At 31.6% G+C, this 71,067-nt stretch overlaps 9 protein-coding genes, 3 long non-coding RNA genes and 2 pseudogenes across 14 annotated transcripts in view; 5 read left to right on the top strand and 9 right to left on the bottom strand.

The window, feature by feature from the left end:
* The first annotated feature begins 3,153 nt into the window (after nt 1–3,153).
* On the top strand, nt 3,154–7,931 carry LOC106368320 (tyrosine-sulfated glycopeptide receptor 1-like). Its single transcript, XM_013808244.3, has one exon. It carries the CDS (start codon nt 4,255–4,257, stop codon nt 7,486–7,488), a length of 3,234 nt encoding a protein of 1,077 aa, XP_013663698.2. The 5' UTR covers nt 3,154–4,254; the 3' UTR covers nt 7,489–7,931.
* A 5,406-nt stretch (nt 7,932–13,337) lies between these two features.
* LOC125587147 lies at nt 13,338–15,176 on the bottom strand. 2 transcript variants are annotated; one of them, XR_007323625.1, is made up of 3 exons: nt 14,748–15,176; nt 14,008–14,306; nt 13,338–13,792 (listed from the first exon to the last, which is right to left on the bottom strand). It is a non-coding gene; the product is annotated as an uncharacterized LOC125587147 (long non-coding RNA). The 2 variants fall into 2 exon arrangements; XR_007323624.1 differs by having other exon boundaries at nt 14,008–14,243; nt 14,748–14,907.
* A 4,672-nt stretch (nt 15,177–19,848) lies between these two features.
* LOC106417769 (kunitz trypsin inhibitor 2-like) lies at nt 19,849–20,687 on the bottom strand. Its single transcript, XM_013858521.3, has one exon. The coding sequence runs from the start codon at nt 20,609–20,611 to the stop codon at nt 19,976–19,978; it is 636 nt and encodes a 211-aa protein (XP_013713975.2). The 5' UTR covers nt 20,612–20,687; the 3' UTR covers nt 19,849–19,975.
* A 243-nt stretch (nt 20,688–20,930) lies between these two features.
* Nucleotides 20,931–21,566, top strand: LOC125584190. Its single transcript, XM_048752260.1, has one exon. The coding sequence runs from the start codon at nt 20,931–20,933 to the stop codon at nt 21,564–21,566; it is 636 nt and encodes a 211-aa protein (XP_048608217.1).
* Nucleotides 21,567–22,507: 941 nt separating this feature from the next.
* LOC125587146 lies at nt 22,508–24,478 on the top strand. The gene is made up of 2 exons (XR_007323623.1): nt 22,508–24,016; nt 24,092–24,478. It is a non-coding gene; the product is annotated as an uncharacterized LOC125587146 (long non-coding RNA).
* A 3,903-nt stretch (nt 24,479–28,381) lies between these two features.
* Nucleotides 28,382–29,223, bottom strand: LOC106365032 (annotated as a pseudogene).
* A 4,886-nt stretch (nt 29,224–34,109) lies between these two features.
* On the bottom strand, nt 34,110–35,665 carry LOC125587141. The gene is made up of 2 exons (XR_007323622.1): nt 34,420–35,665; nt 34,110–34,341 (listed from the first exon to the last, which is right to left on the bottom strand). It is a non-coding gene; the product is annotated as an uncharacterized LOC125587141 (long non-coding RNA).
* A 1,915-nt stretch (nt 35,666–37,580) lies between these two features.
* On the bottom strand, nt 37,581–38,457 carry LOC106365030 (kunitz trypsin inhibitor 2-like). Its single transcript, XM_013804493.3, has one exon. The coding sequence runs from the start codon at nt 38,375–38,377 to the stop codon at nt 37,697–37,699; it is 681 nt and encodes a 226-aa protein (XP_013659947.3). The 5' UTR covers nt 38,378–38,457; the 3' UTR covers nt 37,581–37,696.
* A 3,494-nt stretch (nt 38,458–41,951) lies between these two features.
* On the bottom strand, nt 41,952–47,343 carry LOC106368319 (kinesin-like protein KIN-14Q). Of its 2 annotated transcripts, none has more exons than XM_048757300.1 (18): nt 47,156–47,343; nt 47,014–47,071; nt 46,779–46,943; nt 46,212–46,696; nt 45,941–46,112; nt 45,708–45,775; nt 45,412–45,622; nt 45,253–45,329; nt 45,076–45,175; nt 44,885–44,971; nt 44,617–44,793; nt 44,251–44,536; nt 43,895–44,056; nt 43,600–43,815; nt 43,457–43,494; nt 43,180–43,343; nt 42,968–43,093; nt 41,952–42,888 (listed from the first exon to the last, which is right to left on the bottom strand). In XM_048757300.1, exons 1-18 carry the CDS (start codon nt 47,234–47,236, stop codon nt 42,130–42,132), a joined length of 3,432 nt encoding a protein of 1,143 aa, XP_048613257.1. In that variant the 5' UTR covers nt 47,237–47,343; the 3' UTR covers nt 41,952–42,129. The 2 variants fall into 2 exon arrangements, with proteins under 2 accessions (XP_048613257.1, XP_022558461.2); XM_022702740.2 differs by having other exon boundaries at nt 47,161–47,328.
* A 4,844-nt stretch (nt 47,344–52,187) lies between these two features.
* On the bottom strand, nt 52,188–56,154 carry LOC111208958. Its single transcript, XM_048757297.1, has one exon. It carries the CDS (start codon nt 54,853–54,855, stop codon nt 54,454–54,456), a length of 402 nt encoding a protein of 133 aa, XP_048613254.1. The 5' UTR covers nt 54,856–56,154; the 3' UTR covers nt 52,188–54,453.
* Nucleotides 56,155–60,211: 4,057 nt separating this feature from the next.
* LOC125587135 lies at nt 60,212–60,732 on the bottom strand (annotated as a pseudogene).
* Nucleotides 60,733–61,135: 403 nt separating this feature from the next.
* Nucleotides 61,136–62,777, top strand: LOC111208956 (glycine-rich RNA-binding protein 5, mitochondrial-like). The gene is made up of 4 exons (XM_048757293.1): nt 61,136–61,518; nt 61,619–61,687; nt 61,811–61,914; nt 62,335–62,777. Exons 1-4 carry the CDS (start codon nt 61,401–61,403, stop codon nt 62,488–62,490), a joined length of 447 nt encoding a protein of 148 aa, XP_048613250.1. The 5' UTR covers nt 61,136–61,400; the 3' UTR covers nt 62,491–62,777.
* A 697-nt stretch (nt 62,778–63,474) lies between these two features.
* On the bottom strand, nt 63,475–64,945 carry LOC106365028 (blue copper protein-like). Its single transcript, XM_013804492.3, has 2 exons — nt 64,598–64,945; nt 63,475–63,991 (listed from the first exon to the last, which is right to left on the bottom strand). The coding sequence occupies exons 1-2, from the start codon at nt 64,752–64,754 to the stop codon at nt 63,609–63,611; spliced, it is 540 nt and encodes a 179-aa protein (XP_013659946.1). The 5' UTR covers nt 64,755–64,945; the 3' UTR covers nt 63,475–63,608.
* Nucleotides 64,946–70,684: 5,739 nt separating this feature from the next.
* LOC106365027 (RING-H2 finger protein ATL54-like) overlaps nt 70,685–71,067 on the top strand; it is a 1,497-nt gene continuing 1,114 nt past the window's right edge. The window contains exon 1 of the mRNA XM_013804491.3: nt 70,685–71,067. This exon is cut by the window's right edge and continues 1,114 nt beyond it. Coding sequence (XP_013659945.2) covers nt 70,981–71,067 — 87 coding nt within the window. The 5' untranslated portion in view covers nt 70,685–70,980.

Here is a 71,067-nt window from a genome sequence, read left to right as displayed (position 1 = left end):
TGCTGTGGAAAGAGTGTAATGCTTGTGTGTTCACAGCTGTGTCCTCACCTTCATCTGTCATCCTTGCCTCTCTCGACCGTATGATGCGTGACCGTCTCCTCTCTTATCCGGCAAGTTCTTCTTTCTCCTCTTCTCTACTTCTTTTTATCTTTCTTGTATAAGACTTTCTTAAGGTTTTTTTTCCTTGAGTTGTTGTTGGTTGTTTTTGTTTCCTTGCTGTAATAAGTTGTTTAAAAACAACAGTGTAACCTTTCAGAAAATGATAATCTTAACATCTTACCAAAAAAAACAAATATTGGCTTATTTATGTGAATATATATTTTATTTTAAATCATTATACTGGACGAAGAAAACACCATAATTTGTACAACAAATTTTCTTAGATTCACCTCATCATACTCACCATTTTACCATTTTAATTACATAATTTTACATGAGTTTCTTCACTCTCCCCTGTTATTTTCTCTTTATTTATAACTACAATATAAAGTTATAAACTATATATATTATAAATTAATAATTTTTTACCTTTGAAGTCTAACGATTAAAAATAGAACATAATTCAATATAGATATATGATTCTATTAATAAATTAGCAGTTACAAATTTGAAATTTTTAGAAATATCGAAAGTTGTATGTTAGTTAATTATCTTTTAAATAACATTTATTTCTAATTTTTTTTTGATGAGAATATTTTGGCTGAGGTGGATAGTCCCAAAAGCTAATTTGAATTTAGTCCCTTTTATATAGTAGTCCCTTTTATATAGTAGGATTGACTTATTGTTATGATTTGATCTAAATAGCAACTTGAATTTTATTTCTTCGAATTGAATCTTTAAATTTACTGGTGTTAAATACCACTAGATTTTTTAACCGCGCTACGCGCGGATAAGATATTATATGTATTTCTCAATTCTAAAAAATAATGTATAATATTGTATTATATTATTTAAAAAATATAAAATATGATTACATAACATAAATATATTTTTTAAATTTTCTTTGTGGAAATCATTATGTTGTTTGATTGTTGTACTTGATTCACATATTTGCATAGATATTTGTGATAGATGAATAACTATATTTTTATTATCAGTAAATAATATATATTTATTATATAATATAAGAAAAATAAAATTATTTACTTTTTAAACAAACTTGTCTCATGTTGGGGACTCGGTTATAGACATATCATATACGAATGAGACATTTTTACAGTTATCAATCTTCTTAACATTGAAAAAACAAATCTACATATCAAAACAATATCTCATACGATCTATTTGTGAAATAATTACTCTGAAGAAATTGAATTTAGGCATCAAAAAGGACTGAAAATGTATGTGCATATATGTTATCTAAGTCTGCTTCACAAAGTACTATTCATAGTTCATATATCATTAATGTCCATCCTATTTTTTTGTCCACCATTTCTTAAACATCTTGAAATAACTGATGCTAATTAATAATAAACTTTTTGCTGGAAAAAAAATCAAATTTGTCTAATTATCGCTTAAATATTTTATTAATATGGTCTAAGAAGCTTTTAAGTGATATCATAGTTTAATTTATTAGTTTTTTTATTAATTTTTAGAGGTTTTTGTATTTAAGATTTTTTTCCATATTAAGCTTCTATTTCTTTCACAGAATTGATATATATATATATATATATATCATAAAAATTACCATCAAATCAGTTTTACTTATTTATTATTTTGTTTTAACAAAAATACACTTTTTAAATAATTTAATTTAAAATAAAATTATATATTAATTTGCTGTATTTTAACAATTTCATTGATTTAATTAATTTGCTTTGGTGGATAACTGAAAAAGTTTTCATATGAATCGGGGAAAGTAAATTTATGTTGTTATATTATATTTATTTTGTGTATATAGAATCTATATATAATTCTAGTGTAATAAAGAAAGAACATTATTTTTTTGTAACTTCAAAAAGATACATCATTACAATTTAAAATGAATCAAAATTGAAGAAAATGGTAATTAAATATTTGTAAATCTAATTGTTTAGTTGGATTCTCATGAAAAAAAAATCGATTGGTTAAACAAATGTTTCAAAATTTGTTGTGGTATTGTTTTGTCTATAAATTATAAAATTTGTTGAATTAATATATTTAATTATTGCATCCTTAAATAATATTTTATTAAGACATTAGAAAAATATGTTTTGAGTTGTTTTGTCAAATTGTACAAAAATCTATGCTTTTTCATATTTGTAACTTCAAAAAGATACATTATGATAATTTGAAATTAATCAAAATTGAATAAAATGGTAATTAAATATTTGTAAATCTAATTATTTTTTTATCTTGTTTAGTTGGATTCTCATGAAAAAAAAATCGATAGGTTAAACAAATGTTTCAAAATTTGTTGTGTTATTGTTTTGTCTATAAATTACAAAATTTATTGAATTAATATATTTAATTATTGCACCCTTAAATAATATTTTATTAAGACATTAGAGAAGTATGTTATGAGTTGTTTTGTCAAAATTTTACAAAAATCTATGTTTTTTCATATTTATCACGAAAATTTATATGTTAAACTTACTTTTACAAAATTCTTAACTTTGTCACGAAAACAAAAATCTATGCTTTTTCATACTTGTCAACGTTCTCACACTTTCTAAGAATATATTAGCTTAGTCACTTACTTATTTTTTTTTTACAAAATAAAGTATCGGAGTCTTGAAAGTTGAATTCATATTATTGTAAATGTACATAAGAGTTTGTGATTATATACTTAGTGGTTCTTGTATATGTGTCCAAGAAAGTTTCAATGGCTTAGTGGTAACTGTCCTATATATATATCATACTAACCTGGGTTCGAGTCTCACCTTCGCATTGTTTTTTTATTTTTTACGAAAAAAAATGAGATGACATGGCAATTTCGGGTTCTCTGATTGGTTGATTTTTATATCCTATGTGGACACCCTCTCCATGGCTTATATCCCCTTTTAGTATAGTATAGATATTTGTTTAAATGAACTTGTCAGCTACCATATTAGTATATTACGCCATCTGCCCATTAGTAAATTATTATTATTTTTAAACAAGACTTGAACAGCATCGAGGATTTTTATAATCCACAAAAATTAGAAGTCAAACAAAATAAACAGTTTGCCCTTTCTAACAAAAATAGCAAATCGATCTTTATGACCACTATCTAATGTTAATTGTTCCTTCCGCTTGGCATAATAGAAAACATAAGATATGCAAGAAATCAATAAAACTAAAAAGGGGAAATACAAAAATAAAATAACAGAAAAACTAAAATACAAACATTGAGAGGGATATTAGAAAAGGTGTAACACCACTACCACTACTAACATGCCGCCCCAAAAGGTAAACGTCTTTCAATCTTTTATAGAAAGAAAAAAAATAGAAGATTATTCCTGAACCATCCTATATTATTCCCTTTTTTCATATCATAATGTTGGTGCCCGTCATGATTATAATATTCTTCAAATTTCAATTTTCATGATCAACATCATAGCACGCACGTATAGACCTTTCTATCTTCAAGCACGAAATGACCCTCTCCCCTAAAATAAATCTGAGAAGACCAATAACTAAAACGCATATAGACAAAAACAACGTTTTCATAACATGAATAAATGAAAAAAAATATAACCACACAAAATAACTATATTAATTTTCATAAGTATCTATATAAAGGATGAATCCTAAACTAAATATGAATGTACAGAGCGATGACTTCAATATTAACACCTAACTTAGGTTATTGTCCAAATTAGAAATTTCGTATCTTTGTGAACTATGTTTAACGGTTGAATGTGCAACTTTTGCAATTTTGTCTATAATAATAGTTGCATATGTATAAGGTTGTACTTGATTGCGGAATAATAAAATTTAGAGACTTTTACTACAAAAGGAATAATAATTTTTAAAAAACTTTAGGGCAAAAATCTATACACACAAGTGACAAGACACGGGCCACAAAGCACAATCCGGGTCAACAGATAAAACGATAAAATAACAAAAAGCATTGAAAATTTAACTTTGGGTGTGACAAGAAAGTTTCTTCTCTTTGGTCTGACTATTCCCTTTGGTCAACGAACCATTTTACAAGTTTCGGACACAGAAAGTCAGAAACCCAGATTGGATAATGATGTCTTTTGCTACTTTTCCCTCTCTTTTGTCTTCTCCTCCTCCTCCTTCTCTACGCTTACTCAATCTTTCTCAGCTTCTTCTTCTCTTGTTCTCGCCATGATTGACGAGAAGATGAGATCAAAATCCACTGGTCTCCTTGTGATTCTTATTCACGTTCTTTCCCTCTCTGTCTTCTTTCTTACAGTTTCAGAAGCTGTATGCAACCTCCAAGACCGAGACTCTCTCCTTTTGTTCTCCACCAACGTATCATCTCCGCTCTCTCCTTTGCATTGGAACACGTCTACTGATTGTTGCTCCTGGGAAGGAATCTCCTGCGATGATTCTCCCCAAAACCGAGTCACTGCGATTCTCTTGCCCTCTAGAGGACTCTCCGGCACTCTCCCGCCCTCTGTTTTGAATCTCCGCCGTCTCTCTCAACTCAACCTTTCTTACAACCGTCTCTCTGGTCCTCTCCCACAAGGCTTCTTCTCTGCTCTTGACCAGCTCACGGTTCTTGATCTCAGTTACAACAGTTTCAACGGTAAATCGCCGTTTGAACAATCATCAACCAATGAAAGCAACCAAAACTTCCCAATTCAGACCGTTGATCTCTCCAGCAATCTTTTCCAAGGAGACATCCTAACCGGTTCTGTTTTCCTTCAGGGTGCTGTCAGGTTAACCAGTTTCAATGTCAGCAACAACAGCTTCACCGGTCCACTCCCTTCCTTCATCTGCACATCTTCACCGCGGCTCACCAAACTGGATCTCTCTTATAACAAATTCACAGGCGTTATCTCTCAAGGACTAGGCAGATGCTCCAGGCTACGCGTTCTTCGAGCAGGCTTCAACAAACTCTCCGGCGAAATCCCAAAAGAAATCTACAGTCTTTCTAACCTCGAGGAGCTTCTTCTACCAGCCAACCAACTCTCCGGAAACATCGATGATGGGATCACAAGCCTCACGAAGCTGAGACTGCTTGACCTTTATTTCAATCAACTTCAAGGAGAGATACCAAAGAACATAGGTAAGCTTTTCAATCTCCGCAGACTCCAGCTCCATATCAACAACCTCACAGGCTCCGTCCCCGTCTCTCTATCCAATTGCACAAAGCTTGTGAAGCTGAACTTACGAGTTAACCTTCTGGGAGGAACCTTGTCGAATGTAGACTTCTCTCGCTTCCAGAGCCTCAGCGTTCTTGACCTCGGAAACAACAGCTTCACCGGCGACTTCCCCTCGACGGTTTACTCCTGCAAGAACCTCACCGCGATGAGGTTCGCAGGGAACAAGCTAACAGGACAGATATCTCCACAAGTACTGGAGCTGGAGTCCCTCTCTTTCTTCACATTTTCACAAAATCAAATGACCAACATCACAGGCGCCCTCAGCATTCTTCAACACTGTAAAAAGCTCTCTACTCTCATCATTGCGAGGAACTTTTACGACGAAACGCTACCAAGCAACGAGGACTTTCTAGCGCCAGGCGCATTTCCAAAGCTCCAAATCTTCGGTACTGGCGGATCTAGATTGAGAGGAGTAATACCCGCTTGGCTGATCAAGCTCAAGAGCGTGGAGCTCATGGACCTCTCACAAAACCAGCTCGTGGGGTCGATTCCTGGCTGGCTAGGAACACTTCCAAACCTTTTTTACTTGGATCTCTCTAGTAACCTTCTTACAGGAGAGCTTCCAAAGGAACTATTTCAGCTGAGTGCTCTCATGTCCCAAAAGGTGTACGATGCAACAGAGAGGAGCTATCTAGAGCTGCCTGTTTTCGTCAGTCCCAACAATGTCACCTCTAATCAGCAATACAATCAGATCTCCAGCCTCCCACCTGCTATATACGTCAATAAGAATAATCTCAACGGGACTATACCGGTGGAGATTGGACGGTTAAAGGTTCTCATTGTCATCGAGCTTCAAGTTAATAACTTCACTGGCAACATCCCAGATGAGTTGTCAAACCTCACAAACTTAGAGCGGCTGGACCTCTCCAACAACGGTTTATCCGGTAGGATCCCTTGGTCGCTCACGGGACTCCACTTCATGTCTTACTTCAATGTTGCCAACAACACTCTCAGTGGGCAGATACCCACAGGGGCTCAGTTTGATGCTTTCCCAAAATCATATTTTGAAGGAAACCCATTGTTGTGCGGTGGTGTACTATTAACCTCCTGCACGGCTCCAAGTACTCAGCCTTCTTCTACAAAGACGAGAGAGAAAGTTAACACACCCCTTGTTGTGGGGCTTGTGATTGGGATCTTTTTCGGCGTCAGTTTGGTTTTGGTGATGCTTGCTCTTTGGGTGATGGACAAGAAGAGGAGGGTTAATCCAGGAGACTCTGACCACGCCGCGCTGGAGATAAGCTCCGACGCCTCGTACTCTGAAGTTCCTTTAGATTCGGAGAAAGATATAAGCCTCGTGCTGCTATTCGGAAACAGTGGATACGAAGCAAAAGACCTGACCATATTCGAGCTCTTGAAAGCTACCAACAACTTCAGCCAAGCTAATATTATCGGATGCGGCGGGTTTGGTCTTGTCTACAAGGCTACATTGGACAATGGGACGAACCTGGCGGTTAAGAAACTCACAGGAGACTACGGTCTGATGGAGAAAGAGTTCAAAGCCGAGGTGGAAGTCCTCTCCAGGGCCAAACATGAAAACCTGGTCGATCTACAAGGCTACTGCGTCCATGAAGGTGCACGGATACTCATCTACTCATTCATGGAGAACGGGAGTCTAGATTTTTGGCTGCACGAAAACCCCGAAGGTCCAGCTCAGTTGGATTGGTCTAAAAGACTTCACATCATGAGAGGAGCAAGCTGTGGACTAGCCTACATGCACCAGGCATGCGAACCACATATAGTACACCGAGACATCAAGTCCAGCAACATCCTTTTGGACGGGAGTTTCAAGGCCTACCTCGGAGACTTCGGGTTATCAAGACTGATCCTTCCGTACCGGACACACGTCACAACTGAGCTTGTGGGCACACTGGGCTACATTCCCCCAGAGTATGGACAGGCATGGGTGGCTACCTTGAGAGGTGACGTGTACAGTTTCGGCGTGGTCATGCTCGAGCTTTTAACAGGGAAAAGACCAATGGAGGTTTTTAAACCAAAGGTGTCGAGAGAGATAGTGGCGTGGGTGCATCAAATGAGGAAGGATGGGACACTTGAGGAGGTCTTTGATCCGTTGCTGAGAGAGAAGGGTGGTGATGAAAGAGAGATGATACGTGTTCTTGATATAGCCTGCATGTGTGTGAACCAGAACCCTATGAGAAGACCAAGCATCCAACAAGTTGTGGACTGGCTTAACGATGTAAGCAAAGAAGAAGCCAAAGAAGAGACGATGTAACTTGTGTGCCTTTTTTATACTTTCATCACACATACTTGCATGAAGTAAATATACACTTGATTTTTTTTGTTTTCTTGTCAAATGCATATGTTAAACCATTATTTTCATGTAAATTAATTTTTGATGGTAATAGAAGGTTTGATGATGTAAAGAACATGAGAAAGTTTGCAGCTTGTATTTTTCAAAACAATTTCTTTATATGTATTTATCACACAAGCTTTGAATTAAAAAATAAAACAGTTCTTTTTTTAAGAAAACAAACTGGGTTTGGTTGAATTTCTCTATAGATCTATTATTCTTTTAGAATATGATTACGAAATCGAAGTGGGTTTTGTTAGCGGCGTTTAATCGAATAGCTGGTGTGCATAGTTACCGAAGAGAGACAACGAGACAAAAACAGGCAAGGCAGAAAACAGAGACTAAAGAGTAGTACGAGGACCGAGACAGAGGAAGTAAAAAAATGGTAAGAATCTGAGACATACCTAAACAAACATCAATCGAGATTGGAGAAGAAGCAGAGACAGAGACAGAGACCGAGAGAAACAGAGGTTTGCTGTTAATTTGGACTTTAAAGGTACCCGACCGGAAACCACCCAAAATATCCGATCCGAAACTAAACTGAAAATTTATAAGTAACTATTGGGTCCAAATTTCTTAAACCCAAAAGAACTGGAACCGAAAAGAACCGATCCGAATAAACCAGATCCGATAATAATTGATTGATATCCGACTTAAAAATAAGAATATCCAAAATTATAATTTTTTTGTGTTCTATTTTATATATTTTTATTTTATGATTTAGTTGAAATATATTTTTGTTAACAATCTTTGTTATTATTTTTATAGCATTTTCAAGTAATATGAAGTTTTTAATATAAAATTTAGAGTTCAAAAATGTTTTATTTAATTATTAATAGTTAATTTTATGCTATTTTTAAAAATTTTAGAATAAATTTTGATGGAGTTTGGGTATTTCAGGTTTTTTTTCAGTTAGCCCGATACGGATCCGAAAATTACGAATATTGTACAAGTATTTTAATTGTAGAACCGATTCGATCTGAATCCAAATCGAAAATTTACAAGTATCTATTGGGTCCAAATGTTTAGGACCTAAAAAATCTAAACTCGAGAGGAACCAACCCAAAATCGATCCGAAAACCCGGACGCCTATACCAAAATCGATCAGTCGCACGACATCAAAACGAACAACGACTTGCGACATACAACTTGCAACTAATCGCAGGTCACATGTTACACGACAGCAAAACGAACAACAACCTGCAACTAATCGACTTGCGACTGGTCGATATGTGACCAGTCGCAGGTCGCACGATAGGTAAATAAACATGACCATTCTTATCCGTAGAATGTACTTTATACACTGCGTAGAAACAAGACAAAAATTACATAAGTAGATTCTACCATATGGAGCCATGTGAATTGTATCTAGATTTTGCATTCTTGAAATTTTAGAATATTTCATAGAAGTAGAAATTGCATTCACAAAAAATATAGTTATCTTTACAATTGGTAGAATTCGCATTCCACATATTAAAAAATTTAATTAAATGTTGATTGTACGGTCTAAAACAAGTAGATGAACTTATTTAATCTAGAATTGAATTTCTACTAACCCATTTTTCATAGATGATGAAATCTACTTTTCTTAGAACATAATTTTAAATTTAATTTATAAGTTATTCAACCAAAAAATACTAGTTTGTGTGTATGGGTGTTTCATCAATTGCTTTAATTTGTATATTTTTTTGTCATAAAACTATTTATTTCATTATGTTTTAAAAATGAAAAAGGTAAAAAAGAGAAAAATGTTTTTATGCCAAAGGGATAAAAGGCTGAATTTTTTTTTCTGTTTTGGCAAATTTCCCTTAATTTTTTTAATTTAACAAGTTTTTAACCCAAAAAACCATTTTGTGTATATGGGTATTTTATCTATTTATTTTTTTTATTCATAAAACTATTTATTTAATTAAGTTTTAACAATAGAAAAGGTAAAAAAAAGACAAAAAAGACAAAAAATGTTTTATACCAAATGTACGAGGAAGCTAAATTTTTTATTCCGTTTTGGTAATTTTCTATTTTTTTTTTTGAATGGTTGCTTATGCATGCTTGCAGCTTCTAAATACTTACGATAGTGAAAATGAATTATTACGCGGGGCACTAATCATCGTGACTACTTACTGCTAAGCACAATTGTCAGTTTGACATATGAAACCTTCCTTTAGGTTGGTTAGCACAACAAATTGAACCATACATATCGACGGAAAATCGATTACGTTAAGCTTCGGTGATGATCGATGATGTCACACACTACAAAAAAAAGATAGTTTTACATCATTTATTTTTAATATTTGCATTATTTATAAATAATGTAAAAGAGTTTTAAATCACTTAAATAAATGACTCTGAAAGTGGTGATGCAAATAATTTACATCAATTCATTACCAATTGATGTAAAAATATAAATTATTTGCATCATTTACATAAATGATGTTAATAAGTGTCATTTATAGTAAATGATGTTAGTTTTTACATCAATAATATTAAATGATGTAAGTATTTCTATCAATTAAATAATTGATTTTAATAATTAGAGAAATATTTGATTAATAAGTAATTTATTTTGTTCAATAATTACCGAATTATTATTTTATTAATTAATTATTTTTTACATAACAAAAATATATTTTCCAGTATCAGTTAAGATTTCAAAAGCAGAACTAAAATTAAAAACTTTCATTATTTTTTTTGTTATGTACATCATGATAAAAAATGATTTACAAAAAAAAACGAGAAAACAACATTTCGAACACAATCCATATAGATTTCAGCCATCATTCTTGCTTTTGTTTCAGCTTTCTTCATTTCATCTTACAAACTCCAGTATTCTTTGTATACTCTTTCTCTTCTCCTTGTAAAATAAGAATTGAAAATTGTCCAATGGTGGAGATGGATCTTGATACTTGAACATATTTTTATCCTACAAAATGTAAAAAAAGATTAGTAATCGTTTATAAGTATCATTAGCATAAAAATTTAAAGCATCTTAATTTTCTGTTTCTCAAAACTATCCTAGAAACACACACATTTATAGTGATCCACCACGTACCTCCATTGATCTTGAAATTCACCATGTCTTCATATTTTTTAACAATCAATAATTATTATAAATAAAAAATCATGTAAAAGAACAGAATAATAAATATAAGAGAAAATCAATAACTTAACGTGCAAGAGACTAAAGAAAAAGGGATAAAAGATGATCAACGTACGTCAGATTTGAAAACCTTTTAAAAACTGTGTGAGAGAGTTTAACAAAGAATTATAAGTGTAGAAGAAGAAGACTTTGGTCGTTCTAAAAGATGTGTTTGTGGGTGAGATAAAATAGGAGATAAATTAGGAGATATCACTATATTCATATAACAAATATTGGATTTAATAGCATAAAATATTTTTTTAAACAAACTTAAAGAAATAAATTTGAAATTAACACTAGCATTTATTTACGGCAAAAATTTCGCATAGTCATTGTTAATTTCATTTTTCTTTTAACTAGTGACTTTTCCGGGCTACGCCCGGGTTTTCTTATATAAATTTTAATTTAATTTAATCTACTATATTTTTTGAATATAGATAATGCATATATCGATTGTTACAAAATATAACTTATAAAATGAAGTTCATATTATTAGAGTGCAAACGCTGATATTATATGTTTTGTGTTTGTGAATCTTGTTAATAGTTTTTTTTTAAATTACATGATATTTGATCAGAAACTGTAAAGGTCTTGAAAGGATAATTTGGCTATTGATTTGATGAATTACTTTTTAACAAACTGATGTGTTTAAAACTGTCTTTCTATAGGTTAATGTTTTTTTTTTTTAACTTCTGACGATGACAATGTCTATTATAGTATGTTTTGTAATAATTTTTTGTTTTCGATGTTGAAGCGGGTACTATTTTTCTCCAATTTCCTGAACAAAAACTATAAAGTATCGCACATGATAATTCAAATTTATATTATTTTATATTTATTAGGTTTTACAATTTTCTTATAACTTAAAAAAAAATTATAGTATATTTAAATTATATGTATACTTAATTTTGTAAGATAATAGTTCATAACTAATACTATTACACTGAGTCTATAATACTTAATAGTCTTAAACATAAATATATACTGTAATTTTGTAAGCTTACATGCATTACAGATGTTTGCATGACATTTGATGATTAATACAATTGTAGTTCTTGAATAATTATAGTAAGCATATGATAACAAATACTACATCATCATCATCCATTGAATATTTCTTAGATACGTTTATTGTAGAATTTTTGTTATTGGATGTATTTCCGTGGATATAACTTAGAAATTATATGTCGTTGATTTATATTTTTAAAATAAGTAAACACTGAAATATTGTTTTTATAAGTCTTATTAATGCTTTAGATGTACTTTTTCAATTTATTTTATTTTTCTCTGGCTATATTTTTATTGCTTAAAACTACTTAGTTCAATAAAATTTAATAATTTTATTGGTTTGAGAAATATTTTTGTATATAGACTGTTATTTTTATCCATCGTCATTATTTTGTTGCGAAGAGTAAAGTGATTTAATAGATACTAAAATTAAATGTTTGAAATAATTGTATGATGTTTTAATTTTGCATTTCAGTACAAAGAATAATACTTTATTTGAAAATGTAATTTATTTTATTTTTTTAAATGTAATATCTTTTTTTCTTTGAGTTTTTTTATATTTTGTTTTATCATATTGCAGAAGATATATATAGTCTTCGTGATTTTAGCTCCAAATATTACCTTCCAACTTATTAATGATTTTCATGGGAAGATGTGTTATATTAAAAATACTGATGTGTAGATTTAGGAAAAATATATGTAAAATTGGATTTTTTTTGTTATATGTGTGCGCATGGATAATTAAATAAATACATGAAGGTTTGGGGATAATTCTCTAGTAGTGGCTGCTATTTGATAAGTGCAAAGTTTCCTCCCCCATTTATTTTTGCTTCTCAGTGATATTAACCATAAATCATATATATAAGTATGCTGCTAACAGAACATAGCGAGAGTCAGCCAAAATAATATATAGGTATACAAAGCAACCCAAAATATATACATCGATTCCTGCTACTACTCTAACTTCTTGGCCTGGCCACAATATTGTCACACATGCCTTCCTATATACACTCTTTTGCAATTATCAATCTGTTTTTTTTTTACTTTCCTAAAGAAAGTTCAGAGACATTACTGGCAATCGAGAAAGTGTGATTAGTTTAGATGGGAAGATACATATATATAGGCTTACTACTAATTCAAGATGCAAAGGAGACGCGAGTTTTGTGTTCCTTCAGCCTTCTTCTTCAAGCCCTTATGATTCTGTATCTGAAGTCATTGAAAAAGATAGAAAGTTCTCGGTATAGCTGCTCTGCTGCAAAGGGTTTTGATACATACCCATCCATTTCACATTTTATAAATTTCTCAAGAGTTGCTTGAATCACGTCTGCTGTTATTGTAAATACTGAAAGATGCCAACTTGATTTATTACCATCCTCTACTGTCAAAGCCTCCCCACCCATTATTCTCTTGTTTATCTCCTCTTCCATATCCTTATTCTCCCTGCAGCTTCAAATCTGAAGGAAAAGACCAAAACATGTCAAGTTTTTCTTAGGTTTGATTTGTATCCGATGGAACTGAACTTGTTTTTTTTTATGACAGCTGGTTTTTATATTAGTATGTTTCCTAGCCGTGGTGGCTAGTGAGCTCCCCAGTGGAGTCTAGAGTTCTTGCCTTTTTGGTTTAGCAGGTGTTGACGCAACTCTAGAACCTGGTAAAGGGTATCATCCATCACTTGCATCACCTAAAATCAAGTAAATATCCAAACAAAAGCTAATAGACACAAACGATCCATCACTTATAAATAGCGGAGTTTTAGATTTTTTTAGCTGTTTGGAATTTTCATCGCAGAGATGAAACATATTTATAGTATATACAGCTCCAAAAGGTTAGCTTTCATGATAATTATCATGTTTAATTGACGGAGAGTGGGGAGAGTAGTGGGGCTGGTGTTAATGTTGTGACATAACTGCCTGAATCAGAGAACAAAAAGCAAGGTAGGTGACTTGCTTAGATATCAAGAGAATGTACGGATAAAGAGCAGAAGAAGAAAACTAATTACCCAAAGATAAAAAGCAGTGCCATTGCGTTGATAATCATCAGCAAGAACCTTTGTAGCTTCAAATGCTTATCGTATAGAGGACCCTGAGGTTATCACAGAACAAACCAAAGATATAGTTTGTATCTGAGGTGAAGATATCTTAATGAAAGAAATGGTAGTCACAGTTCAAGAAAATGCTAAATCGAATGCAAAAGATCTATCATATACGTATGGTCCGATCTGAAACTGGCTAAAGAGAGAACAATGTCTAATTCAGTTGGTCTTGACCAATCATAATTTGCAATATTACTGAGAGTACCTTCAAATTTTTGTTGATACTGACCACCTTTGTACCTGACTCCACCTCGTGGCCACCACCTCCTCCTGTCCATCAACCGTAGCCACCACCGCCTCCGTGTCCTCCAAACAGTCTCTGACCATGTAACCTGGCTTACCACACATATAGTAGTCGCTTCTCCCTGGCAACCACCTATTCCTCCGCATCTGATCCACGGTTTCTGTCACTTCCGCCATAGCCTTTGAAATAGACGGTAACTGTAAAAGAGAATGATTAAGAATTCACTTTCGGCATCTTAGTAACTAACATATTACTAATCCCTGCGAATAAAACCATAAAAAAAAAAATTAAGTTAAGAACGATAACTTCTTTTGAAAGGATAACAACCATAAGGAAAAAAAAAATTAAGTGAAGAACGATAATGATATAATTCTTTTGAAAGAATTCACTTTCGGCATCTTAGTAACTAACATATTACTAATCCCTGCGAATAAAACCATAAAAAAAAAATTAAGTGAAGAACGATAACTTCTTTTGAAAGGATAACAACCATAAGGAAAAAAAAAATTAAGTGAAGAACGATAATGATATAATTCTTTTGAAAGGATAACAAACGAAAGGAAAAAAAATAATTAAGTGAAGAACGACAATGATATAATTCTTTTGAAAGGATAACAAACGAAAGGAAAAAAAAATAATTAAGTGAAGAACGACAATGATATAATTCTTTTGAAAGGATAACAAACGATTCATTACTGTACCTTCTCGTCGATGAGTAGCATCTCCATGCCGATGAGCGTCTTCTTAACTGGGTTCCAAGCCTCCCAGAAATGGATGAGCCGAAACCGCAACTGAGCTTCGTGGTGACCCAAGGAGAGATCTTTGAAGAACACGACTTTGTCGTCGTAATCAGAGGAGATAATCAACTTCCCATGTGGTTTCATCGCCATCGATCGAGTTTCGAGTAAATATAGGGTTTTGATTTGTAATCGGAAAAAAAACATTATATAAAGAAGGAGGAAAGGGGGAAGATGAAACGAAACTATTAAGAAAAAAATTGATTGCGAAATTGATTGGGAAGAATCTAAAAGTGAAGAAGGGGATAATCAGAACTGAAACGCTGAGGTTTCAAGGAAGAAGACGAAGAGAAATGGGGAAGAGGCGGAGAGATACGTGACTTGGTCTCCGTAGACGTAGGTTTAGGTAGACGTGAAAGGCTCAATCGAAATCAAAACCAATTCCAAGCCCATACGTAAAAAATTGAAGCCCAAACCGAGAATGAAATGTTGTTATTGGCCAATTATTTCTGATGACGTGGCATAGCTGAGAGTTGAGATTATCCCCCTTTTAGTATTGTATTGATTAGTTTATCTATTTAGTTATTTAGATATTTTAAACGAGTGTGCAGATATTTTAAAAATGAGCTTTTCAGTTTCAACCGAAACGAATGAACTGCATATATTGATAAATTAATTAAAATTATTTTAGTATCATTTTATTACTGATTCCAAAAATTTACATCATTTATTGAAATGATACTACTTTTGTATCATTGTATAAGTGATGTTAGTAAAGATTAATAAGTGTGTCAATTATTTAATTGATGTAAACTTGTATTTTGTATCAATTTTTTTGAAATGATGTAAATTAATATAGTTTTATGTCAATTTCATTGAAATGATGTTAAATAAGTTAATAACAACATCATTTAATATAACTGATTCTGAAATATATCATTTATCAATAAATGATTTAAATTAATATCACTTATTTTTATGATACTAATTAAGTGATGTAATACAACCATTTTTTTGTAGTGACAAGAGCTAGGGATAGGATGTCGTGGGGAGGAAGTAAGAATTGTCTCTTCTCTGTGAAATCAGCGTATGCACTTTTGACAAAAGACGAGGCACCAAGACCAAATATGGAGGCTTTCTACAGTCGGGTTTGGCGGGCCATAGTACCAGAAAGAGTTAGATTTTTTTTATGGTTGGTTGTGCACCAAGTTATCATGACAAGCATGGAGTAGAAGCGTAGACACTTGAGTGATAATGGAATGTGCCATCTGTGCAAGAATGGAGACGAGACAATCCTTCATGTCCTTCGAGATTGCCCTGCTGCAAAGGGACTATGGAGAAGACTTGTGAACCTAAGAAAATAACAGCGGTTCTCTAATCAACCACTTTTAGAATGGCTGTATGAGAATCTCACAAATGATACGTCGGCTAATAGAGATCAATGGCCCACAATGTTTGCGTTGACTGTGTGGTGGTGTTAGAAATGGAGGTGTGGGTATGTCTTCGGTGAAACTGGGAAGTGTCGAGATAGGATGCAGTTTGTTAAAGATAAGACTCAGGAGGTGATACTAGCAAATAAGAAACTGCGGCCCCGCTCGACCGTTAGTGGGCATGTGGAGAGACAGATCGCATGGTGTAAGCCGGGAAATGGATGGTGCAAATTGAATACTGATGGATCCTCTAAAGGAAATCCGGGACTGGCTACAGCAGGTGGGGCTATGCGTGATGAATATGGAGAGTGGAGATGAGGCTTTGCGATCAATATTGGTATTTGCTCAGCCCCATTGGCGGAGTTATGGGGTGTTTATTACGGCCTCTGTATAGCATGGGATAAGGGGATCCGACGGCTAGAAGTGGAGGTTGATTCCGAGAGTGTGGTGGGTTTTCTTAAGACATGGATTCAGGATTCTCATCCCCTGTCATTCCTAGTATGTTTGTGCTATGGCTTCATATCAAGAGACTGGTTAGTCAAAATTTCGCATGTGTATGAGGAGGCTAATTGTCTAGCAGATGGATTAGCTAACTATGCTTTTTCTTTATCTTACGGTTTACATTATTTTGAGTTTGTTCCGGAGTACGTTGCTTCCATCTTGTCGGATGATATTAATGGGATTGCTAGAGCTAGACAGATTGTCTTGTAACGAAGTTTGGATTTGAATAAAAAGTAGGAGACTATTGTCTCCTGCCATCTTCCAAAAAAAAATATGAAACCATCCTTTGGAAATTATATGTTGGATATAGCCATGCTTACAAATGGTATATGGTAGAAAGTGTGAGAAGAACGTTTCATTAGCTATTAGCAGATGATTTTTTTAAGATCCCCTATATATTATTTGAGAAGCATTGTAATTTTTTTTTGTAGCCATGTGTCATCACTATAATGATTCTTAGAATCTTTAGAGAAATAGGTTGGTCCATCTAAATATATAATAAGCTTTTAATTAAACTACAATAAATACATTATTAATATGCTTCATTATTTCCTTAAATAAGATTATGAAATTACTTAATGTGGCTAAAGTATATATGACAATTAATAATTTTGAATAATAAAGATTTAATAAAAATAAGTGTGTATTATAATTATATTTGTTTAATTTAAGCTATTAAAATAAATTAAACAATCATAGTAATCATATAATAAAAATTAAAAAAATTATTTATATATTATATTTTGAATTTTTAAAAACGAGTATAAATTACTAAAACTGTTAAAAGTTTCACATTCAAATTTTGTGATCTATCATTTAAAACTTTTGTTATGACATGATAAAAATAATTAAAAAATAATATAAGTTGAAAGTCTCATTTAATAAGTATCAAAAATAAAAGATATATAAATATACGTATCATTTTAAATTAAACTATATGCCATATAAAAATACATAAATATCTTAATTTTGAAATTTATTTGAACATTTTTTTGATAAAAAAAATTTGAAAAAATATTGATAACTTAATTTTTTAAAATATTATAAATTACTTAAACCATTAATCCCACAGTAAAAATTTTGTTATCACTAATTTAGACTTTTTGCTATAACAGATACAAATGATAAAAAAAATATGAGCAAAAATCATCATCTAATAAATATTAATATTAAAATATACTATTTATATATATGTTATTATCATTTAAATTTAATTATATATCATATCAAATAGAAAAAATATTTTTTCGATTTATAAAATTTATTTATATGTTCGCACCAATTTAATTATATAAGTAGTTGATAATGACTTTTTAATTATTCAATATATATTTATTATTTCATAATATTATATAAACATATAATATATAAATAATTTATATATATATATAATGTTCATTCCGCGCAAGGCGCAGGTCTTAACCTAGTTCTACCGTATTTGTTAGGGATCCAGGAATTTCCGATGGAATATAGTCGTTATAGCCATTTTAAAATTCTTAATGAACGTTTTATTATTGGGAATCTGTCATGATTTTGTCCAAATTTACTTGTACATGAATATGCAAATAGTATAAGTGAATTCATGAAAGTTGGTTTTACGACAACCCGAAACAACGAAAACTCGTAAATTGAAAGGTCTATGATCTATTTATCAGTATAATAAGATTATTAGAATTCGGGAAATTTGAAAGGTCTATGATCCACCTAGTTCATATAACGAAATACATAAAATTGTAGTTGATCTTGGTTTACCCTATCATGTAATCAATATATCTTTGTTGAAAAGGGAATAAAAGGAGACAGAAGATTAGGTTATTCCTCCTAATATGCGTTCTCTTCGCAAGTGTAGAAAGGGAGCTGGCCTCTGCGGTTAAATCTAACGTCGTTTAGTAACTAGAAAATATTAATCTTTTATTTGTGTTAAATAAACCCTTACATTTAATCAACTTTATCAAGTTTTTTTTTTTTTGTTATTTTCTTAATCCTCACTTCACATTGGGATCATTGTCGTGAATCGTGATGGGTTGGTTTTGGCAGTGAGAGTTGAAAATAAGGGGCTCTAATCAATTCAAATTTTGATTTTCAGCACGAGGAACATGCCAAATTGATCATGTTAACAAACATATAAAGGATGGTCAAATAATTAATGGGATGACGACAATATTTCTGATAGGGATGGGGGAACCAACGTATGAATGATTTAGACATATCTGTGTCGTTATAGCCAGAGCCATTGTTATGTAAGTAACCGTAAAGCCACAAGAATAAGAAGAAGAAAGGGATTGATGTAAAACTTGTCTCAATGAGTTATTGAGAAGTAGAGAGCAACGCGCATAAATACTTACAAATAATATCTGATCCTATTCTTTTTGGAAAGAAAAACCTAACACATATGGCATCAAGGATTTAGAGTTATAAAAACACGTACATGTCCCCTACTATGATCTTCATTGCTCCAGTCAAAATCAAGAAGAAACACATAATTTTCGTAAAATGGATGATTATATCCAGTGTTTTATTCGTAACATAAGATTTGATTTTCTTGGCTGGACTAATTATCCTTACCCTATTCGAAGGCTTTCTTTTCTGAATAATTATAAATTTGGGGGGGGGGGGGGGGGGGGGGGGGGGTGGGGAGGGTGTACTCAGAATTAAATGGAGTGCCGGAAAGAAAGATATTAGTTCCTTGTTATCAAACTCATCACCAATTCTTTTGTAAAAGTAAATAAACCAATCAGTGAGGTTTTACATCTCTATTTCCGTGAAAAAAACATTTTGAGAGTATAGTAGACCATAAGCCAAAACATGATTAGTTTTTTTAAGGATACTACCGCAAGAATAGAGAAGAAAAAGTTGACCGCAAATTCTTGAGGAGAACGGGCAATTAGAATTTTATGGTAAATGTTGTTTAAATACTTCATACAAAAGAAAAATGAATTGTGCCGTCATTTAGATTGAATACATTCGCTCAAATAATAAATATTTAATAATCACTAGGGTAAAAATACATCTTTACTTTTTAATAAAACTTATTTTGGTCATTTTCTTCATTGATGACTATTTTTGTAATAAAAACTTAAAAAACATTATCATAAAATTTTTTTCTAAAAGTTTTATGTGCGTCTCATAAAGCATTATAAAACATAATTTCATTTTATATATTCATGAGGAAAGTAAAAAAACATGCGTGCGGGTATTTTCTCAACCCCTTATTTTTGGCCATGGACGAGCCTTAGGCTTAACATTACATTATCTTGACTATCAGAATGGGAACATCCTTAGACCTGACTTCTCAACACGAGAAGCAGATGTAATAGATTCATTATATTTGTTGAATTTGACGAATGTGGTCTTGGCATTATCATTGGTGAGAACTAGTTGTGGTGCCAGAAAAATCCCCGTGACGTTTCCAACGGTCCCGCCTAAGCTGGTCAACTTATAAGTGTTTTCTCCTGCTCTTTCTCCGGCTTTCTCTATCTTAAACCGGCTATTTTGGCTCCCCGGGGTACCACTGAGGATAATTGCTGGCTCATTGGAATCCGATGAGGATTCAACTGCCCATATAAAGGAAAATTCCTTGCATGATTTGAACTCGATGGTTACATCAGTAGATGTCTTAACGATGGGTTCTGGGACGAAGTCAGAAAACTCGAAGCTAACCGGTAGGCCTGGTAAGAACGTAAAGGCTGCTTGGTTGATGCCAAGTGGACAAAGGGGAATGAGTCTAATGGCGGCTGGAACAAGACCACCTCCGTTCTTGCTCCCGGTCTTGATCGGCTGGATGAAGTATTGCTGACCTGTCTCAAGAGAATTCCCGGCAGTGTCTTTCACCGGTTCTTGTCCGTGGGTGCAGGCCACTGTCGCCAAGAGGATAGTGATGAGAAAAGAGATCTTCATTGTGATGATGATCTTGTGTGTTTTAGCCTTTAGGGTTTGGTGTTTGGGGTGTTTGAGTGAGTTGAGTTATGGAGAGCAAACACGTATATATAGGAAGCCTTTGCGGTTAAAATTAAACAGAGTGTGACAGTAGAAAGAAAAGATAAATCTCTAATTTTGTTAATAAACCCTAATTTTATCAGCTTTTAAAATGTGTATTGCCTTTTTTCTCACATCACATCTTGATAATTCATTCTCGGGATGGGAAAGTACATGATCATTGGTTTCAAACTTTCTAGTACAGCCAGGGTTGAAAATAGGTGATTAGACTTTAAACTCTATGGTAACCGGATCAAACTTGGATTTACAGCACGAGGAACATGCAAAACTTGGATCCAACATTTGGTTTGAACTTAACTACCCTGACGCTAGAGCAACCACCCCCAGTAACTCGCTAGGAACTATCACACCTTCTTGGAAGGCACCAGCTGATGACATTGTCAAGTGTAACATAGCTGCCTCATGGTCTGATACGTCCCGTATGAGTGGAGCTTCTTGGATTGTAAGGAATAGCCGAGGAAAGGTCCTAATGCATGGCAGGAGATCCTTTTCATCTGTGCAGTCTACAGAACTTGCGGAACTCCTAGCTATCTTTTGGGCCATCGAGAGCATGAATTCCATGCGTAAGGATAAGATCATCTTTGAATCTTCATGTGAGCGCGCAAGGGCTTGCTTCCTATCTCCAAGCTCATGCAGTGAAACCAGGGAAATTGTTGGAAACATCTGTGATTTGGTACAACGGTTTCAACACTGGTCTTTGGACCATGTCCTAGAGACAAGAAATGTGTTAGCACAGAGAATTGCCACTAGCGTAACCGTTGACCATAGATATCAATCCTACATTGCTTTAGGAGGACCTAACTGGTTGAAGGAACTCATTGCGTATGAAGCAAGGAACGATGCTCCGCTTTCGTAAATGGTAACACCACCGTCTCACTTCCCCTGTGTAGTGAGTGGTTGTTTAAGGTGTTGTGTCTTTGTGACAACCATTTTTCTTGTTTAAACTTCACCTACCTACTGGTATGGTTTTGTGTTTTGGTTTTATTTTTTATTCCCCCCTTGGTGGTGATACCTTGTTTTGATCATTGCCGTAAAGGCTTAATAATATTCAGTGTTATAAAAAAAACGAACATATAAAGGAAGATCAAATAGTCCATGGGAATAATTCAAAGGAGCACATTTGTGTGTATAAGCAGTGGGATGCAAAAGTTGTATCAAAATATTTTCTTATCATATTCGTTGTATCTTTCACACACTTATGCACGAATTTCAAAATGAGTTTCAAAGAAAAAATAAGATTTGTGTTCGAGACTTTTGCTTTTCTAAGACCATCTCCAATGTATTCCTCTATTTTTACCTCTAAAATAGAGTAACTCTATAATAGAAGTGGGTTTTACTCTAATGTATTTCTCTAAAATAGAGATCTCTACATATAGAGCAAAATATAGAGGAATGCTATTTCTTCCTCTATAAATAGAGGAGAAAATAGCAATCTCTATTTTAGAGGCAAAAATAAAGATAGGTTGGAATGATTTTGCCTCTAAATGCTATTATAGAGATAGAAATAGAGGTGGGTTGGAGATGCTCTAAACTCTTTAATTCTCTAGTTTTATATTAACTTGCTTTAATCTGTTGTTGATAGCTCAAGAGTTATAACCCTTTAATCACCATGTCGTATAATAGAAGGGATCGAATCCACAAAAACTAGATTACACAACAAATCTATGAGAATAAAGTAAAGATAAGACGGAATACTGGTATTGTTTTTCTAAAGGTAACCATAAAATAATTAGGAAAATTTAGAAAAATAGACACTCTCAACTTTTGTTTGTCCTTTTAAGACTTTTGATATTTTTAGTCATTTTGGACATATTTTACTCTCCTGTAATGGAAAAAATAGTAAACTAAAATTTTAAAATATAAAAATTATGATAACTATTATAAACATAAATATGACTATTTATATGTTTAATATTCTTAATAGTGGAATCATATTTTATTTTATATCATAACTCGGGATAGAATATTTTATTATGGCCATCTACTTAATCTAGAAATCGGATATTAAGTATTATACATAGATCTATCATAGGTATATAACGCAAACAAAACTTTTTTGTATATTCTATTTTAGCTAGAATTCATTAGGTTATATTCTAGCAAGATGTCGTTAGTCTACATGTAACTTTATTACAACTTATACCCACGACTCTATGATGTACATTTTCTTGTTTATGTGTCATAACATGTTTTGTCTTTTACCTTATGTTACGCCTACGGAAGAATAAACTTTCCGCCCTCTCTAGAGTCTTTTACCTTGAGTTTTCGATAGGTTCACAAAAGACAATAACATCAGCTCTCGTTGGTTAAAAAATTTGCTCACAAATATTATTTTCAAATGCAAAAACAAAAACACCAAAGACTCTTAAAGACTATAAAACATAATTTGATCCGATAAAATCCCAAACATATGTTATAGCTAGAAAAAATACTGATATATCAGTAGTCTAATTGTTCTTCGATGTATCATATATGCCAACAAGATGTCGAACAAAGAAGTTTTAAGGAATAATCTTGTACAGATTAAATCGATCTCTTCACTTCTTTTTTTTTGCTTCGAACAATATACAGGTTCCTGACTTCCTGTAGGATAGGCCCAAATCCCCATTGTTTCAGACTAGATATGCTCGAAAGTCGAAAGATAAAAAGTAGAGCAACTCAATAGTTTTTTTTTTTGTTTTAAATGGTTGCTTATGCCTGCAGCTTCTAGATACTTACGTTTGTGAAAATGAATTATATGTTACGCGGGGCAGTAATCATCAGGACTAGTTACTTTTTTTTTGTCAAAAGAAAATTTCATTAACTCGAAATCAATGTGGTTGGTACAGATACGCATCAAGCGCTTGTTTGGCTAGGCCATCTTCCAATACAAAGTTAATGCGACTACGAAAATTAAAGCGAGCAAGCTCCATAGAGTTTGCGAAGGAGATAACATTGGAGACGATTCCGTGAAGATCGAAGAAATTTGATTCGCCTTCAACTGCTGCCATCAGTTGAGAAGAATCAGATTCGAAGATCACTTTCATCAATCCTAGGGCCCATGCATGTTCCATGGCTTCTCTCAGTGCTAATCCCTCTGCCAAAAGAGACGAAATCACAAAAGAGGTTGATTTACTATGAGATAAAATAATCTCTCCATTTGCGCGGTAGAAGCTCCACGCTAAACCGGCTGTCGATATTCCAGATCGCCAGGCTGCGTCAGATCTGCATATGATTGCATCAGAGTGGCCTTCGATCTGCGGAGTGGGGCGGCGGGATTGTGTTCTTAGGTCGTAGCTTTGAGCCTCTTGCCATTCCCTTGCGCTGGTAAGAGCTTTGAGTAGTGTGTCTTGCCCCGAGAAGATTCGATTTTAAAAGATTTTTTGATTCCTTGCAATCCAGATTGACCAGATGATCCAAGCAGCGAGATGTGTGGAGGAGATGCCTGTTGGAGGGAGTGGTTTGGTCTGCACAGCAACTTGGATCCCCTCTTGGACATTTAATATATATCAGGACTAGTTACTGATAAGCAGAATTGTCGGTTTGACGTACGAAACCTTCCTTTGGAATTTATACGATTGATATTGCTTACAAATTGTATATGATAGAAATTGTGAGAAGAACGTTTTATTAACTATTTGAATATTGTCAAGATTCTACAGTGATCGTCAAGCATCCGTCGGGTATTTCCGACGAAAGTGTTATACAGCCGTTTTGAAAGTTCAAAATTTTCGATGAATGTTTTCTTCATAAAAATCCATCAAGAAGTGATCCAAATTTATCTATAAATTAATACTATTTTATTTTATTCACCAAAAAAACACAAAACATGTTTTTTTCTACTTATTTTCCTTGGTGGATGGATATATCTCGTATAAATCCAAAAGCAAATTTACTTAAACAAGAATATGCAGATGGTATAAGCGAATTCATGGATTTGGTTCTACGACATGCTGAACGGAGAAATTTTTATTTTATTCGTTTGTTTTGTTTTAGATTTGTTAACCTTTTTCTATGAAACTGGTATTCAATTTATTTTAACATATCTATACTATTAAGAAGCAAAATATTATAGTTTTAAGTACATTTGCTAGTTGTAGTAAATTTAAAGATGGTTGTTTAGATTTGAAATTTATACTATTATTGGCGAAATGATATTCAGAACGAAGCTCTCCCGTTGAAAGTTAGGGGGATAAATATCGTTTATACCATTAATGAAAAAAATAGATTAACCACAAAATATAAACAAATTAAAAAAATCTGATTAGATAAGTGATTAAATTAATGATAATAAGAATTATCCAAAATCTAAAAATAAATTAAAAATTAAAAATTCCTATATATAAACTGTGTGGTTATCTGAAAATATCATTTAATAAAATATTTTTAAATTAAAAAACAGAAACATATAACCAAATATTAATATTGAAAGACAGGAAAACATAAATAAATATTAATCAAGTAAATTTCCTAATTTTATAATTGAAAAGAGAATATTGAGTGATTTTTAAGATTTACTACTAAGAATATAGTGTACAAATGAATTTAAAATTGGAAAGAAATTTTATAAAGCAATTATAAAAAAAAATATATTTATTAGTGCTGCAATTGAGATGGTTATTCATTTTTTTCATAATTTGTTTTTGTGAAATTTTTAACTTCGATTTAAATTTTTATCTAATTTTTATCAGACTAGATAAATATTTTTATACAACATAATATACATAAACTAAAAATACATAAACCAATATGTATTTTCATGGTTAAAATTATTTGGGATATTTTTAATTTATGTTTTAAGCATCTAAAAGTATAAAGTTACTTAGAATCTATAAAATATTTACTATTAAATATTTTGTAAATATTGATATCCATTTATGAACTTTAATTTTTTTTATAGGGAACGTTCATCTATGAAACTTTGTAACTTATCTTCACTTTAGTTTTTTTATTTTTCTTATAAAAAAATAAATCTCAAATTATAAAAAATAATTATGGAAATATAATCAGATAAAAAGACTTACTAATGCAATAAATAAAACTAATCAGATTTGTTTAACAAGAATAAAAAATAGTTGTACTTTAATTAGAAAAATATATATCTTTCTTATTATATAAAGCTTGGTTCTTCAAAGTTGCTAATTAACCTGATCGTGACACATGACAATTATATATTTCAAGATTGTGACCTGTGTTAATCTATCTCATAATTAAAAATATATATGTATTAAGATATTAACAAAAATGAATTTTATTAAAAAGTAATTATAAATATGATTTAATAGTAATTTTCAATTTTTAAAATCCTAATCAAAAGATAATTGCAAAAGATTATTTGATAATAATTTTTCTTCTCATATTGTGACATGTGTTTAAATATATAATGATTAAATATATATATATATATATATATATAATAAGATAATAGAAAACGAATTTTCAAAAAAAAACTACTTTTAAAAATTATTTAATAGTAGAAACGATTTTTTTTAAAGTATTTAGTAGTAATTTGTTTTAGAAAATTTCCTTTTTCAATATCTTACAAAATAGATTTGAAACCAATTTATTTAATAAAAGTTTCATTTTCTAAAATTTAAATGAAAATATAATTATAAAATATTATATCGATTTGATTTTTCAAAATTACTAATTAATATGACTGTGACACATGTCAGTTACATATTAAAAATGTAATATATGTTAAACTGTCTCATAATTAAAAATATTTATACTAAAATAAGAAAAAAAAAGATTTTTCTTAATTATAAATAATATTTAATTGTCTTATTATTTTTATTATTATTATTATTATTTATATAAAAAGCTTGGTTAATAAGTAACTAATAGCTTGGTTAATAGAAAATTGTGAAAGTACTCTTAATATTTTCTTATAAGTAACTAATTTTTTTTTCTTAATAGATAATTGTATATTAAAAATTATGACCAAAATAGCTATAAATGTTTCACATCTATATTTAGGTTTAAGCTTTCACATATTATTTTTACAAAACACAATAGTATTTACATGAAAAGTATTACCTGAGTATTTTTTTTTAATTTCATGATACAACTCAACTTTTTATTATCTTCATTACATCTAATGATGCTAAAATAATTTTTAATTTTGATGTTGTTGTCGTACATGAGTATGTGTGAATATGATGAATATTTGTTTGTATGTATAAGAAAAAATATATAAATAATAAACATAATTTTTTCTATTAAAATAAAATAGTTGTACAAAAATCTAAAAGAAAAAACTGATTATAAAATAATTAATTTCCTTTTTAAAAGTCTAAATAAAATAAAAATGTAAAAATAATTTTATTTTTCTTATAATCAACTAGCTTTAATTTTTAATAATTTTGTGTTAAAAAAAATATAAACCAAAATTAACTTCAAATATTTCAGTTGATATGATTGCGACATGTGTCAATTAAAAAATTAGATTGTGAATGTGTCAATAAAAAATTTCACTATGTGAAAATAACTTCTTCTTTTTTTTTTTAAATTCTAAATAAAAGAGATTTCTAAAAAAAAAAATCTTAATCAATTAAGATTTATTTTCTTTTAAAAAAAATCTGACGAGAGAGAATTGTAGAATTTTATTTAATTGTTATTTTTACTTAAATATTAATGATAAACATGATAGTAAAAAATATTTAATAAACAAGAAAATTTGTTAAAATATTAGTTATCATGAAAAAAAATGAATTTTTAGAATGGCAACTTTTCAAAATAGTTAATATTAACTAGAAATAATTATTTGATAGAAATATTTTTTAAAAATTCTAGAAAAATATAATTGTAAAATATTATATAATATTAATTTCCTTTTTTAAAATCCTAAGAACTGTAAAAGAATATTTGATAGTTATTCTCTTTTTTTTATAAAATAAATCATAAAAAAAAGAAATTTGTATCATATTTTTAAGTCATAACCAAAAGAGAATTGTAAAATTTTATTTGGTAATATTTTTAAGAGAGTATTTGATGAAGAACATGATACTAAAAATTATTTAATTAACAAAAGAAGTGTAAAATTGGTATTGTTACGAATTGTAAAAATAGAAATTTTAAATTTTTTTATTAATAACTAAAAATAATTATTTGATAGCAATTTTTCTTGTAACTCAATATAACCTAGAAAAATGATTTACTTAAACAATCCAAATTTTATACCTAAAAATAAAATTCTAAATGCAAATAACCAAATTAATCAAAATTTTAATTTATTCAAAACAAAAAAAATATTCTATGGTTTAATTTGGAGAAGTTAATGCAATCCAAAATATCCAAGTAAAAATCAAATAGACTATATATTATACATCCAAAATTACATGTCTAAATAAAATAACAAAATATTATTTAAAATAAATCATACATTAATTTAAATTACAAAGTGATTTAAAACACAACTAAACATTTCTAAAAATTTTATGCTATACTTATTTCATAAGTATTTATACACATGCATGAGAATGGGGAAATCAACTAGTATATATATATGTATTGTCAAATAGCAGTACATATGTATTGAGAAGCAAAAGAAAAATGTATTGAGAAGCAGTATATTTTGAAGTAGACTACTTGGATGTTCAATTAAACTTTGATTAGTTATGTATAACGAAAAAGGATACGGAAAGCTGTGTCCTTTTTTCATCCATTGCTTTGATGAAAAGTTGTGTCTTATTTTTGGCAAACATAGTTCTATTTTATTTATGGAAATCCAGGTACATGCATGAGGGTATTGTCTCAACCCATTATTTTAGTCCAGGTACATTGCATGATTTTTAGCTTGTTGATTAGTAGAAAGGGAACATCCTTAGACCTAACTTCTCCTGACGTGAAGTAGTAGCCGGAGTATCACCATGAACCTTGTGGAATTTGACGAGGAAGGTCTTCGCAGTATCATTGGTGAGAACTAGTTGTGGTGCTTGGTCCCAATGGCCTGGGACGGTTCCAATGGTTCCGGTTAAGGTGGTCAACTTGTAAGCAACTCCTCCGTAAAAAGGTTCTTTTCTCTCAATTCTAAACCAGCATGTTTCGTTCGTGCTTCTTACCACCGACGAGAATCGCAGGCTCCTCTGAAGCCGATGAGGATTCATCGACTTCCCAGTACTTGGAAAACTCCTCGCAGCCCGGCCATGCGTCTGACTTGAACTCGATGTTTATAGCTTCCATTTCGTTAACATATGTGTCCATGATCGCGTATGGATATGAGAAGCTAACCGGTAGGCCTGTTAAGGCCTTAACCGAGGATTGGCTGATGCCAAGTGGACAAAGGGGCTGTAGTTTAACGGGGACTGGGAGAAGACCACCTCCGTTACTCCACGGGGAGAGTGGTAGGATCAAGTATTGTGCAGTCGTCCGAAGTGGATTTCCGTCGGTGTCATTCACGCGATTTTCCCCGTGGGTGCATACAGCTGAAGCCAACATGAGAGTGATGAGAAAGGAGACCAATGGGAATGATGACATCATTTTGATTAATATTTGTGTGTGTTTCCTTTTGAGTTAAGCTGTAGAGAGCAGAACCGTTGCACCAATATTTATAGGAAACTTCTGCGGTTAAATTATATGCCCGTGTGTGACGGTAAAAAAGAAAAGATTGTCTCTCATTTCTATATAGATATTTATTGAAAATTTACTACATAGGTTAACCGAATCAAACTTTGATTTTCAGCACGAGGAACATGCAAAATGGTCCATTGTAACTAACTTATAAAGGATGATCAAGTAATTCCTGAGAACCAGGCAAGATTTCAAACAGAAAGAGACTATACTGAACAACCAATGAATGTATAGACAGTGGCCAAGCCAGGACAATAACAATGGGGACACGTGCACCCATAATATATTGACAACTAAAAATTTTGGAAGCAGAAAAATGATTCCCTAAATATCTAGTTCTTGCCCTTTTTTCAAAAAAAAAAAAAAATCTTAGTTCTGCTTCCAACTTTTTCTGTCAATTTGTTTTTAAAAAACTTTTTTGTCAATTTAAAACACCATACCAGACAAAATAAAAATGATGTCTACCACGATTTTTTATTTTACTAGAAAATAAATAAGTGATAGGTCTGTAAATCAAAACTAAGAAACTCCGTACAATGCCCAACAATATTTTGTATAAGCAAAACTAAGAAACTATTATTTGAAAATGAATTTTATGTATCATACACATAAAATTTTCATCAGAAAATATATAGATACTCTTGAATTTAAATTATATGATCAATTATTATTATAATTATTATTTCAGTATTTATTTAATAATTTTAAAAATTGGAAAATCTCTTTGAATTTTTTAGAGTTTCTCAAAATAGAGTTTGCGCTACTAGACCACTTTGCAAAATACACAGACATGAAAAAAATGAGCAATTCTCCTAAAGAGCAGAAAAAATATTTTTTTACTATAAAAATAACATCGAAATAAATAGTAATCTGGAAAAACTAAGTTATCTTTAATGAATAATTCATTTAATATAAAAATATTCTTGAAATATTAACATTATAGATTTATTTAAAGAAATTATTACCATAAATTCTAACTTTTAAACGCTAAGCCCCTATAACCCTAATTTGACCCAAAAAAAAAGCCCCTATAACCCTAATTATATATGCTTTATCATAGAATGAATATTATTCCACTCATGTTTCTCTTTGTATGATATTTTTATTATAAAAACTGTTTTTCGATATCCTATAGTATTATTTTTTTGATGGATTATGAACTAAGTTCACCAAATTAGTTCTATCAATTTAATGTAATCAATGTAAGGCCATGATTGACCCGTGCTCTTAGGGTGAGGTTCTTAGCCGAAGCTAAGAACCGTTTATTAGCTTTTAACTAAGAAAAGCTAAGAACTGTCTATTAAATAAGAGATATAAGAGCTGATTTTTAACCGAAAAATGTAAAAAAGAAATGTCAACTCATGAGTCAAGAACTCCAAATTAAGAGCCCGGATTAATCATGCTCTAAAGGTACGACTTACTATTTATGTATCCCCCAAAAGTAATATATAATTACTTTTAATAAATTAAAATTATTGTAATTAATTATCACTATTAACTATTATTATTTTCTTTTTGAATGAGTATATAATTTTTTAAAAATATATATTTTTAAAATAATAAAATGAAAAATATCTTCAAATTATTTTGAGAACTTGTCAAAATATAGCTTTTGCAATGTCATACCACTTTGCAAAGCTACACCTATACTTGAAAATGTAACATTTAATTGAATTGGCTATAACATTAATTAATAAACCTAACTGAAATTTCCAATTAATAGGAAACTCAAATTAAAATATGATCCAATTCGTTGAATTAGAAACAAAATGTGCAAAAAACACACAATCTAATACAATAAAGTTGATTTTTTCTCCATGGGGGAAAAATGCCACGTGGTAGGTAAGAATTTTTAGTTTTCGAATGATTTGGTTATTTTCGGTGGGCTGGACCTTTTCCTTTGTGTTTTGTTTTTATTTAAATTTTATTAACATGATGAGGCCCAATCTGACAACTAAACAAAAAAAATCAAGTTAAACAAAAAACTTTATGGGTTAGATTTCTGTTTCTTATTTGTTTAATTGCTTTCAACTGTTTAAGAATATTTCTAAATTTCATCCCACAAAGTAAAAAATTGTCTCCAGTTAATTAGGTAAAGTAACTTGCAAAATCTTGACTTCTTCTCTATGTCTCTTTAATGTTTGATTAATATTTTTGCAGATAGCCCCTACAACAACATAATCCGACATTGAACAGACTCTTAAGAAGCTCTTGCTGCTTAAAAAGCTTCTTGAAGAGATCTTTGATGCTCTCAAGAACCTGACTGTTAACTTGCTTTTAACTGCTCATCCTACTCAATCTAATCATTGGTCTTTGCTGCAAAAGTTTAGGAGGTCTGTAAACCTTTTCCTGAGTGTCTGCTTGATAACTGATGTATCTTTGCAAAGAACTTTACTCCTAATGATTCATTGCATAATGTTTAATGATTAACAAAAAAACTTTATTCACTGATATTTAGAGCTCGGTAAATCATTGCATGTGTTCCCTTTCTCTGCAATTTTTTTCAGGTGGAGGCCAAGAGCTCCAGAAACAATTACAGACTGCATGTAAAATTTTCCTGGCCAACTTTGCTCATCTAATGGAGCAGAATCTATCCATTATGCTTACAAATTAAAGTTTAGTTTTTTTGGTTGCTACTGCACCACACTAGGACTAAGATGTTGTTTAACCATTGCAAGGAGATCTCTTAGTGGTTAAAGCTGTGAGGGAGGTGATGAATCTGATTTCTAGCTTTAGAGCAGTAGCTGTGGCACAAGTACTCGATGAAACTTTCCATTTTTGGTGATGAAATATTGAAAAGGACATATTTATCATTTTTTTGCTTTAAAAAAAACAATTTTCCCGAAAATAATCAAGTTTACAAGAAGTTATTTTCATTCTAAGACAGTTTTAAGTTTTTTATTACACCCTAGGACAGTTATTGCTCATAAGGTAGTTTATAGTGGTTGATTATGTTTTTACCCTCAACTAGACTTAACTAATAGTTACTTTTCTGCTGTCACTTTCCCTTTTTTATTTTGCATTTTTAAAATATCCTAAAATAAAAAGAACAAGTTTTAATCTCAGCCATTCATTCTTTTACGTTTTTAAATAATCACAAAATCAATATTCTTGATCTTCTTCCTCAAATCTTCGATAACTACAGTCTGAATAAGAATTGTAAAAGCTATTGAAGTTGTGAGACTACTCGACATAAATTGATAACTCTAGCTTTCTACGCACCATTAGCATATGATGCCCAGAACAAGTGCGACGAGATGTCCGATGAAACCGCACATCTCCGAAGCCAGACGAGATCTTCGAGAAACCAGCACATCTCTGCGGCAAAGCCTCGTTTCAAAGCTCTACACGGCGTCATCCTTGCTGCTGCCACCGTTCCGTTTCATCTTTGCTGCTGCCACCGTTCCGTTGCATCCACACCTCTGAAGTCGACGAGTTTTGTCCAACTTTCTTTGTTTGCAATTTAGGTCCTTGTACTTTTGTATTCTTCTCAATTTCAGCCCAAACTTTTAGATTATGCAGTCCAGCCGAAAATATGTATAAAAATGCAATAAAAACACTTAAATACACACAAAATTGAGTTAAATGAACTAAAAAGTTATTAAGAATCAATAAAATATCACCATGTTCCTAAATAATATGACATGATTTTTTTTTTTTGCAAAATATTTGTAGTTATAAACACAAAATTTGTATTAGTAAATAATATGACACCTTTTTTATTATTTTTGTCAAAATTATGAAATGTTTGTCATGATAATCAAAATTTATTATTACTCATGTATGTTAACATGTGTGCATATATAATAGTATACACGTGTACGAAGATTATATGTGTACAGGTTTATTTATGTACATGTTTACTTTTGTACATATGTACATATTTACTTGTATATGTATATTATTACAAGTAGAATACGAGTTAATATATAATTTTGTTGGATAGCGTTAAGATATAATATATGTACATGTGTACAAAGACAACATGTGTACATTGTATATTACTAATCAACCACCAATCCACCTATATGTGTATAACCTCTTCACATATATTGGTTCATTTTCGATGTACACGTGTACTCGTTAAAACGTGTACATAGTCATATATTGGTTCATTTTCGATGTACACGTGTACTCGCTTATTGAAGGTCATTGGGTCCGAGTTATTTCCGCCACCGCAACTCTTCCTTCTCTGTCGCATCTCTTCCTTTTGCCACAACTCTTTCTTCTCCGCCGCAATTCTTCTTTCTGGTCTTTGGTATGTGTGTTGCAAATCGTATTTGTCGTTGCCGTGACCTAAGCTCTCACCGCCGTCAAAACGTCCTCTCTTCTCATTCACCGTAAAGTGAAACAGTGGTGGTTCTATCTCTGGATCACATTCGACTTCGTCTATGCCACAGCTCATCCGCATCTCATGATATATCACTTATTGTACACATGTACAACGAATGTACATAACTTTACACACATATTGGACATACGAACATGTATCTCAAACATATATGTACATATAAATATCTGATAAAATATAATATTATATCGTACACGTTAGCCAGCCCATTTCAATAGTCAAAAACATGTGTACATGTAAATTTCTTTTGAAAGTATATATATCAAACATGCAAGTACCTTTTGATGTGTTTAAAAAATACTAATATATGTACACAAGTTGAGTAATATGTAAAAAAAAAATGTATGTACATAGTTTATTGTTGTACATGTGTATTGTTGTACAATTCAGTGTACATATTTTTTTGATATTCATATTTGTTTTTGTTCATCTAAGTCATTTAGGTATGTCTTTAGTTATTTTTTATTGTATCAATTTAATTCAGTGTACACGTATTCCTACTATAAGGGGTTTAAATATAATTTCTGAAGTTTGGGACAAAATTAAAGATCAATTTTCACATTTAAAAAGTATTGGGATTCCTAAATAAATAACAAATAAGTTCAAGGACCAAATATGCAAAAAAGTCTAAATTAGCTATTTTGGATCTAACTCATTCCGACTGAGTCACCACCGAATTGCTCCAATAAAACTTGGATCTAACTCATTACGCCATGTTCGTTGACGGTTACTACGGTGAAAAAAGATGGTTAGTTAGCAATTGCAGGTGATGAAGAAGATACAACAGTGGCAATGGAGGAAGGGTTACTGATTACGGCGGCTTCGAATGAAAGAGTGAACGGAGACTGGAACTCGCCGCAACCATCGTCGCTGAGAACAGCTCCAGTGCTCGTGAGTACCATGGCATAAGATGAGTGTGTGGGGAGAAAGTGGTGGGAGGAGCTCACTGTGGGAACTTGACAGATGCGGATTGTGGAGGAGAAAAGTCGGTGGCAAGAAGCAGGTCACGGCGGGGATGATGATTGGAGCTCGCCGTGGTTGTCGTTTAAGGTTATACAAAGAGGAAGACATAACAGCTTGAGGAAGAAGATCGGGAGATGATGTTACAGAGCATTTTGTTTGTGTTGAATCTTAAACATTAAAATAATATATAAATAAAAGGCTGTGGTTAAATCCCAGCAAAAAATATATATTAAATTTAGTTAGTTTGGGTCATTTGGTTACAAGGTTATTTAGTTAGATTTTAGCTAGAAAATGAATTTGGTTAGAAAAACTACTTTAGTAGTAGAAACTGTCTTATTGTGTAAAATCCTTTATATACTAAAGCACAAGTCACATGGCCAATAAAATTTTGCCACATGGCTTGTGCTTCAAAATTAATTAGAAAAAATTAAATGCGTTATTATTACAGTTTTTTCTCTAGATTGTTTCTCACTCGAACTAACAAGATATTAACCTTTTTCACTTCTTTCTAAAACCACGATCTCCACCTCTTTCGCATAAACTGTTTTTCAATTGTAGCATATAAATTCAACTCATCAACAAATTTCTTTACAAGCTTCGTTAAAAGTTAAGAATCTCTTTTACAATCTCCAGTTGTTCAACGACGCAAAACAAACGATCCTTCATCTCTCCAAATTTTCAGTTTTGATCTTGAATTCTTGATAGGTTTTTTCATATCTTCTTTTTTTATACCAGTTCGAAATTTTTATCATTCATTGTGTGGATTAATACTCTTTTTTTTTAATATGGCGGTCGAGTTTAAAATTGCGTAGGCATAATGATACAGTAATCTAGGCGTTCATATAAAATATAGCATAAATATTTGTATCGCTCAGTTTTGAAATTTATTTTAATTTTCTACAGACATGTATGAAAAAATCAAAGCTCACTTGAAGAAGCATCGAAGCTGATGCGGATATGCAAAAAGTTTGACCATTCTCAACTTCAGGTAAAAATACTTTTATTTACTTTATAGTCTTTAGAAAAAAAAACAGGGCCTTAAATCTTTAATGATGGTTTGACCATAAAATTGTAGAAGTGTCTTAGCCAAAATCATGTGTTAACTCAAAATGTTTTTTTTTGTAGAAATTTATGTGCTACCCACAGAATCCAGTATTAACTCAAGATGTTTTTTTCATCCTTTTATTGTCATCTTTTTTTAATCGTTTCATTTCTTTTAATTATTTTAGGTTTTGAGTGTAGCATCAAAATTCGAGATAACTTTATGATTTCTTTTTTAGTCAAAATTATCTTTATCTACTTCTCAGAGTAATACTTTTTTGTATGATTCTGTTTGAATTGTTTTTTATAGATTATTTACAAGAAGAGGAATGAGCAACAAGATAGCACAAATAGATTTAAAAATCAGACTATGGAATACTAAAGGTAATAGTTTAGCACTTTTCTTTTTGTTAAGATGGAAAGTTATAATCTTATTGTTTTTTTAATGTTAATTAATTTTTTTGGGTGAATTTTTAGTTTATCATGGATATATGCAAAAAAAATCTAGCTAAACTTGCCATTAAAAACGTAAAGATGGCATATTGCGGTGCTGTGTGTGACAAGATTAGAGTAATATGGTAAATAGAGATTTAGCTTATTATTACTGTTAGTTGTTATAATTTTCTAGGATTATTATCAGGAATTATTTACCCGTACGTTAGTACGGGACCAACACTAGTAAACTCATAAACTGCCTTCTAGTGTAATTCTTTCGTTTACAAGTGATCCTATAAACTAATTTATATATTTAAAATGATCTGGCCCATTAAGACTTACCAAATGTTTAGAATTTTGGTTTGGCCGTATAATATAACCGAATTGAAGAATTCGATACGGAGAGCTTACGCACAGCATTTAGACGGCGTATGTACGGCCGTACAAGCCGTTTTTTAGAACAGTGTCCTCAACAAAAATGACTTTCCTCAATATGCAGAAAATAAAGCACTTTTCCAATCATACAATTTCACAGACAACACATCAAATTTCTACTACAATAGTCTTTCAGCATTAACCTTTTGGCAAACAAATTACAACCAAAAGCATTCACCCACTCATTATGTCCAAATGATAGCCAAGAAAACAAACAACAATGGCTTACAACAAATAGTTTAATAAGTAGGTAATATTACACGCGGAATGACCACTAGTTTATCCATAAAACAGAGTATTCTTCAAAGAAGTTAACTGCAAAATTTGCATATATCATGAAATGCTCTTTGATAGTTAGATGTTCATCAAATGCATTTAGTAAAAGAATAAAGTCAACTACAAGTCTAAACCAACTTGTCACGAAATAGTCAGCACTTTCACGAAATATGTTTATTCTCATGATCGCTCTAAACCTCAAGATTGTCTATCTCATTCAGTATTATATCAACACCGAACTCATCTAGGTAAAAAAAAAAGACCAGACAACATTCGGTGACAAATTATCATGCATATATGTATTATTTATTTGATGCTAGAGAAATTTGTTTTTTGTGTTTGTTTTCGCTCCTTATGATCTCTTTCCAATGACTTTACCAAAAAAGTTAGACCTTTCCCCTACAACCGGACGAATTTTCAGTTTTGTATTCTCAGTGGGTTTTATTCACTCATGCGAAAAGCATTAGTTTACAATTTCACTAACAGGTTTTGGATTCGAAGTTGGAAGCTTTTCTTGTTTATTGGAACTATAAACGTCTCCAGGACCCCAACTAACATAAAGCTGATAGAATCTCAAACTGTTATATATAGTGAATTACGATCTCAATCGAATGGAAACTCGAGTTAAGCCCAAACCTGAGAGAATATCTCAAGGTCCTTTGTAAATTGTGTTTCAAAAGCCAAATTCAAATATACAACTGACCTCTTATTTATTTTGGATGTTCATTTAAACTTTGATTAGTTATGTATAAGGAAAAAGGATATGGAAAGAATTTGTGTATTTTTTTAATCCATTGCTTTGATGAAAAGTTGTGTCTCTTTTTGGCAAACATAGTTTTGTTTTATTTATGGAAATTCAGGTACATGCATGAGGGTATTATCTCAACCCATTACTTTAGGCCAGGCTTTACATTACATGATTCTTAGCTTGTTGACTAGTAGAATGGGAACATCCCTAGACCTAACTTCTCCAGACGTGAAGTAGAAGTAGTAGCCGTAGTATCACCATGAACTTTGTGGAATTTGACGAGGAAGGTCTTAGCAGTATCATTGGTGAGAACTAGTTGTGGTGCATTTTCCCAAGGCCCTGGGATGGTTCCAATGGTTCCGGCTAAGGTGGTCAACTTGTAAGCATTTCCTCCTACAAAATTTTCTTTTCTCTCAATTTTAAACCAGCTGTTTCGTTCCCGCTTCTTACCACCGACGAGAATCGCAGGCTCCTCGGAAGCCGATGAGGATTCATCTACTTCCCAGTACTTGGAAAACTCTTCGCAGCCCGGCCATGCTTCCGACCTAAACTCGATATTTACAGCTTGCCCTTCGTTAACATAGGTGTCCATGAGCGGGTACGGATATGAGAAGCTAACCGGTAGGCCAGGTAAGGCTGTAACCGAGGATTGGCTGATGCCAAGTGGACAAAGGGGAAGTAGTTTAACGGGGACTGGGAGGAGACCACCTCCGTTACTCCTCGGGGAGTACGGTTGGATCAGGTATTGTGCAGTCGTTAGAACTGGATTTTCGGCCGTGTCCAGCGCAGGTTCGTGTCCCTGGGTGCATACAGCTGCAGCCAACATGAGGGTGATGAGAAAGGAGACCAATGGGAATGATGACATCATTGTGATAAATATTTGTGTTTAGGGTTTGATGAGTTTTTTAATTTGTTTGCGTTTGAGTTGTGTTGTAGAGATCAGACACATTGCCACCTATATTTATAGGACATTTCCGCAGTTAAAATTTATAACCGCGTGTGACAGTAAAAAGAAAAGACTAGTCTCTCATTTTTCTATAATAAATACATTACCACGTCAGTTCTGATACATCAGTAACCTACTCAAACTTTGATTTTCAGCACGAGGAACATGCAAAATGGTCCACTGTAACCACTGTTCGAAAACTCGGTCTCGGCGGCCGTATCGGCGGCGGATAGGCGCTCGGCGGATGAGAGCCGCAACGATTTTGATATAATCGGCTTAAAAGTCGGAAAATTTGAAAACCTCCCTTTTTTGTTCATTGGAGTTCCAGAAATCGAATATATATGGTAGATCTGTCAGTTTTGAGATTAAATACCAAGAAAAACGAAAGAAAAAGATGAAAATTTGAGAAAAAAATATCTGGCCGCCATTGAAATTGAGTTCTGGTTCGTGAACCCTAAGGAAGAGGATGATCAGAAAATGTCCATACTACCCTTCATTAAAGTTAATGCTGAAAAAACCTAAAATTGCCACTGCCAGGGTTGAACCCGTCACCTACAACTCAAACCTATACGCCTAAGCCACTGAACCAACTCAACATCTCATGTACCTATATACAATAGATAATATATGTCGGACAACTAATATAAACACCCTAAAACTAGACCCCGATTAATCCCCGATTAATCCCCGCATAATTGATTCGGCGCTAGGCTCTGTCTGGCCGCACGTACAGCGCCTAGCGCAATCCCGAACAAGGACTGTAACTAACAAAACGGTCCACTGTAATAAAGGATGATCAAGTGAATGGGGGAACTAAGACAACATTTCAAACAGAAAGCTACGAATGATAAAATCATAAAACCAATGATGAATGATTCTCTAAATCTGCTTTTCTTTCTGCCAACAACTTTTCTGTCAATTTAATACAACATAGTAACAATATTTCAACGAAAAAACAATTTCTAGGACATAAGAGCACTTGCAAAAAAAAAAAAAAAAACATAAGAGCACCTCCATTGTATTTTAAATGAGATTCCTCACTACATAAAATTAATATTTTAATAGACTTTACTATTGAATTAAGGTTTTATTGATAAAATAAAAATTGAGATTTGCCAAATATAACCTAAAATTTTAATGTAAAATAATTCATGATTTATTGTAGTATTTACCATATTACTAATTGTTTAATATAGCATTTTAAAACACAATAATTTTATAGTTCAGTGATAGCATATTTTAAATCATGTGATACAAAATTCTAAATTGAAAAATATTATTGGTTAAAGGTAAAAAATTTAATTGAAAAGTAGTATATTAAATTAATATCAAAATTTAGGAAAATTTCAATTCTACCACCGGTTTGTTACTACTTTTCAAATTCACCATTAATGAATGAATATATTCATAAATAGCCTAAATTTGTGATAAAATAACACTAAGCTAATTTTTCTAAATATTTATAAAACATTTCTAAACCCAACCCCAACCTCTTGGTATTAAACCCAAGGGGTTAGGATCTTGAGTGGTTCATAGACTGTTACAAGTCTGTGAACGAATGAAACTAGTCAACAAATCAAGGTTTGTCATGAGCTTGATTGAAAGATTGTTTTTAAAAAGAACTTGTATGTGCTTTTAAAAGGATTAATCTAGTTGTATTTTTTGGAAAGAATTATCTATGTGTTACTGTGTGTTCTATTTCGTGTAGCTCATATATCTTGCATTAACAAGTCTAAGGTCATACGGATTTTGTTCTAATTGTGGTTGTATTCCCTTGTTTATGGCCATTCGAAATGATTAATGAAATGTTTTTAAATTTTGGAAAAAATAGTTCGGCCAAACTATAAAGTTTTTAAAAAGCCCAAAAATGAATTAAAAAGCCTAATCGTAACAGGGTGAGAGTCATAAAATCCAGTGCGTACTTAGTAAAAATTTTAAAATCTATACAGAAAATCCAAAATAACAATATTGTATTGCAAAAATAAAAACTTATTTACTTTTCTAATTCTAATAACTAATATAATAAATTTAATAAATAAAATATTGTAAAATTTGTATAAATATTATATTAATGTAAGTCATATAAAAAATTCTCTAAATATATGTGTATATATGTATATAATGGATTGGATATGCATTCATAACAATATTAATATTTGTGATTTGTGTCCTTTTTTACAGATAATGCATATTATTATTTTTTTTTTGCTTCGTAGAATTACGGATATCTAGATCTTTCGGTTCGAATCGAAACATATATCAAATCGAATCAAAATTTACGAATATTTCTTCGATTTGAGTATATAGACATCTCAAAGGATATAGATAAACGCTAATAATAGTCAACGACTATGTTGTGTAAGCGTCTTGGTCCAGTGATTTGAACAAAAGTTCATTAATGATTCTACGTCAAGAAGTCTGAATTTTAATTTCCGGAAAAAAATGAATTATGCAGAATATTAAAAAAAAATACTTGCAAGAGATCTTCGGTATGGCGCAAGGTGTACTGTCAGGAATGGATCTCATAGGGCGGTTCTGGATGATGCAGTCAGACGGGAATCTTCATAAGACAAGTAGATTTGTCGGTTGTAGTATTGTTTATGTAATGTTTCTTATAGTTTGTAATAGAATAATTAACTAGTGTTAAAAAAAAATTCAACGACTATGCATTGACTGAGACGTGTTGAAACAGCAAGATGTTTATGTTAGGATTAAATGGATCCTATTTGGCTAAAGCACGTCACCAGACAAACGAAATAAATGTCTCTAACACGCGCTGACTAAATGTAGCTCGTGTTACTCAGACCCTGCTTAGCGCTGCTGAAATGTCAAAACCAAACAAACTCATACAGTTTTCATGACTCTTATTTGCTTGCTTGCTTAATATGAGCCGATCTTCAGACACAACAACAACATTGGTGTTTTTATAATTGTCCAAAGACGAAAAAACGTGTTTATCGTGAAAAGATCAGACATTTTTCTGTTTTTTTTTTTCTTAATTTCGTCACAGTAATGGGAAAAGGTGGTGCAATCAATGCAGAAGATGGCGAAGGGAAGAGAAGAACATGACGATGGCCTTTGGCTACTTTGGTTGTTGTGCTATTTTCTGTTGCTGTTAGCTCTAGGACAGTTTCTAATGTCAGTTTCTTCTTCGGCGATCAGTTAAGCTGTGGTGTGACTGCCCATTCTGGCCAGACGGTGGAATGAGTCATTTACGTGATTGTAGTGTGCGCGAATGTCCAGAGACTGAGTTCCCTGAACCCTTTAAAAGGGCCGGTCTTCCTTCACATAATCCGATTTGTCAAGAAGGAAAACCACAAGCTGCTGTTGACCGTACTATAGATAACATAGCTTTTAGAGGTTGAGTTGAGACTAATAATCCATGGACGCATAACGATGACACAGATAGTGGTATTTAGTTTAACAAAAGATGTCAGTGTGTGTCTGAGAAGTTTTGTTTCTTATATGAAATGTTTAACAAAATAGAGTCTATGTCTTAATGAAAACCAACTAGCCTCCCAATAAAATCATTTCCAATGTTAAACTCACAAGGGCCAATCAAATACATTTATACAGTAGGATCAAATCAAATCCATAAACAACAACACATGAGGATGATAAAGTGTCAATCATCCTCGAATAATTCTAACTGGATGAGAAGTTATGTCCTAAGGTCAGATCCATCTCTCTTTCTCCTTCTGTATCTGTTTTAGTGGTGTTTCCTTTAGACCTGCCTTGCGAGCATTGGTTAGCAAAACTCTGTGAGCTAACCTACCTCTGCTTCCTATAGACAACCTAACTTTCTCCATTCCTACATTAATGCCAACTCTTCTCAACGGCTGCTGTCTCTGGTAAGGTTTCATTTGCATTCTCTTTTGCATGCTCCGTCTCAGTATGCTACTCAGCATCTTCCCGTTACTTTTATGCATCTTGGGGCTGATTCGTAGCACTTGGCTAGTGCCGCTCTTTTCATGAGGCCTTGATGGTGAAGTTGATGTGATTGGAAAGTATGGCATTGGGGCAAGAGTACTCCTTCTTGGAGCTGGAGGTGGTAGAATACGTTTTGGACAAACGGAGAATCTCCCTGTGCTCTTGGATATTTGCAACCGCTCAGCCATTTCTGGAGTGTTGTTCTCCTTCTCCATGAGGTCGTTGTACTTGACGCTACCGTTAGGTAAAGGCGGTAGATCATTGCTGGTGGTGGTGGTGCTCTCTGAGAGTGGTGGTCGGTTTAGATTCACCATTTCTTTCGAAGTTGAGGTTTCATTTGAGCTCTTGTTGCTTCCCAACGGTATGGTTGCAAGTGGTGGCCTCTTTGATGGGATGTTTTCATCCCCGTGCTGTTGTTTCGTCTGATACTCAGTAATCATGGTGTCTACATGTTGACGAGCCAGCTTCCTCTCTACTAGCAGTTGCAATTCAAGTTCTTTAACCTAGCAAAGAAAGTGATATGTGGTGGTTTCAGCAAAGATCAAAATGTTCTTCGTGTGGTTATGAGGAGTATTGTTTTACCTTTTCTTGAAGAGTTTTGTTCTTAATGTCTCGTTCCTTGACCTTCGCTTCTAAACCGAACATCGTTTCCTCCATTTTCCTCATCTGTTCGTCTTTTACTTTCATATCTTGCTTCCATTTCTCAACCTAAAAACTTAACACAGCCCTGATTAAACACTTGAATGATTGGATATACACATATGTGGAGATGTCATCTTGAGAGTCTAGCTTACCATTTGCTTGTATTTCAAGAGTTCAGTATTGTCTAGCTGCTTCTTTGCAGGCCCCAGCTCTATCCCTCTAACTCTGCTAGCAAAATTCAGTGAGCATAGCGTTTCGCTGTTGTCTTTCTCGTTAGGACTGATTTGTACAAACATGAGGGTCTTCGAATCTCCTCCTGTTACATTCCAGTCAATTTTTTTTTATCATAAGCACCATTACAGGATAGTTAAAGTGAAACATATGTAAGCAAAGAAAATGGCTGCAGCTTTGTAAACAAAGTTAAAGTACCTAGAGAATCCTGAAGTAAGTGGGTGAGCTTTGAATTTCTGCAAAGGTAATGCAAACGAAACGTCAAATTGGATGAAAAATGGTGAATGTAGTCTGTTGTAACCTTGCTCACTAACTCGAGTAAAAGGATGAATCATACTGACCTGAAAGGAATGTGAGAGCTTTTATTGGCAAGAGCATATATGACATCACCAAGAGCAGATAATGATTTGTTGATGCTTTGAGTCTCCTTGAACCGTTCTCCTTGCACTTCTGTCTTTGCAACCCGTTCGCTTCCTGCTAAATCAACTAACCATAGTTTGCTTTTTGTGCATTCTCCAGTCAACAAATTCTCCCCTTTTACCATCACGCAGTAAATGCTGTGCAGAGAAAAGAAACTACGTTTAGGTAGCTGATCACCAGAAACCTTTTCTGAAAAAGGAGACTTGAGCTACAAACCAGTGAGATCGGCTGCTGTGCTCATTAGCCGTCGTTTTCCCAACAGCCCTTGCATTACTTCCTGTTTTCAACACATCCCAAACCTCCTCTATGCTTGTCACTCGTGCTTCAACCAATCCTGGTACGTGGTGGTTTCCTTCACCCACCTGCCTTACCTCAAATCTGCAAAAAAAACCATGATATGAAAATTTCAGTTAAAGGAATAAAGGATGTCAAACTAAGCTGAGACCATTTCGCCAAATTTTAGTTCAAACACAGCAACAAAAGTTACTTGTAATACTTACTGAAACACCAAGTTATAATCAACGAGTCTAAAGAACTATGGAGCTTGCATGCTCTCTACAAATCTTATGTACCTTTTCGCTGCAGATACATTTTGTGAAGCAGGGACCAACAAATCTCTTATTTGCTCGTTGTAAACTTCCAAGACACTGACCGAGATCTCATAACTGTAGCGGTTTTCTCGTTCTTTCATAATCTCAAACAGATTTTTTAGTGTTCTATAATTTACACCACGGTTCTCTGGAGTTCCTTCCATGGTAAAGGTTTTCCCGGTACCAGTCTGGCCATAGGCGAATATGCAAACATTGTATCCATCAATGACTGACGTAGCAAAAGGAGCAGTATCTTCGAAGACATCAGCTATAAAAAGAACAAGAAATAACATGTTGTGAGATGATGCAAGGGAAGTAGGAAAGGGTGTGATGGATGACAATGATCACCTTGGGAAGCGCTAGGACCAAAAACAGAATCGAACTTGAAGCTTTTTTTGGGCAACCCATTTGACATGACTATGACCTCTCCATTTTTGGTCGACTCAACATCAATTCCCATTGATGCTCCTGCTTCAATTTCTTCAAAGTTTAGGGGCCGACACCTGCAAAAGACTCTGATGTTTCCTGAAGAAAAGAATGATCACTGTAAGTTGGTATACTGCCATATTTAGCCAATGAAGTCCCTCTAGAAGTTATATTGGATATAAACACAGACCTTTTAGCTCCAGTATCTTATTGTATAATTCCTTCCTTTCTTTTTCTCCAGCTTTGAGATTTTCATGCAATTCTGCGTCCTGCATTACTGTTGTAAACAAATATCAACTGATCAAAATCACAAAAACACAAAATTATAAAATCTTTGTAGTGCTAGTGGTATGTCCAAATAACAGCAAACCCAAGACTCACCTCTGGACTGGATGTGAGAACTGAACTCGTTGATGTCTTGGACTAGCAATTTGTATGTGGATGCCTCCTCCAACAGCTTAATTTGCTCCATTTTCATAATCTATGAATCCAAATTCGTTTAAGTGAGGCATAAGACTTTGCAGTTGGTGATAGTATCTTAAATTTGCTTCCATGTACCTTCAATTTTCTTGTCAAATCTCTTAATGAAGAGAACCATCTGCTCTTTTCTTTTACTTGTCCCTCCACAGCAAAGGCTAGATATAAAAAAAGGTACTGAAATGTCAACTTTCACCCTTGCAATGAAAGACGTAAGCAAAAGGAGAAGGATGTACATACCTAAAGAACCAACATGCATCGACTTGCGCATTAGCTCATTTTGAAGCTCACGGAGAGAATTCAATGCTTCTTCGCATTCTCTACTCTTTCTTTCATTCTCTTGTTTAAGTTCGTCAACCATTCTCTTCATATCTGCCATCTCTTTCTTCTGCTGCTCGCAGTCATTACTCATCTCGTGGGTCTCTTTTTCCGTTCTGCAGTCTACATTTTCCTAAAAACAGTATTACACTATAATAATCAACTTATGTAATCTTAAACTTAAACTAGAAACATCAAAATTGTGCAAGATCTCTCACTTGAGGTGGCAAAGACAGAACAGTGTCAGTGTTTCCTTTCACTGCTAGCATTCCAGTGTCTTCAACATCTGAAAATGAAAAATTTTAGCAGAGAAACTGAAGTTTTGCTTAACCAAGTTAGATAGTTCTCTAATTTCCAAGCACCATATGAAACCATATATCTCACATGGAAGAGGAAGAAACCAAAAAAAAAAAATTCTTGTAGAAGACACAGAGGTTAGAAAGCAACATACAAGTAGTTGTTGCCTCCTTCCTAATAGAAATGCCAGATAGAATTGCGGTTCCTGTGACTCCTTCTAACCGTATAGATAGCTCTCCTTCCAGACCAACGAGCATCCTTATATCAGCTATCACAAGAGGTGTATTTGCTCCTACATGGGAAAACAAATCAAGACCGGATATAACCTGCAATATTTGCCAGTCAAACATAACCAAATCATTATTGATAAATATGTGATGAATAAGACCACAAAGAAAAGCTCAATGTAACGATGATGGCCTTGCCTTCGCTTCTTGAATAAATATATCGAAAACTCTAACTCCCGCAGGACCTTTAGTGAACTCGATTTCAGCAAAATGCAGGTCGATGAAGTAATCCCCAGGATCCAACGACTGAAACTTGTAAGCGAAATTACCAAGCCGAGCTGTTTGATACAAGAGAATCTCATCTTCATTGCCAACAACAGCATCAGTGGTGAAAGTTTCACCTCCACTGAAAAACTCATCCTTCAAGAAAGTCACATCATCCACACTCACATCCATCGTTGTAGAACCCGAGTTAATACTCATCACAGGTGTTGTAATCTCCCTATAGTTTCCAGGTGAGAACCTAACAGACGGAGTTTTACAGCGGTGGATTCCATTCTCTAGAGAAAGCTCAGTGGAGAATCTGAGTTTCTGAGAAATATCTGGTGAATCTCCATATCTAGGTGAACCGCCGCAATTAACTAGATCTGGAGATGCTAGAGGAAACCCTAACACAAGCTTTCCTGAAACACAATCAATGTTAGACTCCATGAGATGAATGATTTTTTAAAAAAATTAAGGAAAATGTAAAAAAGGTTTCAGTACCATCTAATGCTATGAGATCACTAGATTGCTCCCATTCCATCAATCCTGGGCTTGATCGTTCAACATTTAACGCTATGTGATCACTAGATTGCTCCGATTCCGATATTGGATCACTAGATTGATCCGATTCCATCAATCCTGATCTTGATTGTTCAACATCTACACCTAAATCCATATTTATTGAAGTTTGAGAGAACTTACTCATAGATTTGAATAAGGTTTCCGATTGACTTACCATTTTCAACGAGATCCGCCATTGTCATAGTCACTGAGCTCGATACTGTAGTAGCTTCCTAAAGAACGAAAAATATTACGAAAAAGGAATTAAGCAGAGTGAGGGCAACTCATAAATTGAAGAACCAAATTGAAAAAGAAAACTCACAGCAAGAGAAGCTTTCGCGTCGGGGAGAAGCATCGGTTGCTAGAAGTGGATCGTAACAATCTTCCATCGATAGCATAGAGTATCCAAATATTCGGAAGAGGAGATAAAAGGAGATGATGTTTTGTGGTTAAGGCAAGAATCTTTTTTTCTCCGTCCTTTTACGGTTATCTTAACGTTATTTTATTAGATGACCGTTTGATTCGTTACTACTACTTTGAAATTTTGAAATTGTTTTGTCGGGCAGACGGGCAGTGATTGATCTCTTTTTACGGCCAGACTATGTTACTTACACGTGGCTTTTTAACGGATTCCAAGTGGACTTAACCCAAAATGAACTTATTAGTTTGGTTATCACAAAGACAACGAATATTATAGTTTAAGTTCTGAATTCTGATACATAATGTGTTCATTGCATATTAGTTATGTTTATGTGTGTGTGACTGCCGTTCATATATTTAAATATAATTTACAGATGACATAAAAACAACAACTAAGAATGAAAGACTACATATATTAGTCTTGTGAACTTTGTTACTAACTAAAATACCGTCCAAATTTGAATTCAATGGTAATCATCCCATGTACCTCAAAAGAGAAGCATTACAATATTTTAGTTATGATATGTGTCATCACTACAATGCTTCCTAAAGTCCACAAAAATATATGTTAGTCCACTAAACATATATTATCTATTTTTTATTAAACTAATCAGAAAATTAATTAACAATTTACAATTATTATTATTTTTTCTTTAAATAAAATATATGAAATTACCAAAAGTGAATAAAATATATATTTAACAATTAATAATTTTAATAAGAAATATTTGATAACAATTTACATATCCTCTATTAGTTTTGTTGAATATTAAATTCTTAAAATAAATTAACAATTATATTAACTATATAATAAAAATAAATTTTTTAATATATGTTATATTTTCATTTTTTGAAAAGACCATAAATTACAAAAACTGTTAAGTCTCACATTGAAATTTTTGTGACCAATGGTTTAAGTTTTTTTGTTATAATAAGATATAAATGTTCATAAAATCATATGAGTAAAAATCACATTTTCTAGATATGAAGATTAATATATATATATATATATATATATATATTAAATAACATACCATATAAATTACATAAATATTTAAATTTACAAACTTGCATTGAACAAGTATTGAGAATTTGATATTTTAATTTCAAATTTGCGTGAATTTTTTAAAAAAATATAAGTCATTAAAATATAAAAAGTCCGAGACTAAAAGTTTTGTTATTAATGGTTTAAAATTTTTGTTAAAAAATAGGAATGATCATAAAATCATATGATTAAGAAGTTTCATTTAATACATTGTCATATTAAACAAATATTATATATCTATGTTAATATTATTTAAATTTAATTACAAACAATAGAAAATAGAGAAATTTTTTTTTTTTTAATTTTTCTACCACAAAATGATTTTAAATAAGATACAAAAGTGATTTCTTTAATTTATGTATTTGTATCAATTTAATTATATATGTAACAGTTACTAGCTTTTAATTATTCAATATATATTTATTAATTTGTTTAATAATATGTAAAAACGTTAAATAAATAACAATGTAAAATAATGTGTATATAAAATATTCATTCCGCACATGGCGGATCTTTAAACCAGTGCACTATATAAACTTTGTCTCTTCCACCTCCTGATTCTAGAGCTGGAGTTTTACTATGAGATTGAGCTTTTTTCCAGGTCCGTCAAGACTTATGGGCTCTTAACTATTAGATTAGGTTATTTAATTTTGGTTCTAAGGCCAATTGGCCACTAAGCAATTAAATTGCTTTGTAACATTCACACTAGATGATAATTTGCGCGCGGGTGGATTTAAAAAAACATATTATACTTGAATATTGTAAATAAAATATATTTTGTTATCAATAACTTTTTCTACATTTTATTAGAGGTGAACATCCGAGTACCATTTGGTTCGATTCGGATCCTCGAGGGTTTGGTTCGGTTCGGATCTTTGCGGGGTTAGTTCGGGTTTAGGTTCAGAAAACTATTTAATTTTTTTTTCAAAAATTAAAGTTCATATATAGTTTAAATTTTTCAAAATCTAAAAATAAAAATAATGTATAACATATAATTTTGAATAATGTATGCCAAAATACTTTAACTTAACATAAAAATTGATTTAGCTTAAATATTTGGATAGGAAATCAATAGAGATTTTAAATATTTTAGGTATTATAGGTATCGTTTAGCTATTTTAAACATGTACTTATACATTATTTGTATATATTTCCAAGTATTTTAGACAACTTAAAAACATCTTATATATTTTGTATATTCTTTTAGATAATAAATTTAAAAATAATTAATATATTTGAGCATATAAATATTGTTAGGCTTTATTCAAATACCTAAAATATTACGGTTTGGATCGGGTTTGGTTTTGGTTCTTTATATACCAAAATTTTGAATCCATTCGGATATCTAGCAATTTTAGTTAAAGTTTAGTACTATTCTTTGGATCGGCCTTGGTTTGGTTTTTTGGATTCAGATTTTTTGCCCAACCTTATATTTTTATTGTGATAAAATTTCAAACGATAATGATGATGGTTCATATTGATTTTGGGTATGCAAATTTTTTTAAACCAAAACAGATTTTACTATGTACGCTGCTCATTTAGTTATCATTAAAAACTGTTCTAGACCCATTTCAGAAAAACAATGGATTAAACTTAAAAAAACATTACCATTTCAGATTGTCAATTGACACTTCCAAATTTTCTATATCGGTATTGTGACGAATATAAAGGGAGGTTAGGGTTAGGAAAGCAAATTTGTTGTACAATCCATGTTCTCACTAGGTGATTTCAATAACTTCTAAATAACTTTTAGTTGTATCGATCTCTTATGAGATTTTCGAACAATATTAATTAATAAATCTTACACTTGCTAGAGTAAAATTGTTTCTCAATTAATATATATGAGATTATAGTAATCACATAAACCAAAACAATATCTCTTGTTTATTTACAATATATTTATGCTAAATAAATCAAAATAATCATTTTATTTATTTTCTATGGTATATAATTTTATTTCAAAGATATTGACATAAATATATAATATATTTTAATATAAATATTTATTATTGAGACTTCCTACTCATATGGTTTTATTGACATTTGTATATTTGAAGTAAAAAAAATAAAACATTAATCTCAAAAAAATTCGATGTGGTGTTTTTCGACGAAAATTTCAAAATAAAAATATTAAAGTCCCAATACTCTTTCAATGAAAGTTTCAAAATTAACATATTAAATAATAATTCATATTAATCTGATTGTATGATCATTTGTATCTTGTTATAACAAAAAAAATTAAGCCATTGATCACAAAATTTTTAAAGGGATTTTTCACATTTTTTGTAATTTAAAGTCGTTTTAAAAAATTCAAAATATAACATATAAGATAAAAAAATTTTATATTATATGGTTAATGTGATTGTTTAATTTCTTTTATTATTATAAAATTAAACATAAATGAGTAAGCATGCAAAAATTGTTATCAAATCGTTATTATTCATAATTATTAATTGTTATGTATATGTTAATTATATTAGGTAATTCTGTAGCTTTTATTTAAGGAAAGAATATACATTTCTTATATTTTGGGTTAATATAATGTTCTCTATTAATTGGATATTGAACCAATATTTTTTTCAATTGATTCTTAAGCTATCAGGTAAGCTAAATTGTCATCATAATTAAGTGACATCTAAGCATGGTCTCTTTTTAATTAGTACAAACTTAAGGTTACAATTTTTTTAATGATCTTCAATTAATATATATATATATAGGGGATTCTCCTGCAATTTAATTGTAAACTAGATTTTGACAAAGGCGGGTATATTTTTTGTTTTATTTTTTTATTATTTCAAGAAATTTAACTTTTATATTTATTTTTAATATTAATTAAATTTAATATAATTTTTGCTAACTATATTGAATATGTCAAGTTGCATAACTATATACTTGTATCATAGGCATTTCACAAATTAGTTATAAACTTTATTTCTAAAATTTGCAACATATTATATTTTCTTAGTAGTTATCTAATTATAGCAATTATATAATTGCTCACATTATATTTGTAAACTTACTTTGGTTTTTAATAAAAATATATAACAAATTATAGAAACTATTTTGTTTGAAAAAAAATGTAGATTGATCTTATCTTATTAAAGGTCAATTAGGCAATAAATATTAATCAAAATGAATTTGAAAATCAATAGAAATTGAAAAGGTCCATAGAGATAGTTGTTGGAGTTGAAGAATCCTGTGGTTTCAGTAGGAAGAAAGATTAAGATATTGTTTTCTTTAATCAAAAGGCGGGTTTACTTTTAGACTTAAATAAATTATTTAAAATAGTATATGGTCTAGACACATTAATCTGGAACCGAAAAACCAAAAAAAAAAATATATTTATATAGCTGGCTGAATATTTAGATTTTATGAGGTCATACTGATCTCGTAATTTATTCCAGCTATAGCAATTATTAAGTTTTAATTTTGTGGAAAATCAAAAACGTATACATATGATTACAACTGCTTCCATATGAACTTTCAATTCGTATAAGAATCAAACCGTGAACTCTTTGTACGTGTTGGTGTAGCACTAACCAACATTTTTTATTTAGTAACTGTTAACCGGTGTTCTTTGTTGAGAGTTTTTACTTTTTAGATACAGAAAAAGTGGGTCCCGTTTATTTTGAGATCAAAGCGGTGGTTACAAAAAAAAATATCTAGTAAGCGTAGAAAGACACACTTTATGGTATAAGTAATTTTTTTTTAAAGTAGATTCAATGGCACAAAAGTAATATTCAACAGAGTTGTGAGGGCAAATATAAGGATGATCAACTATATTGATTGATCTTTTAGCAAAAAAAAAAAAAAAAACTAGTGCACTATTATATATATAGTTTAAATTCAAGGTTAATTATGAATAATTTTCCAGTCTATTACATTTTTATGATGCGGCTTTAAGCACAAATGCATATATGCACATATTTTTCCTTTGAATCTGGAATTTTTAAAATTATTAAGATGGATTTTGTTGTATTTTCACAAAATTTGGAATGAGAGGAAGTTTATATAGCAGAACTACATCTTAGAAGACATAATAGCAAGAGACATCAAGAATCTGAGAACGATTACTGAAAGTCGCAAAACCAAGGAGAGTACAAATTAATCAAGGTTAGCTTTATCATAACTCGAAGGACAACGAGAGGAGTCTTCAATAAAATTGCTAGTTTCACGGCATAAGGTTACACTAGTTGAAGAAGAGATACATTGTCTTAAAGAGGGTGGTTCCTTTATTTCTCCTAAAAAGGCTCAATGTATCGTTAAAAGGTGAAAAGTGTTAAAAAATCTGAGATGATCCATTTCTAGAAATTGACAAGCCTTTGTTTTGTTCTTTTTAGTCCTCGACAATGCAATTTAAGCTCCAGACCTCCAGTAAATGGACTGATACTTGGCATGAGAGTCGCCGCCTAAGTTTTGGAGTAGTTTTCAGCCACGGCCAAGCCTTTAGTCTTTTGTTATGATGATTTGTGACATCCATGCAGACGTGCCCTCAGGCCAAGAACCACCCTTTAGTCTTACCAAAACCAAAGGATTACATGAAATCTGTGTCGACACATGGTTAATGATATTTTCTTTTCTCCATTCAGTCGAAGATAGATATATCTTGAAGGAAGTGAATTAAACAACAACTCAAAACATATCAGTAATGTATCTCACGCATCACGCTGAAACAAGACTAGACGAGGCTGGTCTTAGTAATAGACTAGTATAGGTCGGTTTTGAGTTCCATTTGTTTGAAGAAAATCAAAATAGCTTATTATATATGCATATCCGTAAAATCGTATTTGGTTGGCTCAAATTTATTTTTGTTTGAATTTGTACGTACTTGATTGTTAATGTCAATCATTGACACTATAGTCTTATGGGGGTTATAGTTCTTCATTTGAGCTTAACTATAAAACGAATTAATGATTGCTGGTGAATTAAAAAATATATACTAATGTTCAAAGAAGTTTCACGGGACCGGTGGTCTATATAGTATATTCTAAGTGCCAAGACGCGGAACACATACACATCTATCTGTAAATATTTATGATTGCATGCAACAAACATTACTGGTACGGCTTAATTAAAATTTTGAACAGCTGTATGTAATATGAAGTGAATCATATGGTATGAAAGTACAACACGTCTTTGTCCTCATACCGTACATTATTTCTGGCAACTAGAGTAAAAGTCATGCGCCAGCTTATCATGTCATGGATCTCTTTGTGTATTCTTTTTTTTGTTGACGTTCTTAATACAGATCACATATATGTGCACTACAAAAATGGAACGGCAAAAGAATTATTCGTCTTTTTCAACTGTTGTCCTGAGATTTACCTAGTTACCTACGTATTTTATCATAAGATGGCACCCAAATATCTAGATAAATTGATGCGTTATTGACCAATAAGGCCTGGCTCACTCAACTGTTTATAATGGCTCAAATTTCGTAGACAGGACAAAGACCTAGATTCGTCACGAATGTCAAAAACACAATTGAATCACACTGTCTACGAAAATTGTTATGGTTTCTTTTTTTGTTTAGTAGTAAACGTTTGAAAAATAACCAACTTTCTATATATCTCGAGAAATTTTTCTGAACATATATCTCGAGAATTAGTTTATGTTGATCTTTATTCATTCTACGTGAGATATATAAATTCTAAACTCACTATTAAAAGTAATCTATTAAAATTGGTGGCAAAGTCAATAAATCTTTTTTTGATTAATAATTTAGAGCTGTGTTTCCTTTTTGGTGTTTGTATGTCCGTAAAACTGCCGGCTTTGGATTCGAGTTTGTACACTTTGATAATAATGAAAAAAAAAATCATACGAAAATAAAAAATTTGGGATAATATAATCTAGTGAAATTTTAATTTTAACAAGTAAAAATGTCGTGACTAAACAAAACATATACAGTATTACCACCGACATAGGTTACAACCAGAGACTTGTGAATTGTGATGTATCATTTAAAAAAAAAAAATGAATTTCACTTCCGTTATTAGCTTACAACAATATTTTAAAAAAGGAGAGAATTTTGTAGGTATAAAAATCTTGTGCAATTTTGCTGATTCTCTGCATTTCTTGACTAGACAAGAATGAATGCATAAAAATAATTATATTACTAGTATGTATAAAAAGCTTAAATAAATCAAAGAACTAATCTACGATAGATCCGAGCAATAATCTGAAGACAAAGCTATGTTTCTTCCCATCCTTCTTCTTCTCTCTGTACCGATATTGCAATGGAGAACAAGAAGAGACTGAAGAAGATGAGTAACAAGATGACACCGACGTGGAAGAAGAAGAAGATGATGAGCAGCAAGATGCTTCCTTCTTAGCTACGTTTTTAGTGTACTCGTAGTACTCTAGAGATATCTTAGAGAGCCTTTCAGTTAGACATAAGGAACAGATTCCAGGAGACTGTCTATGTTTCGTGTGCTTCTTGCATGAGAAGTTATTGTCTGAAATGGAATTTGATCTCTTTTCTTGAGGGTTCTTTGATTTCATTGCTCTTCTTGTTCTTCTCGATCCACTAGCGATGAGGAAGATGTTTGCCATTGATTAAATCTTGTGAGCTTTGTGTTATTTTCTGTTTTGGTTATTTTTGTTTTGCCTTCTCGTGATTGTATCTAACTATTTATAGCTGCTTTGTCTTTGTGTAACTAATGCAAAGCTGGTGTTTGATTTTCCATGAAGGTTCCGAGATCATTCTCTTATTTTCTTAAATTTTTTACATTTTTAAAGAGGCGAGAAAAAAAAAAGAAAACAACAATAAAAGACTTAGAATGAGGTGAAATCAATGTGGGATGAGCCCACAATTTACTATTTTTCTTTGCTTTTTTCGTCTAAAATTCATATAGACAGTGATAACATTAATACAAAATCAATAATAGACTTTATGATATTTGTTTTTAACTAGCGACACAATAGTAAATACACTAACAAAAATGTTTATATCTAATTCAAGTAACACTCAGAATCGATGTTTCGAATTTATTAACACTTAAGATAAATAGAGATTTTGTTAGTATATGTGAATGAAAAAGTGCTGGTTAAGAGCATTTTCAATGGTTACACAAAACTTTATTCTATATTTCACTCTAAAAAAGAGTAATTTTATTATAGAATTAGATTTGCTCCAATTGTTCATTTTATAATTCAGTCTACCATTGGAGACGGTTAAGTAGATGTAAACATTATTAATTCTGACAAAACTTTTTGTTATATTGTTATTTGTTAGTTTGGTTTAGTTATGAGATGGACGGCTTAGATGCATTTAAGAGATCCGGCGGGTCCATAAAAATGTGTTCCAATGTCAAAGTACCTATCTGGCTGTCTCTTTCGCCGTGTCGAGACTGTCAATTACTCGTGACACTTGTCAGTCCATTATTCTTCAGACGATCGTTTGTGATCATAACCCTATGTCTTACTTTATTTAAAGTATTCACACTCTTAAATTATTATTAGAAAAGTCCAGAAATTATAATCTATACTATTATTTGCGAAATGATTTTTCGCGTTCAAACTCTAATATTAAAATTTAAAATGATTAATATCGGTAATATCATTAATTAATTAATATGTTTATTTTTCTACAATTGATCATAAATTAAATATTAAATAAGTATAATAAAAGGGGAATATGGATTTTACGAAAAGGGAAAAAATATTTTCTCATTATCAAAAAGTTAGAAACATGTTTTAAATAAAATAATTTTTGGTTTTAGAGATTGTGAAAGGCTAAGATTCTTATAAACTTTAATCGACCTTAAATAAATACTCACGTTACAAGATTAATGAATCATCATCTATGATGAATTACATAGTATATTATAAAAAATAAATTCATGTTAATAATTTAACATATATATTTTTAACCCTTTTAAACATCAAAAGAAATAATTAGGTTTAAAATAATAAAATTAACCACAAATCTATTGTGATAATAAAATCATAACTATTACCTATTTTCTTTCCAAAATTTTAAAGTTTATTAAATAATAAGATAAGTGTGTATATATATATATATTGAATAAACGAAGAAAATATTATCATCATCTAAATTCACATTTTCTTTTTTAATTTGTATCTAAGTTATCATAAAATATTTTATTTATGAAATGTTTTTCTGCTCCGAAATCTTGTGTTAAAAGTTAATTGGTTAAAATCATCAATACTCTTAAGAATATTTTGTCACTATATAAATAACCACTAAAAAGACATTTTCAAAATACATTATTAATTAAGTGGCAAAAGATTTTTATATCTTTGTTCTCTATATATATAATAAATAATTATTTAAATAATAATAATAATAATAATAATAATAATAAATTATGTTATCGAATTCTAATTTTTCAAATTCAAACTTTTTATAATTTTTTATTTACAATATTTTTTCCAAAACTTTTTGTTTAAAAATCGAAAATTATGTTTGAAACTATTTAAAATATATATATATATATATATTTAAAAAAAAAAAATTTTATTTATATATTTATTACAATCCTAAATTTTACATTCCAAAAACTCTACTCCACCCCTCAACTATAAACCCTCTCAACTATAAACCCTAAATCTAGATTAGTTAATCTTAGGGATATAAATGTTTTTCACCCTTCATTAAAAGTGAGAGTAAAAGTGGTTAGTGTAAACATGAAAAATAGTACTATAAATGTGGTATATGTGGCAATCCCATGAATTATAATAATAAAATTGCCTTTTCTCAACAAAAAAAAATTGCCATCACCTATTTTTCCTTCATAAGAGATTCAAATTTAGAAGATAGTAAGATAAGTATGTGTATATCTATTTATAGAATAAATCAAGAAAATAATATCATTATCTCAGTTAGCTTTTTTTTAAAGTTTTTCTTTAAGTTATCATAAAATTTAATTTTGAATTTATCTTTTATTTCTTTTGTCCTTATTTTGATTTTGTGTTTCCAAAGTTTGTTTAAATTATCATGAAAATAAATAAGATCATTAAAATAACCTATCATACTAATCTTCAAATTTATAATGCATTTATTAATAAATATTTGTAATATAATTATGCATGCATGTGCGGGCGAAATACCTAGTATACTACTATTTATAGAAAAAACTTGATTGATTATCTTTTATTATAAACCAAACACAGTTATAGACAAAAATGTGAGATAACAATTGAACATTTCGAGATATATTAGGTATCAAGATATGTATGTTACGTACTGAGACAATGGCGGAGGCAAGAAATTTTTTTATTGGGGGCATATACATTAAGTGGGCTTAAATATAATAATCTTTTCTAAAAATTTTAGTGGGTTTAAAGTTTAAACAAAAATATGGGGGCAAACTTTCTTTTTTTAATGGGAGCATATAGATTAAAATTCAATAATGTACACTAATTTTCAAAATTTTGTTGAGTTCAGTGGCCCCCATCTTGATGCATGTTGCTCTGTCACTAAACTGAGATTATGAAGTTCGTGGAACCCGTAAAACTTTTGAAGACTAAAAAAAAATCAAAAGTAAATAGATTTCAAGATATTTTAGCATATTTATTTTATCTATTTAAAATAATTTATATTATTTGAGGTTAATATTCATTCTATTAAAATGGGTAAAATTGCATAATCATCCTCTGAATTTTGTTGGACGTAATGTTGTCAAAAAAAAATTTTTTGGACATTAATTTCACAATTATGAATATTATATTGCGGGCCAAAAATGAATATGCATGTGACAATTGTTTCGTTTTGATATTTGGAATTTTGGGCAAGTGTGAAGCCCATTTTGAATAAATACTATCTCTGGCGTTAAAACCACCGGCCCCGGAATAGGCATGCTCCGCCGATGTCTCCGGGCTCAGTTCAGTGCATTCATTTGCGTAACGGGGAATATATTCCTCACATGTTCAAGTAATCAGCAACTTATGAACGGTGCGATTGTCAATACACAGTGTCGTTAAAATTAAATTTGTATTGGTTTTTACTTATCATAATTGATTTTCTTTTGTTTGCCAAAACAGAATCATAATATTATCATATTTAAATAGAACTTTATTTTCTAGTACGAAAATAAAAATCCAAAAGCTAATAAATTTTAGCATAAAAATTTAATCTTGAATACGATCTTTCTTTTTTTTTGGTAAAAAATACGATCTTTCTTTTATTTTGGCAAACTATAGGATCTATTCTTAGAATTCAAGAAACTCAAAACCAAAATTCAACCAAATTATTTTGTGAACTGAATAATCGATTGACCATTGACCAACCTTGCTTTTGACATTCTTAGCTTAAATATTTTTATAATTCGATTTGAATTTTCATAACCTTGCATTGTATTAGTCTTACAACTAGTAAGCTATGTGTTTTGGTGTAGTTTTCAGTAAAAGGCTCCTAACAATACATAAATATAATCGTGAAAAAATGTAAATGTGAAACAGAAGAAAATATTATAGAATAATTGTTGTGAACAAATGTGAATCAACTTTGAAGAAAGATCAAAACAAATTGAGACAAATATCCGTTTAGAGTTTTTTATTATTATGTGAATCAATAATCTTACAAACCCTTAGACCCGTATTTATAGTAGCTTCAAAACCCTATAGAAATACATACTTATCCAGAAAAAAGTAAATTTCCTCAACTGAAAAGGCATACCATACCGCAGGGGCCTATGGCCTCCACACCCCCCCCCCCCCCCCCCCCCCCCCCTCCCCTCCCCCCAGATATCCGACCCGACGAATATTGGGTTTTTACTGATGCACAGAGATTTAAGACATATCAAGATGCAACAATAATTAATCACATCAAGAAGCATATAATAATAACTAGGTTAAGACCCGCGCCTTGCGCGGAATGAATATTATATATAAATTATTTTTAAGTATTATATATTTTTTACATATTATGAAATAATAAATATATATTGAATAATTAAAAATTTAGTAACTATTACATATAATTAAATTGGTACAAATACTTAAATAAATTTTATTAATCCAGACAAACACTTTTTTCTACTTATGTAATTTCTTAATAATTTGTATCTTGTTATAACATAAATTTTATGTAATTTCGTAATCATTTGTATCTTGTTATAACATAAATTTTAAACTATGGATCACAAAATTTCAATGTGAGGTTTTTAACAACTTTAGGGGGTGTTAGTGGGGATGAGATTTATAATGAGTCTAAATCTAGTGTTATTGGTTTATAGATTTTCATATTCTCATTAAAATCTATTGTTATTGGTTTGATGATTCTATAATTCTATACAAAATCATTTATTATTCAAAAAAGTTTAGATTTTAATGATTCTACAAATCTATTAAAGTAAGTGTTATTGGAAATTGAATTCTTATCATTTTAACTCACAAATTAAGATTTTGAGAATACTACATGTTTACCTTGAATTCTTAGAATCATTACATTACTTTATTTTCATAGATTTTCACAATATACAAAATTCTCTACATCTCTTTCCAAATTTAACAAATCTCTATAAAAATCTAAGTCCCCTAACACCCCCTTAGTCATTTATATTCGTTTTTAAAAATTCAAAATACAACATACAGGAAAAAAAATCTAATTTTTTTATTATATAGTTAATGTGGTTGTTTAATTTATTTTAATAAGTTATTTTTTTTAAATGATAGAGAATAGACTAAGTTTTATCAAATCTTTATTATTCAAATCATTAATTGTCATATATACTTTAGCCACATTAGGTAATTCCGTGATTTTTATTTAAGGAAACAATGAAGAACATTTATGATTAATTTATGGTTAGTTTAATAAAAAGCTTATTATATATTTATATGGACCAACATATTTTTCTAATGATTCTAAGAATGATTGTGGTGATGACATGTGGCTACAAAAATATGTTCTAATGCTTCTCTTTTAATATATAGGGGATAGGGCTCATAGCACTACCTCTAGTCTGGACTTTCAAACGAGCCAAACCAAATTAAAAAGAAATTAGAGACAACTAAGAAAGAGCCAAAGCATATAATAATGCAACTACACAAGTCACAACCAAAGCTTTGAACGGCTTTAACATAGCAGTGGCATAAGCGGAAGGAGCAGCCTTCCTGCCCTCTACGGTTGGAGAAGGTGTAGTTCTGAGGGTGTTACCGTCACCACTATCACCGCAACCGTCTGAAGAGGCCGCTGAACCTACGTTCACAGAGAGCTTCATGCGGCCGGCACAGTGGCCGGGGATAGCGCAAATGAAGTAGTGAGAATCAGCTGTCTTGAGAGATATGCTTGTGCTTCGCTACTGTCGGAAGAAATTGAGTTCCCCAATGTGCAACTTTTGTAGTCACTTTCACTCACTTCGTCCACCGTGTGACCCGCACCGAAGTTGAACACTATTATGCAACACAATGTACACATACGTATATTACAACTATAAATATGATTTCTATTGTTTTATTTTCAATGACTATGAAGTTCTAGATCCGAAGGATCGTACATTTCTCTATACTGAGACCTTAACTTTGTAAATTAATTATTTTGTTTCCAACGGAAATAGAAAGGACAACGATGAAGACGTGGAACGCAAGCAATAAAGAGGCCCTAACTTTAGAAATTTTGCAAAAAGGCACGCGTTAACTATTTTTCCACAATGCTATTATTTTAATAACCCGGTCTCGATTTAGATTCGGTTAACCATTGGTTCAGTTTAACCGGTCAAGATTAGCGAAAGAATCCAAATCAACGGTTAAGATTACCTCAAAATAATGAACGGACAGACAGGATGAGCGAACCTCAATGAAAGACGCTTCCAGAGAGATGTGTCTCCATTAAACCCTAGAGAGTGAGTTTAGTCTCGTCCATGCTTCTCTTTCTGATGTTTCGTTCGCTGATAGATTGTTCTCTGTTTGCTGGGTTTAGTGAGTTTGACCTTGGGTTCAATCTTTGTCACCAGGTCACGGTGTAAAGTTTGTATGTTGTTTGTTTTTATGAAAGGCTGCATTTTTATTACTTGTATTTACGACGGAATTGATGGGTCTTCCGCTTGTTTCATCGATTCTGCCTTTTTCTGAAATCAATATCTGTATTTTGGTTTTAATCACTGTAGTGAATTTTCTTTTCTTCCAGGATACACAACATGGCTTTCTTAAGTAAAGTTGGAAGGATATTTAGGCAGACTAGCACCCATGTCACTGCCTCTAACTCAATGCTACAGAGCATCCGTTGCATGTCTTCCTCAAAAATCTTTGTTGGAGGTGACTATAACTCTATCTCGGTTGTGGGAGAAATTAAAGTATTCTCTTTTTTTTTAGTATTGTTTCTCTCTGCTTGTTTGTCTCAGAGTTGTCTAGGTAGGTATCTCCTACAGCACTGATGAGTTTGGCTTGAGAGAAGCTTTTAGCAAATATGGACAAGTTGTTGATGGTAGTTTGCTATCTCTCGCTTTTTAAGTTGATTGTAAAACTCTAGCCTTTCCTTTTTCTTCTGAATGGTTTCTCTTGTTTATACTCACTCGTAGCTAACTGGTTTTTTTTTATCAATTTACAGCCAAAATTTTTGTGGACCGTGAAACTGGTAGATCGAGGGGTTTTGCTTTCGTGACATTTACTTCTAACCTGGAGGCTACTAATGCCATGCAGTTGGATAGACAGGTAACACACAAATGTTCCAGCCTCTTTTAATTCTAAGATGTCATCTGGCCTATTCCTTTGTCATTCATTCATTGTCTTGTTCTGCATATTAATTTGACCTTTTTTCAACTCGGTTGTTTCTGGACAATGCATGTTTCTAGAACAATTAAGTGTTTGTTTTTTTTTTTTGGCCTTTACACATTGGCAACATAGGGGTAGGATTGGTATCATCATGCATCATCTAGCCTGAAATAATAATAATCTTTCGTTAATGAATGGCTGAAACGGAGAGCGATGTCATTCTATTTATAGTTAGTTCTAAAATAAATCACTGTTTTCAGACTGTGTATAGATGATTCAGGCAATGCTTATTTGTGATTCTTCTTTGCTTCGTGTTGTATGTCAATAGGCCATTTATTGTTTTTGTTTTCTGGAACACAGCACCTTCATGGTCGAAGAATTAGGGTGGACTTCGCTACTGAAAGAGGAAGAGGATTTGGAGGAAGGGGGTTCGGTGGTCCAAGTGGTGGTGCTGTTTTTTATGATGATCCTCTACCGTGTGGTTACGTTGACGATTTTTCTGTTTGGTGCCATTGACAATCTGGCCTGGCAGTTTGGTGGTTCAGAGAACGAGAGCTTAATCCCTCCATAATGTTGCAGTTTCAGAATAAACATATGAAAGTTTCTTAATTTTTATGTTTTTAACGTTTGGGGTTTGTTTATCATCTAGAATTCTACCTCTATATAGATTAGGTTATCGCATTTGATTACGCTAAAGACGGTTAGTTTCTCAGCGAAATATCAAGATTCCGCCCCGTGACTCTGATCATGATATTTGGGGTTTGTTTATCATCTTCATAAATAAATAAATAAAAATTGTAATACCTTATAAAAGACTCTTTTTTTTTTCAAAACTGAAGACGACCCAATCTGCTTTGGCTTAGCATATGAACAAGTCTACACCCTACAATGCACAGATGAATGAGTAGCGATGGCATTTTTATGCTAATGCTCAGTTTACAAATTACAAGTATCATGTTCTCTTGAGGGATCCCAGACTGATGATGGTACATGCTACAATGTAACGTGTGAGCATTTTGGTTCAGTTGGAGCAATCACTATCTAATTATTGCAAAGAAAAAAGAAGCGAGAGAGACCGTAGAGCGAGATCTACAGGGAACTTGAGTTTACACAAATCGGCAAGTAATTAGTGAAATTACGATTTTACCCACTAATTTCTCTGATAAATTGTAATTTGAAATTAAAATGTTCGCAACAAATTGGACCTTATCGATTAGCGCGCAAAGTCTATTCACTAAAACCTCATAAGCCCTAAATACTCCTCCTCCTCCTCCTCCTCTCCGAGTATCGAAGTTAAATCCACTCAGAATCCCTTCTCTTTTGGTTTATACGATGGGATACGAATCTGAGAAAAACTCGTTGTAGATTGACTTATCGCATGTGATTACGTTTAGACGGTTAGTTTCTCCGCGAGATTACGTCCGGTGATTATGATGAGAACACTCCGATCATGCTCAGTGGCATTGTATCGGAACCTAAATAGCTCAGAATCGTTGCAGATGCGAAACAGAGGAAAATATCATAGAATAATTAATCACAACAAGAAGCGTATAATAATAATAGGGCTCATAGCACTGCCTCTAGCCTGGATTTTCAAACGAGCCAAACCAAATCAACAAGAAATTAAAAAACAACTAAGAAAGAGCCAAAGCATATAATAATGCAGCTACACAAGTCACAACCAAAGCTTTGAACGGCTTCAACATAGCAGTGGCAGAAGCGGAAGGAGCAGCCTTCCTGCCCTCTACGGTTGGAGAAGGTGTAGTTTTGGGGGTGTTACCATCACCACTGTCACCGCCACCGTCTGAAGAGGCTGCTGCACCTACGTTGACAGAGAGCTTCATGCCGCCGGCACAGTGGCCTGGGATAGCGCAAATGAAGTAGTGAGAACCAGCTGTCTTGAGAGCTATGCTTGTGGTTCCGCTACTGTCGGAAGAAATTGAGTTCCCCAATGTGCAACTTTTGTAGTCACTTTCACTCACTTCGTCCACCGTGTGACCCGCACCGTAGTTGAACACTATTATGCGACACAATGTACACATACATATATATTACAACTATAAATATGTTTTCTATTGTTTTATTTTGAATGACTGAAGATCGTACATTTCTCTTCTTTTTTTTATAATTGATCCTAAAAATTTCTAAGCAGGATCCGTGTTTTCTTACCATTTAACGCGTTCTGGATGGCAAAGAGGATTCAAACCTATGAAAGTATTCATAGCTGTGAGCTTTTTACAATTAGGCCAAGACTACTTGGTGGTTCATTTCTCTATAGTGAGACTTTAACTATGTAAATTAATTATTTTGTTAAAGAAAGACTTCTTCCAACGGATATCGAACATGTGACTTTTTAAATTTCTATTAGGTGATCCAAAAGTTTAAAATAGTAGGCCAACTCTTCGTTGTTATTTTTGTTTTCGTTTGCAAGGTACACTTTTCTAAATGAAACACGATTTAAGTGTTTTCATCAAACTAGTTTTTCTTTATTAATTATAAATGCAAACATTAAGAAACAAAAATATTGGTTATCCTCTTAGTGAGATAATTTCACATGTAAATCAAATGCATATATTAGCATTCTACATGCATATATACGAGAGGCTCTATAAACTATACATACCGATTGTATCGCCAATGGCATAAGGTTTTCCAGTAGCCAAGGAGCTATAGTCCTTCCCAAGCGACCATTCGACAGAATGAGTGGCTGAGGAGGCAGGTGCAACGACAGTGAAGAAGATGATGGCAATGCAACCAACGAGTGTACTCAAGTTTGCCATCTTTTTGTATGAGTGTAACAGTATCTTTAATTGAAAACTGATGTGACTAAGGAAAATCCTTGTGAGTTATAAGCAAATTTATAGAGAGAATGGAACCAAAAGGGTATGTTGGAGTTAGTAAAGCATTAGGTCCACTTACCCTCCAACAAATGTTTTCATCATTTTAGTTTTGAAATTATTTTTCATATTTTGGAATAAAGACTTGTTCCTCCTCTCCTCTATAGCTTTAAACATATTCAACAAAGGAAATGATGCTAGACCCCAAGAATATGGGTCATGGGGTTCGGTGACAGATCATAAAGTCACATTTAAGGGTTCTTTGTAAAAAGATGAATGATGATGCAAACTAAAGTAGTCACGATGTGTCATCAAAAATTCAAAATCCCTTAATGATTCAATACAATCGACCAAACCAAAAGAAGCTGAACTAACTTTTCTTACGAGCAATCACTGAGGCTTTGCAACAACTGAAATCGAGTATGTGACGTTAATTATTTTCTTTAAATATTTTTCAGTGATAGTGGATATGTGACTCATTATGTCTTACGAGTTCTAGACCTCGAAAGCTTGCTCTACTACAGGCCTAAAGCTGATTCCTTAAAACATTGTCCTAAATTTTAACACATTTTGATTCACCCTATCATTATATAATATTTAAATATAAATATTTTTTTTTAATTTGATCGATTATGTAAATTGATTTTTTTCTTCAAACCTCAAAAACCGCAAAAACTTAATTTTGTTTGGTTATGCAAAATAAAGTTTTTTCGCCAAAAACAAAAGAATCAAGTTTTCCCATCAAAACCGCAAAATTGAGTTTTTCCACCAAAAAAAAAAGAGTTTTCCCGTCAAAACGCGAAATTAAGTTCCTAGCCAAAAACGCAAAACCGAGTTTTTTTAACAAAACCAAAAATCAAGTTTTCACGTCAAAACCGCAAAATCAAGTTTTCCCGTCAAAACCACAAAATCAAGTTTTCTCACCGAAACAACAAAATTGAGTTTTTCCGCCCAAACCAAAAAAATAAGTTTTCCCATCAAAACCGCAAATCCAGTTTTGCCTGCCACAACCACAAAATCGAATTCTCACCTAAGCCAAAAAATCAAGTTTTTCCACCAAAACCAAAAAATGAGTTTTCTCGCCAAAACCAAAAAATCGAAGTCTTACTGTTTTGGTGGAAAAAATCAATTGTGCAGTTTTGGAGAGAAATTTTGATTTTGCGGTTTCTGCTGTAAACTCAACATTTGATTTTAGTGGGAAAACTCAACATTTGGTTTTAGCGGAAAAATTCGGTTGTTGCGATTTTGGCGAAAAAAACTCGATTTTTGCGGGTTTGGCGGGAAAACTCAATTTTTGCAGTTTGGGCGGGAAAACGAGTTTTTAGTTTTTAGCGAGAAAACTTGATTTTCTGTTTCGGTGAGAACTTGATTTTGCGGTTTTGGCGTGAAAATTTGATTTTTATATTTTATCGGAAAAGTCGACTTTCAGTTTTAGCGAGAAAATTTGACTTTTAATTTTGGCAGAAAAACTCAATTTTTAGTTTTGGCGGGAAAATTGATTTTTTTTATTCTAGCAGAAAAACTCGAATTTTGTTTTTTTGCGTGAAACACGATTTTTATGTATTTAGCGGGAGACTTGATTTTTGTGGTTTCGTCTTAAAACCTCCATTTTTTTTTGATTTTTGCGGGAAACTCGATTTTTGCGATTTTAGCAGAAAACTTGATTTTTGTAGTTTTGTTAGAAAAACTAGATATTTTGTTTTTTAACTTTTTTTTTCTGCGGGAAAATCGATTTTTGTGATTTTGGCAGGAAACTTAATTTTTGTAATTTTATCGAAAAAACTTAATTTTGCTGTTTTGGTGGAAAGCCCCGGTTATGATGGTCAAAAGTCGGAAGAGAGCAACGAGTGATGATCATATCATATCTTAGGTTTTTTTATTTCATGCTTAGAAGTTAAAGATAAAAATGAATAAAATAGATTTTTCTATTTAAATGAGATAAACCGAGTACCAGTCATAACCCTTGGTTAAAACAAGGTTAAAATAGGGCTGAGCTAAAATAGGATTAGGTTTATATTAAACAATTGCGGGTTAGGCCCTAGCCTGAATTTAACATCCCTGACTACAGCTGATTTCTAAAAACTTTGTGTACCTAAAATTTAATTAGTATGACAAAAAAACAAAGGAGGTTTTTCTTTTCAAAATCAATTAGATTATGATCCGCGTTTTAATAGTGTGAGATATTTAATGATAAATTTTTTTATTAAAAATGTTACAAATATTTTTTTTTATTTGTATAAACTTTGTCTATTTAAAAAATAATAATTTAAACCCGATCCAACCCAGCGGTCTAATTAGTAAACCTGGTGATCCGATATGGAACCTAGTTTGAATTTTAGGAAATATTTTTTATTTAAAAATCCAATAATTCTGTAAAAGAAAACACTAAAATTTGAGGCTAAGCAGTTGTACCGATGGGTAACTGATATGAAACTCAATATTGTAATAATTGTATATTCATATGAATATAATTATATAAAATAAAATAGTATAATTGGTTATGTTTTATTTTAAAAGATTAAAAATTGAAATGAGGTATAATTAATCTTTTTAATTTTTCTAACATTGATTAATGCTTATTTTAATATGTTATAATAAAAATGATCAAAATTTTTGGTTCAGTTTATTTTGTATTTGATAATTATTTTATATGTCTCATAGAATAACCCACAAAACTTTTAACCGTAAAAACATCAAGCAAAATTTGTAATAATATAATCAAATATTATAAATATTCTAATGTAATCTATTTTAAATAGAAATATTCCACCTATTTAAAAACACATCCTATCGTAGTATACAATTTTTTTATTCACTATGGTAACAAAATATTTCTTTGGAAAGTATATAGGAGTTATATATGTATACTACGTACGTGTAAATATAAATTTGGCAGGAATCAAACATTAATTATTTTGGTCAAAAATAATTAATGTTGTCACATAAATATAGGAATGACATTCCCATGTAAATATCTATAAAAACTAAGGGCATGACCCTTTCTCCTGATTGAGCTTGTGTAGGTAGATGTTGTCTGATAGGACCGATAGTAGTACACTGTGTGGGACGAAGTAAAGACCTTTCACCTATTAATAGAGAGTCTCCTTTAATAGTATAAACTTGGTTAAGATATGCACTTTACGCGAAATAAATATTATATATATAAATTATTTTATGTAATACATATTTTTTATATATTATAAAATAATAAATAGATATTGAATAATTATAAAGTCAGTAACTATTACGTATATAATTAAATTAGTGCAAACATATAAATAAATTTTATTAATCCAAACAATATTTTTTTCTATTTAATATGGTATATAATTAAATATAAATGATATTAACACATATATAGTATATTTTTTTATTAATATTTTTTTCTACTCATATAACTTTTTTATGATTTTTATCTTTTATAGCAAAAACTTTAAATTACTGATAAAATATATCACTGGGATTAATAATTTTAGTAATTTAATTAATTTATAAAAACAAAGTTGTCAATATTTGTTCAAAGCTTTTAATTATCAAAAAAATTGTTCAAAGTAAATTTCTAAATTAAAATATTTTTATGTGGTGTATAGTTTAATTTAAAATGATATATATATATATATATATCTTTTAATGTTAATACTTATTAAATGAAACTTTCGACTTATATGATTTTGTAATCATTTTTATCTTTCATAACAAAATATTTTAATCTTGGATCACAAAATTTGAATGTGAGACTTTTAACAGTTTTAGTAATTTATAGACGTTTTAAATAAATAAGAATACAACATATAAAGAAAAATCTAAATTTTATTATATGGGTGTTTAATTTATTTTAATAGTTTAAAATTAAAAAAAATATGATAGAAGATACACTAATTTTTATCAAATTTTTATTATTCAAAATCATTAATTGTCATATATACTTTAGCCACATTAGACAATTGAGTAATTTTTATTTTAGAAAAAATAACATTAATAATGAATGTATGGTTAGTTTAATAAAAAACTTATCATAAATTTAGATGGCACATGACTATCAAAAAATGGTATGATGTTTCTCAATTAATATATAAAACGATTCTATGCAAAATGTATACTTTTCTTTGAAAAATGTTAAACAATGCATTAGTCATACTAAATTTAATATCTAAGTTACTAAAAGGTGGTGGTTTGTTTGAAAAATGAAATTAATCTCACCGAAAGCTGCAAAACAAAACTTGGATATGATATGATAGTGACCCTGCAACTAATTCCACTGGGCATGGGACTGCCCACATAAAAGCAATATATCAACCATACCATGATTCATGATTTTTCCTAGGCTTTTGCAAGAAACCTCAAATTTTTCTTCTTCTTCATACTATGGACCTGCTTTTATTTTATTTTCTTTTCGTTTCTGAAACCAGACTGTAGTAGACTACGTGCCTGTTTTACTGTGGAATTGGGTATAGTGTCGGCCCATGAAACTTGTTTAAAAAATTGTTAAGATTCTTGAAAAGAAAAGAGATTTCATTACACAGGAAATATATCACAGCAACACAAAATGTATATTCGAAAACCAAACTATTAATATTTACTGCAGCAAGCCAATTCTTGGTAAAACATTAGTTTTGGTAGAACGATCTTTGTAAAACGAGTTATACATATTGCAAATGAGAGTGAAAAGTTATAATCTACTATTTACGCATGTCTATTTTGGTAGTGAAGTTCGAATTATAACAAAGCAACGATACTATTTGTCCTGGTCTGATTTCAATATTTTTTCTTCTCAATAGAAAAAAACACTTAAGGTTTAATTTATATCATATTTTAGTTTGTGTTTGTTACATGCTATATATATCACGTTGTGCCACTGCAAATGTGTGATATTAAAATCAGATAATTTTCAAGAAATTACTAAACTACCAGATGATAATCCGCGCGCATGCGAGGATTGAGTTTTTATAATAATGTTTATTTATTAAATAATTTTAAATTTTTGCAACATTAAAATCATTATCGATTATAAAATGATGAATACAAATGTTGGTCTGCTAAATATATCATCGTTTAATTATTTTTAAGATTTCATATGCACAAAAAGAAATTAAGTTTTGCAGTTGACACAAATCACCAAAATAAAATAGGCAACATCGATTGTATAATGACGAAAGGGAATTAAGTTTTCTGCTCTCGATTTGTTTACTATTGACTCTCCATAAGTGATTTTATTTTCTGCCTCTATAAAATTATGATTTCGTTCTCGTCTTTGTTTCATTGATATGAGTTAAATTTCTTTTTTAACTTCTTCTATGAATTCGGCGAATTACATAAGTGTCAATTTAAAAAATAGACATCTCTAAAAATTAGTTTCACTCCAGATACATATCTAAGAATCAAAATTTGAAAAAAAAATCACCGCCAAACTATATTAACATATTAGTCTTCAAATCTAATATATCAAGCTGTTATAGAATATAAGTGCATACTCGAAATATTAATGTCCGTCTAGTATATATTCACCAGTTCGTTCTAAAAATCATCTAATTCTAGAACAACAAAACAAATTACTTATTTCACCGGTTCTGATAATAATCATTAATTGTCATATATATGTTAAGCATATTAGGTAATTCTGTAGTTTTTATTTAAGGAAAGAAACAATATTCTTTTATATACTACTAATTAATTTGATAGTTAGTTTAATAAAAGCATATAATATGTTTATATGGACCAACTTATTTGTCTAACAATTCTAAGAATCATTCTCGTAATGTCATGTGGGTACGAAAACATGTTCTAATGTTCCTTGATTAATGTATAGGGGATATATTTATATATTATAGTCTGCCGAAGGCCAACAAAGGATAAACATTACTTAAGTCTTCAAAAGCCAAAGAGTCAAAAGCTCAAAGGTAATATATGGCTTTCATGACTAAGACTCACCACCAATTAAACAATTAGAAGATGCTTCACCTTGTCACAGAACAAGTCAATACCTAAGATGAGAAGACATTTTCATCTTCCTTTCTCTTGAATGTGAAAGAAACACCAAAGATAAAATCAAACCATCTTCTACGTTGTCAAAAACCTAAAATTTCTATGAACATTTCAGTTCTCACATGCCCTTGCAAATTCTCTTGATCTTAGTTCCTTGTACCCCAAGAAACAATACCATTTTTCTTTAATGGCCAAGAGAAAACATAGAAAGCTCTTCCCAATATTAGCATCAGAGACAAACAAAACATTTGATTGCTCAATAGGAATCTGTGAC

This window comes from Brassica napus, chromosome A2 (assembly GCF_020379485.1).
Source record: "Brassica napus cultivar Da-Ae chromosome A2, Da-Ae, whole genome shotgun sequence".
Taxonomy (NCBI): domain Eukaryota; kingdom Viridiplantae; phylum Streptophyta; class Magnoliopsida; order Brassicales; family Brassicaceae; genus Brassica; species Brassica napus.
This window is presented reverse-complemented; position numbering and strand designations above follow the sequence as displayed.

Bases quoted from the DNA above. Each gene is read 5' to 3' on its own strand.
- LOC111208956 (XM_048757293.1), top strand. From the start codon at position 61,401: ATGGCTTTCTTAAGTAAAGTTGGAAGGATATTTAGGCAGACTAGCACC. The intron at 61,519-61,618 runs GTGACTATAACT...TTGTCTAGGTAG, and splicing joins CTCAAAAATCTTTGTTGGAG to GTATCTCCTACAGCACTGAT. The intron at 61,915-62,334 runs GTAACACACAAA...TCTGGAACACAG, and splicing joins CCATGCAGTTGGATAGACAG to CACCTTCATGGTCGAAGAAT.
- LOC106365028 (XM_013804492.3), bottom strand. From the start codon at position 64,754: ATGGCAAACTTGAGTACACTCGTTGGTTGCATTGCCATCATCTTCTTC. The intron at 63,992-64,597 runs GTATGTATAGTT...GTCGCATAATAG, and splicing joins TGCCATTGGCGATACAATCG to TGTTCAACTACGGTGCGGGT.
- LOC106365030 (XM_013804493.3), bottom strand. From the start codon at position 38,377: ATGATGTCATCATTCCCATTGGTCTCCTTTCTCATCACCCTCATGTTG.
- LOC106368319 (XM_048757300.1), bottom strand. From the start codon at position 47,236: ATGCTATCGATGGAAGATTGTTACGATCCACTTCTAGCAACCGATGCT. The intron at 44,972-45,075 runs GTGAGTCTTGGG...TGTTTACAACAG, and splicing joins TTCTCACATCCAGTCCAGAG to TAATGCAGGACGCAGAATTG. The intron at 43,094-43,179 runs GTAAGCTAGACT...TTAAGTTTTTAG, and splicing joins TCTTGAAATACAAGCAAATG to GTTGAGAAATGGAAGCAAGA.
- LOC111208958 (XM_048757297.1), bottom strand. From the start codon at position 54,855: ATGGCAAACATCTTCCTCATCGCTAGTGGATCGAGAAGAACAAGAAGA.
- LOC106368320 (XM_013808244.3), top strand. From the start codon at position 4,255: ATGATTGACGAGAAGATGAGATCAAAATCCACTGGTCTCCTTGTGATT.
- LOC106417769 (XM_013858521.3), bottom strand. From the start codon at position 20,611: ATGAAGATCTCTTTTCTCATCACTATCCTCTTGGCGACAGTGGCCTGC.
- LOC125584190 (XM_048752260.1), top strand. From the start codon at position 20,931: ATGGTAACCGGATCAAACTTGGATTTACAGCACGAGGAACATGCAAAA.